The sequence below is a fragment of the Benincasa hispida genome, chromosome 5 (assembly GCF_009727055.1).
Source record: "Benincasa hispida cultivar B227 chromosome 5, ASM972705v1, whole genome shotgun sequence".
NCBI lineage: Eukaryota > Viridiplantae > Streptophyta > Magnoliopsida > Cucurbitales > Cucurbitaceae > Benincasa > Benincasa hispida.
The window spans coordinates 40,076,097-40,148,185 of record NC_052353.1 but is presented as its reverse complement, the minus strand read 5'-3'; the positions used below and the strand labels follow the sequence as shown (position 1 = coordinate 40,148,185).

The window sequence follows — 72,089 nt, the reverse complement described above, 5'->3', positions numbered from 1 at the left end:
TTAGCGCCCATAGCTAGACGATCATCTAGCATTTAAACCTCAACGACGATATTTGAGCAGAGGCTGGAAAAATTGGAATCTGCAACTCGGCCTTCTTCACTTGTTTCTTCAATTACATCTTAATTTCAACTCTGACGACTCCAAATAAATTACAAACTCTTGAGAACACATAAAAACTCATCAATCAAGAGCCAATTACAAATTAATCAAGAAATCAAAGAGAAATTAAATGCCAAAAGAAAACCATATCAGTATACCAGTTTCATATAACTCATGAAAAAACACCCACCACACCAAAATTAAACCAAATTGAATGCTTAAATGATACTATGATACCAATTGTTGGAATGTATTAGCAAGCAACGGAAGCAACAAGGATCAATAAGCACTCTAATTCATAATTTTGGCAGAAACTAAAGCTTGCTCTTGCAGAAACAAGTGGGTTTCAAGCCATACCTTTGTAGAACTTCTTCAAATCTCGATTTTAAGCTGCGAACTTCTCCAAATCTTGTTGTAAACCACCTCAAGATCTCCCTCGCTATTCTCTTGGAGCTTTAGATTGAGTTGTGGGACTCAAAATAAACTTGAATGAAGGAAATTTGGAGAAGAACTCAAGTAGCAACCCGCTTGAAGAACACCTTTTTCAACACGAATTTTTCAGCAAAAATTCGATCGATTGCATGCCTCAATTCTACACTCCAATCTTCTCAATATATTGCAGACTATCATGTAAAGAAGATGGTTGCATGAGATGCAGCTCATGCTTGGAGTTATTGAAGGCAAAAAAATGGGTTCTGTGTGAGCTACTTTGAAGATGTAATGGAAAATCTCATAAATCCATTTTGTGTTATTTAAAACTTCTTCAATTTTTCAATTGATTTCAAAAATCAAATTGATTTCTAAAATTGAAAATATTATTAGTTTTACAAAATTAATTCATAAATTAATTTTTCTAATAAAATTAATAAATAATTATTTAAACAATTTAAATAATTCTAATGAATTAAATATCAAATATTAAATTAATTTTACACAAATCTACCTTCATATATTTAAATCATATTTAAATATTAATTCTCCAGTTCCGTTTAATTCTAATTTGAACGTTTCAAAGTAACTTATCACGCTACTCTAAAGCTAATCCATTTACGAGCTAGTAGGGGGACCTTGCGGACCTACAGATTATGAGCTCCAATGATCCGAGATTAATTGGCTAAACTCATTATACCAGATTAATCCCCATTTGTTAACTAATGGGTCACTCTACTAAAGTCTATAGTTGAACTCCCCTCATTATAGATATATTATGTCTACTCGATATAACTATGATTAGTAAGTTAATCCTTCATAGGTTGTTCGTAATAACAGCTGGGTCAAATGTCTATTTTACCCCCGAGAGTACCTCTTGTTCCTTAAGTTCCACTAATCCTCTAATGAACAATTGACTTGTGATCCAATCAACAAACCGAGTCCTCTCGAGCTAATGAGAGGGTGGGGCCCTTTATTCCCAGAATCAGTACTTAAGAGAACAACCTCTCTACTATCCCTAAGAGCAAGTAGGAGTGAATTCCTTCTTGCCTTATGTCCTCAGCTATCTACTTGGTCTTACCCCTGAAATGGGAGTTTATTGAGCCGACGTTGTTGAGCCAATCCTCACCTATGTAAATCTAAGGATAATCCCGAATAAACAGGAGTTCATAGTTAACCCAAGATTAAGGTCAAGTTACCTAGGTCATCGCTTTGAAATAGGTAGTCTTAAACAGTAAACAACGTTATAAAGTAAGAGTGACTTATTTTGTGGTTTGATCTTGTACAAACCCTTTTGCATAGAATGCCCCCACTCCTCAGGTCATAACATGTACGAATTAGGATCACTTCGTTTGTAGCACTTTACAACTCTTTGTAATAACTACGGAGTAGGCCACATCCAATAGTATTACCAGAATAAAGCACCAAACCTTATTCATATACTATAGATTCTTTTGACTATTTACTCGAACTTGATCCACTATTATGTTTCCACATAAAGTTCAAGTACTCATGTAATAGCCAAGGGACTTATAGGTTTATTGGATTTCTAATAAGCAATACATATATTCAATAACAACTTATTGAATTTTCAAAATAAGTTTTATTGTTTACAAACCACGAGTTTTAGGACATAAACCTAACACACAGTTTGTATAGCCCAAATCAAAGGAGGATATATTAAAGGAGATAGAACAAAGCATATTTCAACGAAGCATTTCTATACTCATGATCTTGAAGAAAATGGCAACATCACTGTACAACAAATTTATTCGAAGGATAACCTGGTAGACTTATTTACAAAGGCATTACCAACTGCAACTTTTGAAAAATTGGTACACAACATTGGTATGCGACGACTTAGAGAACTTAAGTGATGTTTTCATGAGAGAGAGTAAATATAATTGTATTCTTTTAGAAGTATATATTTTATGAAATATGTACTTTTTTTCTTTCATTAGAATTTTTTCCCATTGGGCTTTTCCTAGTATCGTTTTAACGAAGCATATATATATATATATATTTATTTATTTATTTATTTCTCTCTCCTCCATGTATACTTCTCTCCTCCATGCATACTCTCTCTCCCCCATGCATATGTTCTCTCTCCCAATAATATATTTAATATATTCTCTCCCCCATAATTCACACCTATTTCTTCCTCTTCCCTCTCTTTTCTCCTTTCGGCGATGTGAGTTGTAAGCAGTAGACGACGGCGTGGGTGAATTTATAGTTCGACACGAGGTGACACGAACGACTTGGGACAAATCAATGACGTGGACGGCGTGAGGCGAATTGACGAGATGAGTTAAGCAGATTCGGTCGATGACATGGCAGGACGAGCAAATCCGATCGACGATGACGGGGAATGACTGAAGAAGAAGAGATGAAGTTGAGGGTTATGTATTATAAACTCCCATATAAATATGAACTTTATATTTTCCTATTTTTTATATATACTGTGATATATATGTATTTTTTTAGCTTTTGTAGGAAATTTTATATATACTGTGGTATATGTGTTTGTTTATTTGATATAAACGAGTGTTTTTTTTTATTTAGACTTATTGTATTATGATATATATACTGTGGTATAACTGAAATATATGAAGATTTATGTACCTATAGTACATAAATCTTCATATATTGGTTTATACTGTGATTTAGTCAAACATTGAGTTAATCTCTAATTTATAAACTATAGTATATTTTATATATTTGTTAGAATATTTTCAAATACCTAACAAAATGTTCTAAGATATATTTAAAATAATCATGAATTCGTCAAAATGTTCTAAGGTATATTTAAAATAACCATTAATTTGTAAAAAGAAACCCAATAAATTGATATGTACAAATAAACAACGGAATATATTATATGTACAAGTGAACAAACAATGTAATATTTTCACATAATAACAAAAATCAACATGAAAAACGAAATGGAAAATAAAATCATATTAAATGTCATTTTCTCTCTCCAAATGAAAATGGAAAAAATATATCAAATGCATTTTACCTCTATAATCGAAAAAGGAAAAAAATTTTATGTCAAGGATTATATGGTGATTTACGTAAAAGATTGAATTTATATATTGTAGTATATTTCATATATTGGTTAGAATATTTTCAAATTTCTAACAAAATGTTTTGAGGTATATTTTAAATAACTATGAATCCGTAGAAAAAAAACGTGAAACCAATGATAATAGGAAAAAATTTATTAAATGTATTTTCTCTCTCCAATTAAATTAAGTAAAGGAAAAATCTCAACAAATAAATATATTTTCTTGCTCCATTTGAAAATATGAAAAAAAAAAAATTCATATTAAATTAATCTTCTCTCCATGATAAATACAGTTTCTCTCTCCATCATTAAGAAAAATTTGAAAATAGGGACATATATATATAAATCGGGAATAAAAATAATAAAAGGGTAAATTTGTTCAAAAATAATATTAAAAGTCTTTCTAAAAAAAATTCAAATTTAAAGATATTTTTGAAATATAAGACCTAAAGATGGGTATCAATTTTTTTTAACCAACCCACGACCTAACCCAAGAACAAAACTAATCCAACCCAATCCTTATATTTTGGGTTGAGTAGTCTGAGTTGTTCGGGTTATCGGGTTATTTGAACACCTCTAATTAATATTTATCCTAAAACTATAAAAATTTTAGTTTTCTATAAGAAAAGAAATTGATGTTTACTAATACCTAATGTTTAAGATATAAATGGATTGCTTCAAAAAAAAAAAAAAATTTATAAATGGATTTTCTCCCTTAGTTTTTCTTTCTTTCTCTCTCTTTCTCTCTCTTTCTCTCTCTCTAAAGCGATACTTTAATAATTTGATGAAGAAATAGGTTTACCTAAATTAAAATCATGCCCTTCCCAAGCAACGAATAAACTGCACGCGCTTATATAAGCAATTGGGCGCGTGGGCACAGCCACCAACTAATTCCGTTCATATTTCCCCAAATAATATACAATGAACAGTTAATTTTTTTCAACTAATTTTGCTCACTGCGACTTGAAGATCAATCTTTGTTTCGAAGATGGCGACCCCATTGATGTCTCTGATATTTCTTCTGTTCTTCTTCCCTCTCCACTCCGCCCATAATTCCTCCTTTAGTTCCGTCGAGTACTCGATTCTCCCTCACGCTCGGTCCGACCAGAAGTCCTTGTGCTCTCAACTCGTTCATCCTGCTGGCTATCCTTGCGCCGAGCATACGGTACTCTCATTCTCTCATTTCGCTTCTAATTTTTTGGTTCATTAATTAGTGGACGGTGTAGATTAGGAATTGTTTGTGAAATGAGACAGTATTAGTGTTTGTTTCAAGTGGAGAAACTGGAAAAGATTTAGTCAACTAATTGGCTCTAATGCTTCTTGTTTATTATGTCTCCTGAGGTGAGAACGATGGAATGATTTCCTTTGTAATCTTAGATTCGACGTCCGTCTTTGGTTTGATTTGTTTCTGTCGAGATTCTGGATAAACCGATGCATTTGTATCGTTCTTTGTGTTCCTAATTGAAAGAATAGGCATAGAGATAATACGCGAAAAAGTATGATTGATTCTGACTCGTATGTAGATCTCTGATTTTATCAATTTCTCCTCAGCTATTTGGAGCCGAACGCATTTCTACAGTATAATTTTGTTTTTCTTATTATTTTTGGACGATATGTTATTTTATTATAATTCTTTTGAATTCTGAGGAATGGTATCGATTATTGCAGACTGGGAGGATGAATTGTGCTTTTAGTAGTGCACTTGAGTACGCTTGTGCAGTACTGACGGACGTGATTTTCTTATAAATTTCTTAGATTCAAACAAAGGATGGTTTTCTATTGGGTCTGCAACGTGTATCTTCACGTGATGGAGATTTGGAAAAGCGAAAAGGCCCTCCAATTTTGCTCCTCCATGGACTGTTCATGGTGAGTCTTCTAACAGTTTTGCAATATTGTAACTATATCTGTTAGGTTAGTTTACTCTTTTATGGTCTAACTCTATCAGCAATAGCTAAAATCGATAATGTTGCCTGATAATTTTTATACTACTGAGAGTTATTTCCTTTTGTTGAAATTTTCAACTGCCCTATCTCTTGATATTCCAGTGAAATGACTATTTTCGTGCTTTTGGGGAAATCTGATAAAATGGGAATGATATAGAGAAGATTCACATGACCCTGCGCAATGATGAATGCCATCAAGCCTCAAGGCAGATTTTAGCCAAAGCCCTACTTACATTTTTTACTCTGTCTCTCTCTTTTCAATCTTTTGCTCTCTGTTTCGTTGTCTCTCCAAGTGAGATTCTTTTCAAGTTGTTTTTACACATCTCAAAGTATACTGAATAGTCTTTTTAAGTTTCGTTAATTGGTACAATATTCTATGCTTGGCAAGATCCAATTATCCGTAAATTTTCTCGTCTAGGAGATCAATAACTGCGTATTTTGAAACATGGATTGTGAATTTTGAATAATTTTGTAGTCTGGGATCATTCTCACAGATAAGGGGTTCCTAACACTAGCTTTTCATACCTTTCATTGTCTGAACTGGTGCACGTGCAGGGTGGCGATGGATGGTTTTTGAATTCTGCAAAACAATCTTTAGGCTTTATTCTTGCAGATAATGGATTTGATGTGTGGATAGGAAATGTGCGTGGAACACGGTGGAGTCATGGGCATACATCCCTATCAGAGGATGATAAGGTATTCATAGAATAATTTACTACAAAGTCCTTAGGATGTGTAAGATGTTAACTAAATGCAGAGAAAGAACATATTAATAGCAAGGGTTTCCTCATTGTGTTGTGGGTGTAATCCATGTAACTAGAAAGTTAAATAACGATACAAACATGTTGTAGCTCGTCCGTGCTCAGTGCATTAAGTTGGAGAGTATCATGCTGTCAATTTTGGCGGTTCAAACTTCATACAAATTTGTGTGATCCGTGAGGTTTTATGGAGTTCAGCAGTCAAATGACAGATTATCTTAAAGGACCATTTGATTTCATGCTAATTGTGTTGATTTGCTAAAGCCTATTTTGTCCTCAAATTTCTGCACTATATTGTTTGGTGGATTACTGGTCCATGAGTATCTTAGGACAATCTTGAAAGTTATATAACATAAATTGCGTATGTTTAATTTCTGTTCGTCTTTGACTAAAGTATATTCTCATTGTAGGAATTTTGGAATTGGAGTTGGGAAGAGTTGGCTCTGTACGATCTTGCAGCAATGATTAACTACATAAATTCATTGACAGACAGGAAAATTTATGTTGTTGGACACTCACAGGTCTCATATCTTCTTCTTCGAGATTCTTAATCTGAAATCATATATTGTTGCTATGGTGTCATCTTTTATCTTTGTTCACAGGGAACAATCATGTCTTTTGCTGCTCTTACCCAGCCAGACATAGCCAAGAAAGTTGAAGCAGCTGCTCTTTTAAGTCCTATATCGTACTTGGAACATATAACTGCTCCATTAGTACGTCTAATGGTTGACACACATCTTGATACGGTATTCCTGGCTCTGGCTTGTTATTTTGTAATTAGCATTGTTAAGTAATAACTAATAAGCTTATTCTTTATATTTTTCTCGGTAGATAATTCTTTCCGCGGGATTTCGTGAACTCAACTTTAAAAGGTTGTCATCCTATGCTTTGCCCAATTTTGATTTTGTAATGGGTTGCATTTTTAGCTTCACCATAGTTCATAACACTCATGTCTATATTTTTGTATGCTACTTCAGCGATTGGGGAACAGTCCTTTTAGATAATCTTTGTGATCGGCTCGTTAACTGCATCAATGTTCTAAGTTCAATAACAGGTTCTCTCAATGCAACCTGTTTCATGTTTCTTTCTCTCTCTCTCTTCTCTCTCTCTTTTTTTATTATTTTTATTATTTTTATTTTTATTTTTTTTTTGTCGATCCTTGACTTTGGAATCCTTATCCAACATTGCTAATTTCTTTTAATTACTATAATGTATACCGACATCGATCATATTGGATCATATGGTTAGTGGGTATATCTTCTGTTAAAATTGAAAGGCCCAGATTGGAAAATTTTACTAAAATTTACCACGTGATGAAATCTGGAGTATGTTACTGATATTTACCAAGTGCTCCATTTTTCATGTGATATTGGTGCCAGAAAGCTTCTATTAGTCATTAGTGCAATTCAAGTAATGGACTACTTCATATGCTATATTGTATATTATTTTCAGGGTTCAAATGCCCTAGTATGGGAAATTTTTAAGTATAGTACTTAATAAAATTGTCATGATCCAATATTGATCGAGGTCTGGATTTATTATGTCCTGTTTCTTCTTTTAGTTGGGAAAAAATTGGGAACAACTAGATAAGATAATAAGTTTTTGATTGGAATGACTGCGCTGTGTTGCTTTGTTCTTCATAGGAAAGTATCAAGTTTGGATGTTCAATCTATTCAATTCCAGACATTAAATTTCCTAAGGATGCCTTCTTTTAATGCTGCAGGGGAAAATTGTTGCCTTAATCGCTCACGTTTTGACTTATTTTTCGAATATGAACCACATCCATCATCAGCAAAAAACCTGCACCATCTTTTCCAGAGTATGCTCTGCAATATCTTCTCTCTGTTTCATGTTCTATTATACTATGGTAAATTTGAAATTTTACCTGCACGTAAGTCTTGGGAAGTTAATTTTTAGTGTTTCCTTGTGAAGTCTAATATAAATCTATAAACATTCGATCGTGAAACTTTGCATCATATGTTCCAAACTCTTTCAAGACCTCCAAAAAAATAGCTTGCAAATTTGATCTTCTTCCTCATATTACTTTTTCAAGAAACCACCTAGAGATATCAAAATTAAACCCATCAAAGCACAACGAAAAAGAATACCCAGCTTCGCACAAAGAGCTCTTCCATCTTCAACAGTTTACCCCAGACACCAAATTCGTTAATACTCTGCAACCTTCAGCAGTTTTTCTTCCTTTGGCTTCCTTCTTTTCCTTCCCACTCTCCGGATTTCAAATAATCAAGGAGGCTATTCCATAAAGGGTTTTTTTTTTCATATGCTCTTTAACTTCTTTCTTTCAATCTCTTTCCTGATTGACTTTTCATCTCCATCAAATCATCAACTTTACCTCTAATTAAAGCCAGCCCTCTATTCCCAAAGCATTCATTCATCAATTACCGAACTCACTTGCGCTTTTCACTTCCTTGTCCTTAACTCCCTCCCCACCCGTCCCTTCAGCTGCTCAAGAAATTCCAGAACCATCACCTCCTTGAAAAAGCCAAAGAATTCCCCAATTCTTGATTGAATTACTAGGACCTTTCGCTATTCCTTTCAACCAAGCTTCAATTTCTGCTTGCTATACCAAAATTTCTTGTTTCCTTTCACGTTTGCTGGGCACAAACAACATAACCAAACTTTACTTATTATTCCCAAGCCGTTTTGTTTCGCAGTTCATCTTTGTCGTATTGTAGTTCAAGCCAGAACAATAGTAATGGTTTAAGTTCGTTTTTTCTGTTGTTAAATCTGTTAATTTTTTAGAGATTGAAAGAAGAGGACTTATGCAAGAATGTATTTTGACACATCCATACCAAAGATTTGAGAGACTGGTATGTGTCACTATCTTCCATATAACTGAACGGACAAACTTCTCCTTTAGCAAAACAAAAACTGATCCTATTCCTAACACATCACTAATGTCCTGAGTCTCCTGACCTCAACACATGAAACAATTTACTACTTTGAAATTGAATTATTGGTTTGAAGAAGTGTTATAGTTTACAAATCAATTACTTAGGAGTATGTTTTTCTCCTCTTGACGAGAATAGGAGGCTGTTTGACACCACGGATTTAACTGCGTTCCTTTTCTTTTACCAGTGATCCGCAAAGGTACGTTTTCCAGGTATGACTATGGATTGTTAAAGAATATGAGAGTTTACGGTCAAAGGAAGCCTCCTGAATTTGATCTCAGCCGTATTCCCAAGTCCTTGCCACTGTGGATGGCGTATGGTGGCAATGACGAGTTATCCGATTGGACAGATCTGGAGCACACGATAAAGGAATTGAAGCCGGTACCAGAATTAGTTTACCTTGAAAATTATGGTCATGTCGACTTCATTTTGAGCATGAACGCGAAGAAAGATTTGTATGATCCTATGATCAAATTCTTTAAATCCTTGGCAAAGTCAAGTAGTATGTAAAGTGAATTCTGGTAAATGTCCTTGTAAATGTGTGTAGTAGCCAAATCCTTCTGTTCATGGTTGTACCTTATGGAAGGCTAAATGTTCAATACCTAAACTTTACACAAACACAAAAGAAAGAAATGAAGTAATAAATAAATTTGTTTGTACTAAAATAAAAATAAGAAAATTGTTTTTACTGCATAAGATTCAGTGTGTCAAACATTTCTTTTAGTACAATAAACCTTATGAAGTTAAATCATATTTTGATCAGGTGAGCTATTTTCTTAGGGGCAAATTTGCACTTCAAACTTGATAAATGATAAAGTTGGAAGAAGTTCTCTGACTAGCTATGATACACCATTTTAGTTGTGGACTTGAAAATTTATAGCCAAGTTTGAATACTTATTTTTTAACAGTTTAGTTTTGCGTTTAGATTTGAATATTTCCAAGGTTGGATTTAGAAATTACTTAGTTTGATTCTGTTCTTTTTTTTTTTTTTTTTTTTCGTGGAATATTTTGCAACTTACCAGTGTGCGTTAAAAATTAAAAATAAAAATTTAGAGTAAGTTAGGCTCCCTATGGTTGTGATCCATTTTTATTTTAATATTTCTAAAAATAAAAATACAAGGAAATAAAGAAAAATATGTTTGTTATAACTTATAGGGGAGTTTTTTAAATATAGAAAATGGACCAAATTATTTACAAGTTATTGCAAAATTTTATAAATTTGTTCCAATAAACCCACGCGAGCCAATGGAAAAGAATAGCCCACGAGACGACCTGTTTGTTCAAAAAATCGGACCGATTATTATCCATTGACGCGACCCAATCGAAAAGAAGGCCCAGAGCGAAATGAAAGAAAAAAAATGAAATGCGCGCCCCTTCGTCTTCCCAACGTTCCTCTTCTTCTCCATTTCCATTGCTGCTACTTCTTCACTTTCATTTTGTTTCTTCTTCTGTCATTCTTTTCTTTCTTCTACCTCTTCACTTTCTTCTTCTTCTACTACTTCTTCACTTTTTTTGTTCTTCTTCACTGTCTTCTTTCTTCTTCACTTTCTTCTTCTTTTTTCCTCCTCCTCCTCCTCCTCCTCCTTTCATTTCAACATTCAAGCGCCACTGGCCCACTCTATTCTACTTGTTTATTCCTCTTCGATATACACAACTATCACTTCATAGATTACAGTTTATCAAAGACTTCATTCGTCAACAAAATCAGTTCTTCATGGTGCTTTTCTTCCTTTTTACTCTCCAGATAAATTATTATTAGTGGCTATTTATTCCTTGTTCATTCAACTGATGATTAACCTAAATTTTGTGAATAAATGGCAAGAAAAAAAAAAAAAAAAAAGAACTATCATTGATGGTGAATCGTCAAGCGGGAGGAAAAAATTAAATTCTGAAAAGCTTAAGCCTACAAAAAGAGAAAATGGAAGCAAAGGTATAATGTTGAGCTTGTGTGATTTCTGTTTTGTTTTGTTTTTAGAAAATTGTTGGTAGATAATGTTCATTGCTTTGTTTTTATAGATAGTACTTATCTATTACTAATAGATAATGATAGACCACTATCACTACCTGTCATTGATAGTTGGTGATAGTGATAGAAAATGATAGTAGTGTATCATTCTCCATCACTGATAGACAATGATAAACTACTACCATTGTGTATTAGTAATAGACTATGATAGTATTGTTGAGATTTGTGATTCCCTTCAAGTATTCTACCACTCTCTATCATTAGATAGAACTAAACTTTTAGATTTCAGTTTAGCATGTTTCGTTGTTGACAGAACTATGAAGAACTAAACTTCTAGTTTTGTGTTTAGTTTTAAAATATTATTCTCTTTACAATTTTGTTGTTCATAGATATGTTTATAGATTTGTTGGTGATAGATAGTTACCATTGCTGGAAGATAATATTTTCTTGATGATATATAGTTGCTAATAGAAAGTTGAAAAGGTGATAAAGATAGTAGGTTAAAAAAGAGTGTTAGTGTTCTACTAGTGTCTATCATTTGAGTGATAGATATTGTTAGACTACTATAATTCTTTATCTATTCATTGTATGTAGATATGTTTTTGTTTATAACTTTGTTATATAATGTTATGCTTACAGTAGTTCCTATATATGCCTATCGTTGATAGATGGTAATAGTGATAGAGAGTGATAATGGTTTATAAGTGTCTATCACTGATAGACACTGATAGATCACTATCATTTATACACTATTTGTAGTTTTGTTGCTTTGATAGATCAATTCTGCTAGTTCCTAAATGTTACTCAATTAGAATTTTTATTATGTCAAACCACTATAGACAATGATAGATAATGGAAGGTTATGTGGTGTTCAAGGTTTTATATCATTGTCTATCAATGATAGACAGTGATAATATCATTGTCCATCTTAGAAAATGATGGTAACTTCTTACTCTATTTTTGTTTATAGTTTTGTTGTATAATGTTATACTTATAGAAAGTTTCTCATATACTTATAGAAAGTTCCTAACATATAGTTGCCTATCATTGTTAGATGGTGATAGTGATAGATAGTCTACCATTTATATTCTATTTATAGTTTTGTTACTCCGATAGACTACTATCATTGTCTATCACTTTTCTAATAGAGAGTGATAATAGTCTATCTTTGTCTATCACTGATAGACAATGATAAACTATTATCATTGTGTATCACTAATAGACAATAATACAACACTATCATTGTATCTATCCTATCAATTTTGTCACTAATAATTTAATTGTGCTTATGTGTAGTTTTCTATTGTTCAACTTGTTCCTACAAAAGATGAAGTTGAATCAACAACCTTCAAATATTTCATGGATTTAGAGGAAAAGGAAAAGAGAGGAAAAAAAAAAAAAAAGGAAGAAAGACAAAAGGAAGAAAGAAATATCAATAGAGAAAGACAAAAGAAAAGAGATGACGAAAACTAACCAAAAAAAGCATTAGACAATAAGAATAAAAAAAAGTATCTTCAAAGAAGAAATATGAGAAGAAGGCAACAATGGGGAAGATGATGATGGACAATGCTCCAAGCTTTGACTTGAAGATTTATCAACTGCAATCCAAATCCGAATATGAATCTCCATCATGATTGCAGAAGTATGTTTTTGTAAATGGTTGAACTTTTTCTTTGTACTTGTTGACAATCAATTACTTTTTAAATTTATAAAATTAATATGTTTTTGTTGATTGTCTTGTTGGAATGTTTTTACTTGTTGATTTGATAATCATTTCTTTGTACTTTCTGTTTTATTGATCTGATAATGTTCTATCACTATCTATCATTGATAAACAATGATAAATAACTATTACTATCTATTAGTGACAGATAGTAATAATATTCAATCATTGTCTATCATCATAGATTGTGATAGTAGCTTCTTGCTCCTATGTGAATAGTATCTTCATTTATTGCATTGCATTAGACTATCTGCTGCATTTTAATCCTTTGGAAACTTTAGCATCAATAGAATAGTCGTGTGGTGTATATCATTGTCTATATACATAATAACAGATACTGATAGTTGTCTATCACTGATAAATATTGTAGAAGTTTTACTATCATATAGACTAGCATGGCTATCTACTAATAGATAACTATAGACAACTATCGTTGTTTATCAGTGGACATCAACATTTAGTTTCTTTTATTTTTTTCCCCTCCATTTAGAAGAGACCAGAAGAAGAAGAAGAATGAGAAGAATAGAAGAGGAGGGGAAAAATTCTATCATTGATAGATATTGGTAGATGTCTATCAATGTCAATTAGTGATAGACAATTACAAACATCTATTATTTTCTATTATTGATTGATAGTGATAGATGTCTATTACAAAAGAAGAAAAGAAGAAAAAGAGAGGAGGAAAAGAAGGAGAAAGAAAAGGAGAAGGAGAAGGAGAGGAATAAGAAGAGAGGAGGAAAAGAAGGAGAATAAGAATAAGAAGAAAGTGAATAATGTTCCTATTATCGTGATTGAAAAGTTATTCCAAAGTAATTGAAAAGTAATCATGAAGAAAATTCCCAACAAAGATTGAAGAAGAAAAAGTTGTTATTCAAATGATAGAATGGTAGACTACCATCGTTGTCCATCACTAATAGACAACAATAGATTACTATCACCGTCTATCAGTGATGGACAGTAATAGTGTTCTATTTGTGTCTATTATTGATAGACAGAGATTGATTTCTATCACTGTCTTTCAGTGATAGAAAGTGATATACTTTTATCCCTATCTATAAGTGATAGAATTGCCACCGGTCAACTTATTGAATTCCATCAATTTGATTTTAATAGCATATTCCAAAGTAATTGAAAAGTGATTAAACACAAATTAAAGCATAAGAAAAAGAAGTTGTTCGTGATTGAAGAAGAAGAAATTGTTCAAATGATAGAGTGATAAAGTATTATCATTCTCTATAAATTGAACAATTAAGAAGGAATAAGTCTATTGATGATAGATAGTGATAGAGTTATATCATAGTCTATCATTAATAAACAATGATAGAATTCTATTAATGTTTATTTATTGGTGATAAATTGTGATAGAGTTTTACAGACATTTTCTCGATGATAGACAATGATAGAGTTCTATCATTATTTATCAATCACTGATAGATTGTGATAGAGTTGTATCACTGTATATCGACAATAGACAGTGATAGAACTCTATCAATCTATTCATGGTAGAGTTGGATTCCAACTTGAATTCCGATCAGTCAGATTTAGATCAAATTGAATTCCGATGAGTTGAATTTGAGCTAAAATATTTGAATTCTGATAAATGGAGGAAGAAGATTGATTGAAGAATAAGAAGAAGATACTGGAGAAAAAATTAGAAGAGTGTTCACTAATTAAACTTTGATCAATTGAAGAAGAAAAAATTGCATAGAAGAAGCTAAAAGCATAAAGAACATTCTTAAAAAGAAAATAGAAGAAGAAGAAGGAGAAGAAGAAGTGGTAGCAGAAGAAGGAGGAAGAAGAATAAGAAGAGAAAGAAGAAAAGAAGGAGAACCAAGCTGCCAACAACGATGAATCCTCGTGAAGAAGAAATCCTCTGATGATGAAACAAAATCACGAAGAACAAATTGTCGCATGAAAATTCAAATAAAAGGGTAGTTTGGGAACTTTTAAAAATCAAAATGGTGTTCACTGTGTTTCCTTTTTTTTTCTTGCTATAATTGTAAATAGTTTCAATTGTTTTGATATTTATGACAATTTCCCTTTTGTTACATTTATTTTTAGAACCTATTTTTTTTTTTTTAAAAAAATAAGAATAAAAAAGACCTATTTTTAAAAACAACAAGAGATGTCATTTCGATTGTTTTAATTTTTTTTTTCAAAATTTAAAAACACTGGACACAACTGTTTGATGAAATTTTTAGAGAAATTTAATTCGTTGAAATGAACTTTGTAATTGTATTAATTTCAGTATAGTAAATACAATTTCTAATAAATGATTTTTGTTTTTTATTCTTAAGGTACTTGATCTTTTTAGATGATTGGTTCATGAACTTGTTGACCTTCTTGGATGATAACCTTTTAGACTTGTTTATTTTGTTGCTTAGTTTGGATCAATCTCTAACTTGTTGATTGGCTTGGATCGACATTTGACTTGTTGATCTCTTTGGATCAGCCCCTGGCTTGGTGATAGTTTGGATCGACCTTTAGCTTATTGATCGACATGGGTCAGTCTATGGCTTGTTAATTCATTTGAATCAATATGTGGCTTGTTAGTTGGTTTGGATCGATTTTTGGCTTGTTGATCGACTCGAATCAGCCTTGTTGGAAGTCATTTAATCCTCAAAGATTCAGAAGAGTTATATTCTTTAGATCTTTCGAGCTTTAATCTTTTGGTCTTTAGATAGTTTTAGGAGAGTCCGAGAAGTTATATTCCTCATATCTTCAATCTTTGTAAATTCAGATCTTCAGAGCTTCAGAGATTCGACCTTAAGTTCTTCCAGCCCCTCAAATGAAATGGTAAGACCTCTATTTATAGAGATTTTCATGGGGTTTAACATGGTTTTGGGCCCAAAATTTGGGTTTGGTCTTGTGCCCAATATCTTCCTTAGCCAAAATTTTAAGGGCTGACCAGATAAATAGCAAAATTTAAGTTTCCATTTGGACAAATAACAAAAACTTTTTAAAATTAGAAAAATAGCAAACGGAATATAAAATTTAAAAATAAAGATTAGCAATTGTCAAAACTACCCCCAATGGAATTCTAAAGGTCTGAGTACTTCAAAATCGTTTGAAAATAACAAATACAGTCTACTTACTCCTATCACACACTACACACTCCATTCTGACAAGAGGTCTAATCCACCATCACACCTCACAATAATCAATGAACTTTAACTAAAACCCTAACCAAACATTTATTGTGCAAAACTCGTTCAGCAGCAATAATACCTTCATTAGCAGATGCTTCACCTTCAAATTCTGACGGCAAGAATACCCTAACCAGACATTCATTCTAACGGCGGCAAAAATACCCTAACCAGACATTAGCAGACGCTTCACCTTCTTTCAGACTTCACCTTCATATTCATCTTCTTCAACGACGACAATAATGTATCTTTCAAACGCTTCACCTTCGACGGCGGCAATAATATCTCTTTCACCTTCACCTTCTCGGCTTTCTTTCTTTCAGACGGCGGCAGACACTTAACCTTCGACAGCGGCAATAATATTTCTTGCTCGGCTTTCTTTCTCTTTCTTTCAGATGCTTGACCTTCGAGAGCTTCTTGCCAAACAGCTTCATTGCAGACGCTTAACCTTCTACATTGAAGCTCCTTCAAAACAGCTTCAAGCGGTAGGTACAACGGATATTGTTGCACGACATCGAGTATTGTTCCATGGCTTCATTGCAGACGCTTGACCTTCGACATTGTTGCACGACATCGAGTATTTTTCCATGGTTTTCTCCACGGTATTGCAGTTTCTCGGCCATTGTTTCATCCTTTTATAGTATGCAATCTGCTTAGGTCTGACATTTGCTTAAATTTCCTAATTTCAGACAACATTTTGATTCCCAAATTTCTTCTAATCCATACATTGCAATCTACTCTACCTCTTGTTTCCACATTGAAGAGTTGAAACCAGTGTTGGTCATAACTCTTTATATTCCATTATTTTCCAAAAATAAAAAATATTTAATATTGGTTTTACTGTTAAGTATTTAGATTCGAATCTTTTGGGATATAAAAAAAGGCCATTGTTTAGGAGTAAAAAATAGAAACGACGATATAAAATCTGGCCCTTTGGTTGTTTGTATTTAACTGATAAGTCTGTCATTTATCAAACATTTAGAAGCCATGAACAAAGAGAAAGCTGAAGGAAAAACCAGATCTAGTGAATGATTAAGAGCCGCTAGAATAACTGGTGAAAAAAAATAAACAAGCAAAGGACCAATAGTTCTCAACAGTGACGACGAGGTATGTTTTTAATTTACTTTTATTGTATTTGAAAACATAAAATTTTGATCATATATGTAAGACAGGGGGAAACGGAGACAATGGCAAGGGGATCAGGCCAAAAACATGCAACTCCAATTACTAGCAACAAACGAAAGCGCGATGCTTCTGCAATAGAGGTGAAAATTCAAACAAACAAACCAAGGATGAAGAGCAAGGTCAGGATTATTTGAAGAAAAAAAAAGCAAGGTCAATAAGAATGTTGGTTAAAAATCTCATAGATCTAAATTGTGATGCAAACTGTGAAAAAAAAGTTAGAACCAAAGAAGAAAGGGAGAAAGGAAGTAGTAGAAGAAAAAGAAGAGCAAGATGAACAACATGAGGGAAAGGTATGATAATGTACATTTACAGTGTATTTATTAACGTATATACATAATATAATTACTAAATAATGATGAACTAATCTATTAATTACAGTGTATTTGTCAATTTCAGTGCTAGGGAAAGATGAACTAATCTATTAATTACAGTATATTTGTTAACGTATATACATAATATAATTACTAAATAATGAAACAGGATGAACAAGATAGTAATGAGTATGAAGAGGAACAAGAGAAGCTTGAAGGAACATGTGAAAATGTGTACGATGAAAGCAAAGATAATGAAGAAGAACAGTCACAAAGTCATGGGGAAACAACATAATCAGAAAAGAGATCATCTAGTGGAGAGTCGGACAAGAGGATGGAAACAATGAAAGGAAAAAAGGTAATCATCTATGGAATGGATATATGTGAGGTATTCTTACTTAAATATTTACTGATATTTGAGAATATTATGTAATAACTAGATCAGATAAAGGGAAAGAAAAAGTAAGAACATGCCAAAAGGGAAAAACAATCGAATTGATAGAACCACGTGAGGTATTTTTACTCAAATACTCTGTACTTGTTTTTACTATTAGTATATTATTAAGCTTGTTTTCTGGTTTTTTTCAAATGTGTTAGGACTCTTTGTATCTGATGGATAGTGCAAGGAGAAATGAACCACTGAAAATAAACTTGCAAACAAAGACTTCTGTAATTGATAAAATCAAGGAGAATTTAAGTGACAAGTTACAATAGAGATTTAGAGAAACAATTTTTGGACATTTCCTTGATTTTTCTATTAGAAATCAATCTTCTCAACTGTTGTTATACCTAATACAAAGACAATGTAAACCAAAGTCATCTCCCAACTGAATTTCTTCATAAGGGATAGAGTAATGAAATTTGGTTTGAGAGAGTTTGCATTGATAACTAATCTAAATTGTGGGGAATTACCAATAATTGATACAAGTGGGATAAAGAGAGGAGGAAATATAAGAAAAATGTACTTCGAGGATATGAAAGCTGAGTAGGTATTTTCTCAGCATAGTTTTTAATGTTAGCAAGGCAGGATGTGACAGTGATAGGATAAAAATGGCGAAGTTGTATTTCTTGGAAAGTTTTCTTCTCCCAAAACAAGATTCGGTGAATGTGAATATAATTGATGGTTGATGACGATGACCTCTTCGATAACTACCCATGGGGAAGAGCTACATTTAATTTACTTGTTGATGTTATGCATAGAGCAATACACAACAAAGGTAAATTAGAAATATCAATAGGGGGATTCATATTCCAAATCTTAGTATGGGCATACGAGGTCATACCCACCTTGAGCTCGTCACAAAATTTCTTTGCCAAGAAGTTTTCTAACAATGTTCAAAGAATAGTAAATTGGGCTGCAGACAGTCAACCCAAATGGAAGGACCTCAAGCGAAAAGTGTTTTATTCAAAAGAGGTATAAATATCTATACAACAAGATATACATAGAGTTTTAAATTCTACTCTATAAACTAACATCTTATTCCCTTGTTTACTTGACAACTTGAAATTTATCCATTACTTGCAACCCCACATGAAACAACTATGCCATATTTTTTTCCCATTCATTGAGGAATGATGCGTTGTTTTATGTGGTGATTTTATGAAATGAACTGCGGTGATGGGAATATGTTGTGCAATAAGTTTTCTCAGCAGAATTCAAGTATAAATCCTACTGAGTTTCCTGGCAAGTCTGGGGTCGAACTCAGGGACTATGGAAACGGTATGCGGTGATAATTTTTAAGAAGACTCTGCGGTAACCAATAAATCAAGGGTTGTTTTTGGGTTGTTGTTTGCATTAATAAAAAGTATGCGGCGGAGTTAAGACAAGAGTTGATAATATGGAAGATGCGATGAATATGCAGGAAATGGGTTGAAAAGGGGTTCAGCTAACACTTCCTAGGATGCGTTCATGTTATGCGATCATGCAACACATATACAATAGAAAATCATCTCTCAACGCAAGTGCTACGACTTCTAGTTCTAGAACGCATGCGATATATGTGATAAGTCTATAGGACCAACACATAAGCTTTTATTCTTATTTATGCGATGACAAATTACACACACACAGACAAGGCGACTGCATAATATCATAACCTATCTCTAGGGTGCATGCGATGCATGTTGGCAAACAAAGCTTATCTCTAAGTCCCTATCTCTTGCTTATGTAGATCTAATCTTGCTCTCTCGAGTCTAGATTCTAACCTAGCTCTCTCAAGTCTTAGGTTATTTATTTAGACTCTCTCTCGAGTAGCTCTAAAGGGGTGTTGGGTGCAACATAAGACAAGACAATCGCATGCGATGAAGATCCTAGGTCATGTTAGTTTAGTTCTTCTCAACCCATTCGATAAATTTAGCTACTCATGCGTGCTTTTAAAAGAATGAACATATGTACATAGCAAGTTCTATTTCATAGATATAGAGTTGAAATACAAAATAACAATGTGAAATGAGAATAAAAAGACTGGTAGCAATCTCTTGCTTCCCAAAGATTTTTACACTATTATTCTTTACTTTGTTCAAAAGATAGTCTCGCTCTCACGAGAGTCGGCTCTCTCTCTTTGATTTTTCACGCCTCTGGATTCTCTCTCGAGCTGAATAGAGTGATCTTCCGGCGTCTCTTCCTTTCTCTCGCTTCGCCTTCGAAGTAAAAGAAAAACTAAGAGCAAGGCTAATTCTATCTAAGGGAAAATTATAACTGTCCGAACTCCTTCACTAAAGGTTGCCTTCGGTATTTATAGAGCTTCGGGGTGAAAGGTTGCTTCTCTCTTATGATTGCACTGATGGGATGACATTAATTCTCTGTCTGATGTGCTGAATATTTGTCACCGAAAAGTTGAGTGTACTTGCTACAGTAGTTCATTAGCGGCTTGTCAACTTAATTCAAAATCGACCGTCATCAGCTTTTTGTCCCATCGTGATTTATTATGCTTTTCACCCAGATACGCCCACCAAGTTGCGTTGGCTCTATGCGGTAATCCTTCTTGAACAGATATTTATGAGCGTAAATCACCGCAAAGCCTTACGGTAACGCTGCGTTCAATCGTTGATTTCTTGTGATCGCATTTTCCGCCTTGCGTCAACGCATATTCTGCACAAAAATACATAAGTTAACTGATTTCATGCGATAGATGCCTACGATCGCAATATTATGAACTTAATACTTTTTGGACGCAATTATATATATTTTCTCAATGCAAACCTTCATTGTTTAATAACTTAGTATTGTAATAACGTGCATTTCTACCCGTTATCAAGGAGGAAAAAATGGTGTTGCAAGAGGTCGAAGAAGAAATGAGCAAATATAGACCGAAAGAGAGAGTGGTTGATCTATCCTGGAATAGAAGACCCGGTTTATCATATGACAAAGATGAAATGGAACAAAGGTTTAAAGGAATAGAGAAAATGCAACAATTAATGAACATAAGGATAAATGAAAGCTTTGATGCCATGAAGAATAGTCAGCAAATCTTAACGAAGAAGATCGATGACTTGGTGGAGTCGTTAACCAAATTGATTGACTACATGAAGACTACACAAGCTGTCCAATCACATGCATCAACAAGCAATCTTTTTATGGTATGTACACTAACTACACTGTATTTATTGTTTTTCATAGTACAAACCTATTATGAATTATATGGAAACAACTTGCATCCCAGTTCGAAAAGGAACTAGATGGTGTTGAGAAAGAACAAGAAGAAAAAGAAGAAGAGAAGGAGTTGGTTAATGGTTCTAATGCTTCTACAATGGTTCGAAGAAAAGATCACGACGAGGACGAAGAAGGCAATGGAAACAATGATCATGGACTGAAAATACAATCAGCAGTACACAAAGAAACATGCCATGGAGATAAAAACAAGAAGTCTGAAGAAAAAAGAAGTAAAGAAACAGAGGTCAAGGTGAGTTGATATAAGCATATTGCATATTATAACTTTTAACAATACATGGAAATTGACTAACATAATTGATTGAGATAGGACAATCAAGACGCTGATGAAGAAATCAACGAAGTGATACGATCAATTGATGAAGGAGAGATTTACAAGAAGTTAGAGATGTCAAACAAGTGAAAGACAACAATATTGGTATGTTCCTTTTAAACTGTACAATCCTTTTGACCTATCATCTTTTAACTCAATATTAAATAAATTATTTCAACTTTTTAACGTATTAACATAATGACACAACTAAGATCCTTCAAAAGGTACAACCATTGCGGTGCATGGGTCAACCCCTACAACCAAAAAAGCAAGAGATATAATACTACAACTAATGTAGATCTTGAACATATAATGTATATTTCTACATATCTCTAACAGATGTTGTCTCTTTAATAACTAATAAAAGGTCAAAGAAAGTTGGAAATGACTGATAAGCTTTACAACATTGATGAAAATAACCCTGCCACAAGGATCATACTCAAACATGTAAGAACAATTGATCTTGTAAATTTGATCACTATTATAATTCATTAAGTCCTAACAACTAATTGGTCATTAAATGTAGTTAGTTAAACGTAACTAAACAAGAGTTGATCATGATGGCTAACTAAGAGGAGGATAGAAGATCAAAGCAATGGGAACTAAAAAGGAAACTGTCAAAAGTGAATGATGCGAGTCCACCAATGACAGGCATATGGATAGATGCAGCAATAGGGATAATATGAAAACCTCAAACCATGGATGAAAATACACCCCCGGATGGCCCATCATTTGACTTGCACCTAAGCTAAGCCTAATATTGCAATGAATGATCAAATCAACTGATTCTGACTTTTTATGTGATTCCTAATCTAGATATTGAAAGTAGGATGCATTCAGATTTTGTATCAACTAAATGGGCGAATTCTATAATCTTGTTTTGGTATATGTTTTAAACTTTAGAACTTTTTAGTAGTCTTGCTTTTGTATTTAATGGACATAATGATTTGAATATGTTGACGTAGCTGTTTTGGTAGCTGTCTAAACGTTTTAGGATTTAGTAATCTTGCTTCCTGTTTTGGTATACAGTTTAACTATTTTGGATTCTGAAAATATGTTGAATATGTTGATGCAGCTGACTAAACGTTTTAGGATTTAGTAGTCTTGCTTCCTGTTTTGGTATACAGTTTAACTATTTTGGATTCTAAAAAATATAATAGCTTTGGATTTGGTGCAGCTGTTTTGTACGAGTTTGTCTGGGCAACCCTATACTAAATAACCTCGGTAAAGTCTTAGTCGTCCAAAGGGCATATACATAAATTATTTGTAGGTCAATTGAACTTTTCACATTACACATACATAAAGTTTAATAAAAACAAACATACTGTAATTATAAAGCATGCAGCTCAATCTCCAACCCCTCAATAACTAAAATGAACAATGAATATATAAAGTGATTTGGAATTGTTATCATTACTGTTTTGGTATATCAATAAATAGTTTGGAATCAATCTATTAGTACTATTTAACTTTGAATTCCATATACAATAATTGGTATATGATTACTATTTTTGTATATAATTTGAATATTTTGAAATGATTTCACAAACACATTGAAATTCTAAAACGTTTAGCTCAATTTGACATTATGAATAATACAAAGGACTAAAGAGCGAATATAAATTAGTAATATTTAACTTTCAATTCTATATACAATATTGGTATATCATTACTATTTTGTATATAATCTGAATATTTTGAATTGATTTTACAAACACTGGGTAGGCGATTGTATAACATTTTTCGAATATTTGATAGGCCTCCAATTTAGTAGGTGAATCATATAGCATTTGGTAGTTTCGGGTAAGCGATCGCGGGGTCTTCGTGGGCGATCATCTAGTGTTACTCAACGATCGTGTAGTCGAGCTCAGCAATCGTATAGCATTTGGTAGGCGATCGTATAACACTGGGTAGGTGATCGTATAGCATTTTGTTACTCAGCGATCGTGTAGCATTTGGTTGGCAATCGTATAGTATTGGGTTTACCCAATAAACAATAAACAATACAATTTTGTTACTCAAGAATTGTATAGCAAAGCTAAGCGATTATGTAGCCGAGATCAGCGATCGTGTAACATTTGGTAGACGATCGTATAGCATTGGGTAGGCGATCGTATAGCATTGGGTAGGCGATCATATATCATTTTTTTACTCAGCATTCGCATAGCAGAGCTAAGCGATCGTTTAGCCGAGCGCAACGATCATGTAGCTGAGCTCAGTGATCGTATAGCATTTAGTAGGCGATCGTCTAGCATTGGGTAGGCGATCGTATAGAATTTTGTTACTCAGCGATTGTGCAGCGGAGCTCAGCGATCGTATAGTATTTTGTAAATGATCGTTTAGACTTGTTAAGCAACCCAACCAACATAAATTAGTAATATTTAACTTTCAGTTCCATGTACAATCATTAATACAAATAACAATTCCTTCCATAAACAACATTAAGTTTGAACATCAAAGAACCGTTTGAAGAGGGAAAGTAAAGTAGAACAATACTAAACGATATAACACTGTAGGTGTATTCAATGTCGTATGGGATCCTTGCAAAACCTACAATTATGACCCCTATTACCGCACCGACTACAGCGGACTGTAGCTTTGTTTTCTAAACAAGACGTGAACCTTTTTTTCTTAGGCCTCCCAGCCGGACGTTTGACATTAGGAAGAAGAACTGAAACATTGCCAATTGCATGACTTGTAGTGAATTGTTGAACATTGCCAATAGGTCACGTTTCCTTTCTGTATAACAAACATAGATTGGAAACACGATAGAAATCATGTGTATATGACTGTAGTTGAAGGTTCCTACGAGACAATGCAATGCATGTATCAGAGCACGGAATCATGTCTAGGTTCCACCGCCGACATGAGCAAGTACGATTCAGAATGTTAACAAAAAATTGGTTAGAGCGATCATGCACTTCAAATTCATACTGGTTAATGGGGTACAACTTAAAAAAAAAAAAAAAAAAACAGAAACGATAAAACTTATAATTTTACTATAATAATAGGGTCAATCGAATACAAATACTGTGTAACTAAAAGAACACTTACATCCATTTGCCTACTATCTCTTAAGGACAATTCAGAATGCTGGAAACTCCAATGACTACAACATTTGTAAAACCATTTTTGAACCAAACTACGAATAGATTCAAATAGACCAATAATGGGTAATTCGCGTGCTTCCATTAAAGCTAAATTCATGCATTTAGATATATTGGTTGTCATTAAGGAATATCTTTTCCTCCGACAACATGCCCTAGCCCACTTGGATTTTCCAACATCCTCTAATTCAATCCTAATGGACGAAGCAATCTCATCCATTGCCTCATGTAATACTCAAATTCACCAATTGTATATGCTCTTGCACACATATGGAAAGTGTCTTCAATTGGACATGACTTATGATTCTTAACAAGGTTTTTATACACATGAAATACACACAACCCGTGTTTAGCAAAATCATAGATAGAATTATCACTCTTGGCTATACTTTTATGACCATCAGACACAATAACATGGTCGTTAGAATCCCCAAAAACAGCTTTAAGATTACGAAAAAACCAAGACCATGATGCATCATTCTCAGAATCGACAAGACCAATGCAAGAGGTACAATCTGCGAATTGCCATCAAGTGTACAAGCAGACAATAATGTCCCCATAAATTTGTTCTTTAGACATGCACCATCGACTAACATAATAGGAAAACAAAATATCCATGCATCTATAGAAGTAGCAAGCGCCACAAAGTAATACTTAAACCTACCTTCATCATCAGATTCTTGTGCTGTATATGTTCCTGTAAGTAATAAACATTTAGATTTTTGTGCTGTATATGTTCCTGTAGAGTGTATATAATTGCTTAAACTAAATATAGACGAGAAACATACCAGGATTGTTTTCAATCAACGCAGCTGAAAATGGTGACAAACTAGCATATGATGACTCAAGAGTCCCCCTGAGGGAATTGAGGGCAATCTCACGACCTCTCCAAGCTTTATCATAACTTATCTTTACACCATGTTGTCTTCTCATATAGCTTACAACATCACACGGTCGACATGAGACTTTGTCATTCATTTTAAAAAATGACTTTGTACATTCAGCAACAATCCAAGATGTTGCTTGTCGATGACCATCTTTAACAATGTCAATAGAACATTTATGGATATCGATGAATTTACAAACAATCCACACATCACCCCCTCTATATTCAAATGCACGTAGATACCACCCACAAGACATATCCTTGCAACGAATTTCAAACGAAGTTTTGTTTGACCTAGTAGTAGTAAGTTCGAAACTGTTTTTAAGAGCAAGAAAATAAATTGCTTTCTTCAATACAGACTTGCTACTAAAAAGTAAACCTACTCTAATAGGAATATCAGATTGAAAGACATCGAAATCTTGAGAATCAATGATTTCAGTGTTGCCCACGAGATGTTTGAAAGATTGATCAATGTTGCTGATTCATTATTCAAATACAGTGTATTTCGAGAGTTTGGGGCAACAGATGAGACATGGTCAATAACTACACATAAATCAATTTCGGGGGAATTCTGATAACATTGACATCAACCACAAAATATCTTTATCTTCAACAATGCTAATAAGATTCGAATTGGAAGAACCAATCTGGTACATTGTCAAACGAGATATAGTTAACTGACCGAAGGGAAAAAGTTTACCTTGGATATATTCCACAAATTGTTGGAAATATGAATTTGATGGAATATACACATCACAATCTCGGAAATCATGGTATTGAGAATTCTCATCCCATCGATCATCAAATAGGAGTTTAACCCGTTGTAAAGTCATAGCAAAAACAGTAGCAAAAGTTAATGAATTAACAAGGAAACCTAAATTGGTGAAACCTTTTGTGTACGTAACAAAACTTATGGCAAAGTTCAAGCAAACAATCGAGTTGATTCTTGTGCAATCAATACATGATCATTTTTTTAGGAACCGATATTTTTCTAGGAACGTTAAAATAATATCAACTTTGGCATATACACCTAATTTATTACGAATATGAGAAAAATAATATAGAAATTTGAAAAAAAATATATAGATAAAAGAAGTTTTAATAATATATGGGTATTTCAAATATAGATTTGGTTTCAAAATCTCTATATTTTATTAAGATGAGATAAATTCGAAAAGTTGTTAAACATAATCTGATTTATAATAAAATATAGAGATTGTGTTATCTAAAAATTAAGAAAGAAGTTTTAATATTATATGGATATTTCAAATATAAATTTGGTTTTAAAATGTGGATATTTTATTAAGGTGAGATAAATTCGAAAAGTGATTAAATAGAATCTAAAATAATAATAAATTATAGAGACTATATTAACTATATGAGCAAAATTAGGAAGACAGTTGTCCTTGGTGAATATCAACAATTATCCTGTACATAAATCTCGACTCTGCTTTCTCTTTTGGAATTACCCTGTATTTGTGGTTATGACAACAACATCCCCAAACAAGTCAAGGGCAAATAAGGAATTTCAAAATTTTCAGTCATGTGCATGTCACATGAGTTGCCATAATTCTTATTCCTGCGTGGTTTTGCTATTTTTCCGAATGAAACCTCAAAAACTGCCATCCACTCCAATTCCCCAAATTTTAATCATGGGAGCTTGAATTGGGTTGGACTTTGGACCCAAGCAACTTTAATTACACGACCCGATCTAATTTATAATTTCAAGTCCCATTGGACCACAAACCATTTTCATCAATTGTGGTCTAGCTTAATCACCATTGAATTTGATAAACTTATTGTTGTTATGAAATGGTCAGAAAAGACATGTGTGACATTTTTTAGTCTATGATTATTTGTCTCCAAAATTTAATTTAAGGAGAATAATTCTTAATGGCCCTAAATTCAATCAAATGGACTTTTCGTTGTGATGATGCAATAACTTGTGATTAGCTAAAATTTTTCAAAAAAAAAAAATAACCTAAGATTTTTGTTAAATAAATCAGACATTATTATTAATTATTTTAAATATTTTAGTCCTAAAAAATAGAATTTACAAACACATATTGAGCTTTTTTCATACCTTTCAAATTTATAACGAAACACAATTTTCAAATTTCGAATTTAAACTTAAAGTTTTTAGATTGGAACCCAACGTGCTTTCAAGATATGATGAAAATAAGATTTTTTTTTTTAAAGGAGATTTAAAAAAATAGTAAAATTAAGAAAATTATTTACATAAAATAGTAAAATTAAAACTTCTTTGATAGATGTTGATAGAAGTCTATCAAGACCTATCATGATCTATCAGTGATAGAATTTGATAAAAAATTATCATTGATAGACTCTAATCAAAGTCTATCAGTATCTATCAGTACTTTTTTATTATTTTTATAAATTTGATATTTTTTTATATGTAAAAGTTTTTCTTTAAAAAAGTAATTCAAATCACGAACTAAACTGAATTTAATATTTTGATTCTAGAGGTTTGGGGTTATGTCAATTTAGCCTTCAATTTCAAAATGGGAAATATGTGATATGTCTCTTACAATTTTGAATCTTCCATTAACAATAAGTTAAGAAAATAGTTCTAAAAAATTCTTATTATAATTTTAAAAAATGGTTTCCTAATAGACCATAAAGCAATGTCAAATTAGCTCCTGTCCGTAGAATTTTGGTCAAATTTTGCTTAAGATAACGGAAAGTTAGGTTGTGTTTAGTAGACAATTTGAGAACAGAGAATTTTAAAAATAAGAGGTCCAATTTTTTTTTTTAAATATGTATTTGGTAGTAGATTTAGTAACTAAATTTCAATTTAAACAATTTTTCAAAATGCATTTAAAAATATATTTAATAAATCATTGAATATAAACTATTTACTAATTAATTTATTAACTTGTTTCATGTTAAAATTTTGTACAATTATTTTTTGTAATATCATATAATGTATTATATGTTATATGTTATATATGTTAATTTTAAAAAAATAATTGAGTTTATAACATGAAATACTATATTTGTTATTGTTTTTATCATTTTTAATATAGTTATGGATTTTTAAATTTTAGATTCAAAATCTGGATACACTGAAAACATTAAAAAAAAAAAAAAAACTGTTTTTAGAATTTGCACTATTTGGATCATAAAATCTAAAGCATTTCTCGAAAACAAAATTCAGACTACCAACAAAATGCATATTCCCTGAATTCAGTAAATCTGAAAACATAAAATATAATTTGAGTTGCCTACCAAACAGGCTCTTAATAATTGGATAAATATGAAATTTCTTCTCCAAAACAATTGGCGATGAGACGAATAAACTATTTAGCTTTTAGGACTTCTTGCAGATTTGGCAAAATAAGTTTAAAAAATTAGGCACATAGCCTAGACTTATTTCTTTTGCAAAAATAGCAACAACAAGCTCAACCCTGCGATACACTTAATACCCCAAATATATTTGATACGCTATTGATATACACTACTGATATATATTTGATACAATCGACACACTTGATATACTTGATATATTACTAGTATACACCTGATATACTTGATACATTGCTAATAGCTTGATATACACCTAATACACTATTGATCATGTTAAAAATGACTAGTTATTTAAGCGTTAAAAAAAAAAATCATAAATTTTTTTAAAAAAATATTTTTTCTTTGGTTATTCTAAATACGCCCAAATTATCAAAAAGAGTGCACTAAGCTGAGTGCTAGTGAGCTTTAGGTTGAATCTCCTCGACCTATTGTATATTTTTACTTAAAAATGAAAAAAAAAAAAAAACATCATCTACAAAGGAAGAAAAATATACAAAAAGAATAAAAAATTTAGTAAATACAAAAATTAAAGTGAGTAATAACTCATATTGCTGAAAACAAAAAATACAAAAAGTATACAAATAAATGGAAAAAAATACACACCTGATATACTTTAAATGTGGTTATTGAATAAGAAATTTTAGACCAATCACAAGTTGTCACGTCATTTACTAAATTAATGATGAAATTCCAAATCATTAAATTTGGGCTCAATTAGGAGTTAGACATATGTCCTGAATTGAAGTTGAAAACAAATTTCAATGACGCCACGTGGTTTTATCATGACCGTTGAATCAGATAAGATTAATTGGACCCAATTTGATATTATTATTTAGGTCAAAGTCCAACTAAGTCCAAAAATAGGTTGAATTTGACCCAAATGTCAAATCAGGCCTAAATCCGATTAATTGGGCCCAAAGGCCAATCCTATGGACCAACCAAGCCCAAATCCAATTAATTGGGCCCAAAGGCCAGGCCCATGGATCAACCAAGCCCAAGCCCACCTGTGAACTCTATAAATAGATAAGCTCTCCTCATTTGGGGGGTCAACAATTCTATACTCCAGAAAGCTTATAGGGAATTCTCTATAACCAGAAAACTCCTTGACTCCTAAAGCTGATCACACTTGAAAACTGAAGTCCTTTGAAGATACAAGCATTCTGAAAACTGAAGTCTTTTGAAGATACAAACATTTTCTACATTCAGAGAGTCCAAAGAATTTATCAACAAGTAGAAGACTTCCAAGACTCCACTCCTAGAAGACAGAAGACCCTAGAAGACACAAAGAAGACTCTTCCAAGACTTCTGCTTCAAGAACGTTTGGTGCTTTTCTTCTTCAAGTCAAGCACATTCACCCAACTGAGAGAGAATCAGAGGATCAAGTATTAGAGATCGAACCACATCGCATCAAATCAACTTCAATATCAACACTAACTCAAGTTCAACTCCACAAAACAAGTTTCTCTGGAAGCCTCATGGGAACACTAATCCTTCAAGAAGATCAACAAGCCCGAAGGCCAATCATCCAAAAAGATCAACAAGCCCAAAGGCCTTACCCAAGAAGATCAGGCCGATCGTTCAAGAAGATCAACAAGCCTAAAGGCCAATTGTCCAAGAAGATTATCAAGCCCAAAAATCGATCATCCAAGAAGATCAACAAGCCCGAAAGCCGATCATCCAAGAAGATCAACAAGCCCAAAGGCCGATCATCCAAGAAGATCAACAAGCTCGAAGGCTAATCATCCACGAAGATCAATAAGCCCAAAGGCCGATCGTTCAAGAAGATCAACTAGCTTAAAGTTTATAGTTTATTTTGAAAGCATCAAAATACCATGTATTAGAGATTGTACTTACTTTCCATTAAATTAATACAAATATAAAGTTCAAATTCTACGAAATAAATTTCTATTGAAATCTCATGCAAATAGTGGTATACTAGTTTACTTATATACCAAAAAACATGAGTTTGTTAAAAGGGTAAAATTGGAATACAGAATAAATGAAAAATTTTAATTTGAAAATTTTGTCATATCTACAATTTTTCATATGTTGAAGACACGTCTCTAATTATAAATTTTGGATTTGTCATTCATTATAAATTTTCTATATTTTAAGATCTTGAAATTTCTTCATCGTTTCAATCTCAACATGAGATTCTCAACTAGATTTCTGTGAAATGTGAGTGCAATGCAAGTACTTACTATTAATATAGTTTAATGATTTCAAGAAATGTGGGATGAATCATCGCACATGATGTGCGTGTGAAAAAAGATTAATTCTATAGTGAATACCTTATTGAGAATATCACATTCCAAATTAAAAATTAAAAATTAAAAATTAAAATTAAAAAAAAAAAAAAAAACTCGGATTAACTGAGAATACTTTAAACTGGTCATCGCTGGATAGTTGATTTTAGTGGGTTAAGAGATGGTCTTTCTAATAATCAATACCAACACATCATTTTGAACTTAAAAATATAATAATAATTTAACTTGAAAGCTTCTAGAAAATAAACATATTTAATTTACATGATTCATGGAATTAAATTCATTGCCATTTTTAAATAGCAACATGGATTGGATTGATATATATTATACAATACACACACATATAAATTTATTAAGTTCAACCATCTAGATTGGGTACCTCGAAACCATCATAAGTGTGTACATCTTTTTAAATTGAAGTTCATATCTCGATGTAAGAAGGTGAAGATTTTTAATGTGATGGATAGTTGTTCTAGGCTTGAGAGTATCTCCTCCCGTGTCATATCTCAAATTTTCTAATTGTGTATGATTGTTTGGAAGTTATTAATAATTTGCTGAATGATGGTGTTATCAATATTTCTGACATTTCCTTCTTTTATCGAGGAGACTAAGACTTGGGGACTGTCTCATTTTCTGATGTTCATCGTAATTAAAGACTTTGGAAGAGCAGGAGTCCTCCATTCTTTCTATTCCTTATCATAAATGTTATTCAGATTATATCTTGTGATATTATCATGGGCTTTCTGCCATTTTTTTAATTTTCGTCATTCTTTTGTTTTATTATTAATGATGCAATTGAATTAAAAAGAATGAAACCACAAGATTTTCTTTCTTATTAAAAATTAGTGTATTACACATGCATATTTATTAATTCAAATTAACTTATTAAATGATTTAACTGAAGTTTTATTAAATATGACTATTGAATGAGAAATAAATTTAGACCTTATTAAAATTTTTCTCTAAATATGTCTCGTGATGTTAGTGGGTAAAAAATATCTAAACCATAAAAGCATTAATTTCATAAACTTAAGAATTATAAATTAATCGTTATATCGCATAGCTCTTAGAAACAAAATGGGAAACAAGTATTGTCATCTACTAAAAAAGGGTTTTTTTTTTTTTTTTTTTTTTTTTTTTTTTTTTTTTTTTAAGATAGGTTTCAAATTAAAATTTTTAAATAGGAACCAAACGTGCTTTCCGAGACATGATGGAAATAAAGAATTTATTTTTAATTTTTTCAATTTAATATTAGATTTCAAAATTGGATAACTGTCCTTAATGCCAATTTTCGTTCTTCCATTAACTATTACGTACCTTAGTTGTTTTAAATTCAAGAAAATAGTTTTAAAAAGTTATTATTATAATTTTAAAAAATAATTATTTTAAATTATAAAATTGTTGAAAATATTTTCAAATATAGCAAAATACGGATAGAAAGTGATAGACAATGATTGACCCTAATAGACATCTAATGTCAGTGACAGACCGTGATAGACACTAATAGATATCTATTAGTGTCATCACAGTGATATTTTGTTATATTTATAAATAAGTTACTTATTTTCCTATATTTGAGAACAACCCTAATTTGAAAATAGTTCCACATAGACTATAAGAGCAACGACAAAATTTTAAGTCAAGTAGAACTATATGGTCACATTATCCTTGAGATAATTGAGGGTTATTGGATACAAATGAAATAACTCATTTATCTTTTAAAGATTGGAATGTCTCTCTACTATTCTAACAACAACACGTGAGATTCGTTGAAGAAATTGGCACAAAAGGAAGAGAGACAAAATCTTTTTTAAAGAAGAAATTTTTATTATGAATGCACAAGAATGAACACCTCTGAGAGAATACTCTTTCACTCTCTCTACACTCACTCACTTTTCTTCACTAGATCTTTGGCTTTTCTTTCCTTCTTTCTTTTAATCCCAATTATAAATAAGTAACTTTTTAGTCAATTGGTTATTTAAGATGACATCAAAATAGGTGGTCTAGGGAAGTTCTGTGTTTAAGCCTCTACAATGTTATTTTTTTCCCATTTAATATTTATTTCTATTTGCTCTTAGACATATTTCAAGTCCACAGTTGAAGGAAATTTACCCAACTACCAAATGTCTAATAATTGATACCAACACATCATATTGAACTTAAAATATAATAATAATTTAACTTGAAAGCTTTTAGAAAATAAACATATTTAATTTACATGATTCTTGAAATTAAATTTATTGCCATTTAAGTTGGCAACGTGCATTCGACTAATATATTATGAATTCATTAATGATGCAATAGACTTAACATGACTGAACCACTCACGTGGCACCACAACTTTTTCTTTCTTTCTAAACATTAGTGCACTGAACATTGATAGTGCCTAAAAATTAGTGCATTGAACATTTAGTTTTAAATAATTTTAGTAAATTTTAAAAAAATGTGAAGCTATTTATAAAAATAATAATAATAATAAAATACATAGAGATATATTAATAGATTTTTATTAATCTCTAGCAACTTCGATAAAACAAATTAAAGTTGTGCTCTTTTGTATAAATAAATTTTCTTAAAAATTCTCTTATAATTTAAGTGAAGTTTTATTAAATATGATTATGGAATGAGAAATAAATTTAGACCTTATTAAAACCTTATGCATGCATTACTGGATAAATATTTTTCATAAACATAGAATAAGAAATCAATTTTTATATTGCCTAGCTCTTAGAAACAAAATGAGCAACAAGTAATGTGATCTACTGAAAAAGTTATTTATTTATTTTTTCTAAAAGGCATTTTTTTAAAAAAAATAATTATATTGTCCAAGATGGTGGAAAACATATAATAACTTATTCGTTAATGCATTAATGACAAGAAATCAAGTACGTACCATCAATATTAATATTATAATAAAAAAGAATACTTTTAGAATGATGCTGACTTTGTTATACTTGAATAGGAGTTAATCTAACCAAGGTAGGTTTCAAAATTAAACCATGGTAACAAGAAAGGTATATAGTAAGCATCTTATTTGCTAATGTATGTTTAGATTGAGAACAAAGTTTACTTTCAACTCAATCTAAAAAATATAGTTCAATTAATTAAGGAATATATTCTCGATTAGAAAAATTATAATTTGATTCTATCCGTACCATATGTTCTGAAACTAAGCCTTAATTTAAGATTATTGTAACTTTTAAAATAATTATTGATAATTGTGCTTTTCCAAAAATCAAATGTGAAAGAAAGTACAACATTATTTGATAAATTAATACTAAACTAGTGTTAGTTTAGTTATAATGAACCAACGTAGACTTATTATTTCATTTAGGGACTGTTTGGGGCACTGAGTTCAAATAGGATGTCTGGAGTTCATATGTCTGTGTTTAGGGTGTAAAATTATTTGGTTTGAGTTCATATGTGTTTGGGATGCAAAGTTGAGTTCATATGTCTGGGTGTTTGATATAGTTTTTTGAACTCTAAATAATATATTTTTATGATTACTATTTTTGTTTTGAAATTTTTTTATTCAATAATTCTACCCATTTTTGTTTGAATAAAATATGGATTGTAATTTTTTCTTTTAATTTTCAAAATTTTTCTTTATTTTTTCTTTTTTGGACAATGAACAATAATTAACCGATTACATTTCTTGTAGAAATATGGTTAAATAAAATAAGAAACTAAAGCGAAATCAAAACTTTTGATTCTAGCTAATTTTTTTCTCTGTGAATTTCATAATCTTCTTCTTCTTTTTCTTCTTCTTCCTATTGTTGCTCTATATTTTTACTATATCATAATTTTTTTTTTATTAAATCTCCACCATCATTGTAGCAGCCAATTGAATGTCACCACATTTTTCAACAGTTTCACTTTCGTTTCCTTTAAATTTGGAGGATCATCAGAGAACAAATCTCTATTTTTTACTAATTCTTGCTGGAAAATGTTCTAGGATTTTTTTTTTATTTAATGGTTTTTTTGTTATATGTTACATACTTTTCAACTACATACATACTTTTCGTCTAAATATTCTTAACACTAGTGAATTCATTACGTATAAATACTGCACATAATGTAGACAAAATAATATTTTTTTTATAGTCAACAACCCTACAACATACTTTAACAGTCATTACTTTTATAGTAGTTAGAAGTGGTTGTCAAAGTTGATTATCGAAGATGATTTTTCCTAGAGTTTGTAGTCGGAGGTGGTTGTCGGAGCCTAAAGTTGGTCATATGAAGGTGTATTGGAGTTGGTTGTTGAAGTTTGTCATCGGAGGTGGTTTTCGAATCCTAGAGTTGGTCGGACAAAATTGGTCGTCGAAGTTGATCATCAAAGATGATTTTCGCTAGTGATTGTAGTCGGAGGTGACTGTCGGAACCCGAAGTTAGTTGCATGAAGGTGGTATTAGAGTTGGCTATCGGAGTTTGTTGTCAAAGGTGGTTGTTGAAGCCTTGAGTTGGTCGTTGGAGTTACTCGCTCAAAGGTGATCATCGAAGGTGATTTTCATCGGTGTTTGTAGTCGGAGGTGGTGGTTGAAGCTTACGAAGGTGGTTATCGGAGTTGGTCATTGGAGTTTGTTATCGGAACCAATTGGTTATCGGAGTTGGTAGCATGGAGGTGGTCGTCGGAGTTGGGTCACCGGAGGTGGTTTTCGGAGGCTAGAATTGGTTGTCGGAGTTGGTTGTGTGAAGGTTGTCGGAGTTTGGAGTTGGTTACCGGAGCTATCATCGGAGGTGGTTCTCGGAGTCCAAATTTCGTCGCCGGAATTATCATCGGAGGTGGTTGTTGAAGCTCGGACTTGATCGTCGGAGTTGTCATTGGACATGGTTGTCAGAGTCCCGAGTTGATCGCCGTAGTTGTCATCGGAGGTGGTTTTCGAAACCTAGAGTTGGTCGTCGGAGTTGTCATAAAAGATGGTTGTTAGAGCCCGGAGTTAGTTCTCAGAGTGTGATAGTTGCCGATGGGTGGAGCCATTGAAAACATAGGAAGAAAGGAGAGTTGGAGTTGAGTTGGTCAACTCTACCAACATTTAAAGTTGGTGAGCCAACCAATGAGTTGGTATAGCTCAACTCATATTGGTGAGCCAAACACCCNAGTTGAGTTGGTCAACTCTACCAACATTTAAAGTTGGTGAGCCAACCAATGAGTTGGTATAGCTCAACTCATATTGGTGAGCCAAACACCCCCTTATTTTCATATCGATATTATACTTAATTTATAATTCATATAATATAATTATTTAATAATTTATATATTTTGAATTGAAACTAATTTTATGTTTGATCTAAGGCCATGTTTATCCTAGGGGAAACATAATAAATTAATCATAATCTAAAAAAGTAGGTCCGATTTGATTACGTTTGTTGTTGTTTACCTTGTAATCGAAGAACACAATCCAATTGAGACGCGGAGGGTGATCAATTTGATTGTTTTTCAATATTACATGGGACCAACTGGCTAATATCATTAGAACTACTGTTACAGTTACCGCTATTATTACCATTACATTATGACCATAACAGTATGTGAAGTATGAATCTGTCACATTTACCATTATCTTAAATTCGTAATGTTATCATTACTATTATTGTTACCCTTTAGATTAATATCTTATTATTACTGTTACCGTTTAGGTTAAATAGTAACGATAACGATTATGACAACAATAAATGTAACAGATTTGTAATTCTAAGTAAACGTGATAAAGAACAATTCAATTATATTTGTGATTGTGACCCATTAGATACGCCATCAATGGAATCCCTTGCACCAATTTTCGTTACGGATTGGTAAACGTGACCTAAGTTATTTGATAAGAGTTTAAGAAAATAATTGTTATAAAAGTTGAATCGATTAAGGTATGGTGAGGGGGCCTAGTGATGTGTCAAACCTAATTGAGATATTTTGATTATTAATCACCTCTAATTTTCATTAAAAAAATTGAATAATGTGAGAAAAGATATGATAAATTATACTGATATAGAATTATAAATTTGAGATTCGTAAATGATCATGCAACGTACAAATTTTGAAGAAAACTAAATCGAAAGCCTGATACCTATCCACTTCTGTATGTTATAATAAATTATTATTTTTGAGATGTTTCCACAAACTTGCAAACAGAGTCTAAAAACAAAGAAAGAAAAGGAAAGTGCGGATCAAAGAAAGTTTGTAAGTTTCTAGGTAGCAGAGGGACAAACTTGGAGATTCCCACCACAAACAAGAGACCGTTTCCTAATCTCATCAATAAATTGTTTGATATTTTTATCGGAAGATCCACCGTCAACCACCGCCTTCTCCGCCGCAATTTGCCGCTCCAAGGCGTTCTTTCTTATCTCCACTGCCTTGGGTCCTTCCATGGCTTCTTTAAGGCACTTCTCGATCTCATCTCTTTTGATTAGTCTGTCTTCTCCGGCGCCGCGAGACAGGCGGATGCCGATACCCAAGGCATCGACGAGAAACTTGGCGTTGGTGGGCTGATCTCCCCACTGCGGAAACGCCACCACCGGGACACCGGAGCTGATCGCCTCCACCGACGAGTTCCAACCGCAATGCGTCATGAAACATGCGACTGATGGGTGTGAGAGTACTTGTTCTTGTGGACTCCATTGTACCACCTTCCCTCTCTCGCCGGCCTCTTCCGTAATCTATAAGAGAAGAAAGAATCTAATTATATATATATATATATATATAAAGTCGAATTTTTATGGTGATATCTTAGTCTCATTTTTTAAATTCTTTTAAATTTTATTTTCCACTACGATAATTGCATGGGAGAATACCGTAAATATTTGTGATTTTTTTTTTAAATATAACAATTAAGTTTAAAATATTAACACATATAACATATTAAAAAAAATTGTAGATATAATAAAATTTAGATTCCACTTTTAACTTATTGATTTTGTTTTCATTGTAAATTTTTAAAAGCTAACACCTCATTATTAATTTTAAAGTGTTAACAATTGTAATCTTATTATTTTTTATTGGATTGGGACGTACTATGTAGCTTTCAACATTTAATTAAAATATTAGGAAAGCCAGTGTCTAATATTTTAATGCCTCTTACGTCATTTTATTTTATTTTTGTTGATATTGATAATTATCATTTAGGCTTCAGCCTTCATTTTTGCACTCAAGACTTAATTAAACATATTTGACCTTAAGATTTATTTATTAAAATAATGAAAGAAGATCAATCTCATTTGCCTACTAACTAAGTTAGTATACAACTCAACTTCAATAGTAAATACTAGTGAAATTTTTACGTTTATTAAGTAGCTTTATCTTCCACTCATTTTTGTACTTTACATCTATCCAAAAATTTCATCTTCTTTTGTACCTCTATTTTTCATATTTGTAGAATAATTGCACCTAACATGTGACGGTGAATAAACAGAGACATACTAAAATAGCACATTCATGTAGATAGTTTTCTTTAAAAAAGAAATAAAAAGAAAATGTACAAACCTCATTAGGAAGGACATGGCGCTTGACCCCAAGACTTGCAGGTGGTTTCAAGACCCACAAGAAGGAAAACCCAGAATTTATAAGTCCATAAGCAATCTCATCAACTTGTTCTTGTTTCAAATAAACAACACTCCCAAACGACACATAAACCACCGACCCTTTTGGCTTTGAGTCTAACCACTCCATACATTCATCAGCTCTCAAACAATCTCCCGAAATCCTTGTTTTAATTTCACTACAATGCATGAACAACGGCCCCACCGCCTTAATCGGGAATTTTTTCGACATGAAGTCAACGATCTCGCTCTCGAGTTCTTCAAAAGTGTCGATTAATATACAGAAGGGCTTCGAGAGGTTCGAAAACTGCTCCAAAATGGCTTTCCCAATGTCGTGAAGAGGGTTGTTCGGAAGCAAAAAGCTTGGGATTTCGTCGTGCTTTAAAAGAGGCAAAGAAGGAAGTTGAACGTCAACGTTTGGTTGGGTTTCAGAAGGGAAAGGGATTGAGCCGTTAAAATGGTGGGAATAAATGGAAAAGACGGCGCATGATTGGACCCAAAGGACAGCTGAGGCGATTCCCAATTGGTCGGCAACGTCACACACCCATGGCACAAAAGGGTTTCCAATAACACAGGAGACGGCTGGTCGGTTTTCTTTGATTTGGTTCTTCAAGATCTGGAGTAGTGAAATTGAACCTAGACGACGGAGCTGTGGCATGTATTGGTCGAAGGACATGGAGAGGGAGGGGACGGAGTCTTCGTTGGTGCGGCCATCGTCGAAGAATTCGAAGCGGAGGAAGCCACGGCCGAGAGGGGTTGGGGTGTCGGAGATGCTGCCAGCCTTCTTCATGTCACGGCCGAGATTGGCCGTCGTGGAGAAGGTGACGAGGAGACCGGAGACGGCGAGTTTTTTGCCAAGGCGGAGCATGGGGTTTATGTGACCTTGGCCAGGGAAGCTGACGAGAAAGACATGGGGGAGGGAATCCATGGAGGAAGTCATTTGCTTTCGTGTGTGTTTGGGAGTTTTGGCTTGAAAAGGTTTGAGGCGAAGATGGGATAGATTTTTGTGTGTGAGATTGGATGCTTGATTGAGTGCATTTTTATAGCTCTTGAGTAATATAATAATCGGCAAATCCCATGCATTCCTTTAAAAAAAAAAAATGTAAACAATTAATTCTTTTAAAAACTATTTTGTCACATGGCAAAATTTTATTGAGTAATCATTTGGGCCTACACTAAGATAGATTCAACCTAGATAACACTTAAGATTTTCCATAATCTTTTAGATCCCAAACTTTAAACGTTGACATTGATAGAAATGTGGAAGACTCGTAGAATGTCAGTAAAAATATATAATCAATAAAATTTAAATGTCGATGGATATTTTTTAAAAACATTCGCTTATAGAAAATTTTGTAAAAATGGTTTAAATTAACAAATATTTCAATCTTTTAAAATAAGTTTAAATTGTCAAAATAAATATTGTTGAACTGACATAATACTTGTATTATCAACATCGAAGTCAAATGATTGATTTCTCCACCCTACATGTTGTAGAAAAAAGTTTGAATTTCTCATTAAGTCCATAGCTTTGTATATTTGCTGTTTTATTGATATTTTATACTTTTGTTATATTTCACCATTTTTTATAAGATATAATGAAAATGTTGATTTTAACATCTTATGACTATGTCGAAACTATTATGACAAAAACAATTGACAAGCAAAGAATCAACCCAAGAAGGAACCACTACACATTCACGTGGTTCATTAAAGGAGAGAAAGTTGTTTTTCTATCTTGAGGAGAAAAGAGTATAAAATACAATTTTTTTTTTCAAGTTTAAAGAGATTTATATACAGTATCCTTCTTATACCCAAAACAGAATAGGGTACAAATATCGTTCTTGGTTAGGCGAAATACTAAATAACAAATTCAAGACATTTCAATAGATCGAATTCATACACATGTGAAAATGAACTTGTTGTGACATGGACGAAAATTTCAAACATAATGTCACCTCGATTTTTAGTTTTCATCTTGATTTTTTTTAATTTTAAGCTAACAAAGAAAACAACCAAAGAAGTTTACAACCTAATCTTCCCATCATGAATGATGGGAAAATACTATCTAAACCAAATATGTTTACAGATCAAAAACTAACTTTTAGAAGATGTCAAACCTATAAAAATATGAACAATTTTATTCTCCTCTCAAAGAACCTGACAAAAATACAAAATATTAATAGATTTGTCCAAAAAACAAAATTTTCAAAATAAAAATCTGAATTTCAGAAAGGGAAGAATCCACTCTATTAATAAAATTGATAACCTCCCGCTAGTCAAAATTAACCTCCAAAGGTGGATTGGTGCTCTCCCTTGTCAAGCCAACATATTTTATTCATTCCTAAATGAATATAGGGAGTTATATTATATATAAATGTTCTCCATGCCGTGGACTTCCTAATAATTTATTTACGAACAATTTGAATTTGTGCTAAACATATCACATGAAACCGGTTTAAAAAGATTGTCTTGACAACTGTGTTCTTTCCTTTCAAAATTAATGCTTTACACGTGGATTACCTAATAATTCAAAATTAACTTAGTTTTACTTTATTCAATTTATAAGTATAGTCTTACTAAATATGATTTACTATAAATGTAATGTTAAGTAAATATCCATATTCTACTTTGCTTACACAAATCCATAACCTCCAATCATGAGTTACCAAATTTGAATTACATCTTGTAATCTAAACTCTTTCAAAGTACTATAAATATATTGTATGATGCATTTGTAATACACGCCACAAAAGAGATAACATTGGTTATGTCTAATTTTCTTTTTAACACTTTCAATTGCTAGAGGTCGACTAATTTTATTTTTGTTTTTGTTTTTGTGTTTTGCGTTATGAACGTTCCATACATATGATGTCTATGTATCAAATCTTCTCTCTCCTTTCACCTTTCTCTTACCAAACCCTCTCTTCTCCTTAGCTTGGCCGTGCGAATCACTTCTGATCGTCGTCGTCACCGGCGTTGCTTGGATCTCTATCGTCGTGGGCATTCTTCCGATGGTTCGTCATCGTTGTGGGCGTTCTTTCTGTGGTTTTTCGTCGTCGTGGGCATTTTTCCGGTGGTTTTTGGTGTGGTTCAAGTGTTATTTCATTAATTTTATGTTTTGTTCCAATGATTAAGCTTCTTGAAATTTTAAAATGTTGGAATTAAATTAGTTGAAGAATATATATTTTGTTGGTAATCTTGTTTGGTGTGGTTTAAGTATATTCAAAATCTTTTTTTTTCCAATTATATATAAACTAATTTGGTCTTTACTTGGTTGATTAAGCTTGATTTAGTGTGATTCAAGTATTATTTCATTAATTTTATATTTTGTTCCAATGTTAAGCTTCTTAAAACTTTGAAATGTTCGAATTAAATTAGTTGAAGAATATATACTTGGTCGGTAGTCTTGCTTGGTGTGGTTTAAATGTATAATCAAAATCATTTTTTTCAATTATATATAAACTAATTTGGTCTTACTTGGTTGACTAAGCTTGATTGGTGTGGTTCAAATGTTATTTCATTAATTTTATATTTTGTTCAAATGATTAAGCTTCTTGAAATTTTGAAATGTTGGAATTAAATTAGCTGAAGAATATATACTTGGTTGGTAGTCTTGCTTGGTGTGGTTTAAGTGTATATAAAAAATCCTTTTCTTTCAATTATATATAAACTAATTTGGTCTTACTTGGTTGATTCAGCTTGATTGATGTGGTTCAAGTGTTATTTCATTAATTTTATGTTTTATAAAGTTAATGGTTCCCATTTGTCCTGAATTTTTGCTTTTGTGACTAAAAATCCACATTTTTGTCTTTCAATAAAAAAGAAAGCAAAGTTTTGCAGTTTTTAGTTTTAGATATTGTGTGTTGTAAGATACTATCAATGGAAGAGATAGAGCCAATCCAATATCAATATTTTGGATCGTTTTGGCGGCATGGCCGAGCGGNGTGTTGTAAGATACTATCAATGGAAGAGATAGAGCCAATCCAATATCAATATTTTGGATCGTTTTGGCGGCATGGCCGAGCGGTAAGGCGGGGGACTGCAAATCCCTTTTTCCCCAGTTCAAATCTGGGTCCAAAATATGGAAGAAACTGGTATTTTCACGACTCTATCATCTAGTCAATTCTGTTCCACTCAATCCCTATTTCATGGCCACATATTTTTCCGGCTAAGGAATGGGAAACCTTTCTCTTGTTACATGAATCCAATTTGCATTTCATCTGGGAAAAGCCATCTTTTTCTCAACAATGTCTTTGTCATTTGATCCAATAGTGTTCCGTTAGATAGGAACAAATTTGATAAATACTAATAACTCTCGGATGGAGTATTATAATGGAAAAATCCATTAGATAATGAACTATTGGTTCTAAGCCATCTCTGGCGATGAATCAACAATCCGAAGTGCTTTTCTTGCGTATTCTTGATAAACCAGCGTTTATATATAGATGTAGGAAGATCTGTTTGGGAAGTAAGCAACCCCTTTGACATCTCTTCATCTGCAAAGAATTCTCGATGTGAAAACACAAAGACAAAAGGCTGATCTTTTTAAGCTACTTGAAATTTGTTAATGTTGGAATGAAATTAGTTAAAAAATATGTACTTTGTTGATAGTCTTTCTTGGTGTGGTTCAACTGTATATTAGAACCAATTTGTTAATGTTTTAGGTCTTATTGTTTATTATGGTTAAATTTACAAGCTTGCATTACGTAATTTTCCCTCGTTATTGTTTATCTATTTTGTAGATTAAGTTGTATATTTATACAATCTTGGATAAGTCAGGGATGAAAATGAATAGAATGTCAGCTGAGTATGGTTTAGGGGTTGAGATGTTTATTTAAAATGGTCTACAACATTCAAATATACCGAATGTCATGAGTTGTCCATGTTTGAAGGTGTGAATGCAAAGACTCTAAATGTGAACACAATAAGAGATTACTTATTTTCTAATGGTATAGATCAAAGTTATCAGACATGGATTTTTCACGATGAATCATTACTGATTAAGAGAAACAATGAAAATTTGTCTACTAGTGAAAGAGACAAAGTTGATGTTGATGACACAATTGGAAAGTTTGAGGCTGCATATAACTATTTTAATGATAAATCAGATAATTTTGAAGAATAATTAGAAGATGCGAAGAAACCATTGTACCCAAATTGTAAGACTCATAGCAAACAATCTCATCAAACCAAATCATCTGTTGGAAGTGTCGTACTTAGTGCATTTGAAGAAGAGGATATTGAGAAATGCCTAAAGAAGATTTGGAGGTAATTTATTTGTTGTGACTTTTAAATTTTAATCATATTGTGCTTAACCATAAATGACATTAGTTCTTTTAAATTCGTTAAGGGGACATCCATGTCACTTGGCTATAGGAACTCTAAATAATATTATTGCAGTAGCCACAACGTTTGATGATGATATGTAATGCTTAATGGTTAAATTACTGATTGACATTGTCATGGGAGAAGATTTTCCAATCCAATTCCTGTGAAGGGAAAAATAGAGTCTTTAAATCCAGCAATGGCCAACTTCATAACATGGCCTCGTGAACTTGTAATTATAGTTGACGAGGAAAAAAATATGCCTTTTTTTCAGTATATGAGTTTGGTTATTTATTATTATTTTTTACTTTAAATTTTTGTAACTTTGGTTATGGTAGGACCATTCAACAACTAAAAGTGTTGGCCACTCCTCCAAATATATGGACACCAATGGCACCATCAAACTCTTGAATGAACATGTCATACACAACATGAACGATGTAGACATGATCCGTATTAATTTGAACGAGCATATATTTGGAAGAGACAAATTTGTTTATTTAGGCCGCAATAATCTTATCAAATATTGCAATATGGTTGAAATTGGTTATATGTGTATATTGACATACATTATGTACGTATGACTCATCTAGATTCACAATCTTCATGTGTATTTTGTTTCATGTTTAAATAATAACTTTTACTTTGTTTAGGTATCTTTGGGATGAATGTGGCCGTGATATTACTAAGAAGTTTTTTTTTTTTTTTTTTAATTGATTAAGCAATATCGCCACATATCAAGTCTCTAGATCTTCAATCTAGAAATTTAACCAACTAACTAGAATTGGCTAATTTGGACCAATTAGTTCTTATTCCATATAACACCGGGTAAGTAAATACAAGTTCTTTAGTCATTTTTAATTTGCATTATACGCGTACTAATATTTCAAAATTGTTGCTTGTTATAGTTCTCATTGGATATTGATTGTAACCAATCTACAAGAAATTATGTTTATGTTTTGGACTCTATTCGAAGTAAGATTCAAGAGCATTTTCATGGAGTTATAAATATGTAAGTGTAACTGAACTTTCTTAGCTCTTAATTCAAGTATTTATGTTTAATTAATGTTTTCAAACTATTTAGTAGATTGAAGACATGGCAAGCTAAGCACGATATCCAATATCATCAGTCTTCTCTAAAATGGTAACTTGTAAAGGTAAATTTTGCATTCATTTTTTTAACAATTTACGTTCATTCAAACATAAGAATAATTGTTTTCAACTTCTTCATATGCAGTACCCCGTCAATTAGATTCTGTAGGATGCGGGTACTATGTGCAAAAGTATATACACGAAATAGTGCATAATTCTACTACTCCCATTACTAGCCTCGTACGTGAATTATTTATTTTTTTTTATATATACTAGATTTAATTTAATAAATGATATAAACTTATGTTGAGTTTTGAAGGAAATCTTATACAAGAGTACCTCTGAGCGGAAGCAGATCGTTCTAAATACATTGTGACAGAATTACAACATTTACATTCAAACAGAACAAATATGCATTATACTACAAATTACGGGCATGCTTTTAACAAATAAACAATAAGAGAACGAATACATACTAGTTGAAGACTCCCCTTCAGCAAAAATCATTCTCTCAAACAGGGACTACTCCACTTGCTGGATTGTCCAAGCAATCGTTCACGTAACCCAGTCGTCTACTCACGAACGACCTCCACATAAACACAAGAATGGGTATGGCACTGCCACTTGGAACCCTCGGTATTCTCGGTGTGAGAATCCAAAGTGTGAGCTCTGATGAAATTTTGTAGAAGGAAGGAGGAAAGAAGATCGTAAACAACGACCAAGCAAGTGGGGGAAGGCAGAGTCTATCGTATAGACAATGCTTGATTGTTTAGAAGAAGGTATATGATCGTATAGTAAATAGACTGTGATCGTACGATCGTTTAGAAAGATGCGTACGTGTATACAATCGTGTAGTAACTTTGAGCTATCGTATAGTCTCTCAGTTTGCTATGCCAGGCTGTATACACTTTGTGAACGAATTACTTGATCTTTTGCAAAATTAAAACGATATTTATTTTATTCTTCAGTTACGAAAACTAAATAGAACCTCCCAATAACACACGGTTATGGAGAAAACAGCGGGCACAATTATCCTATATTGTCAAATTAAAATAATAAATATAATCATATTATATTCATTAACCTATAATTTAATATCACATATAAACTATAGTGTTTTCTCCTCCACTAGATATAAATCATATCGGGGCACAATTATCCTATAATTGTCAAATTAAAATAATAAATATAATCATATTATATTCATTAACCTATAGTTTAATATCACATATAAACCATAGTGTTTTCTCCTCCACTAGATATAAATCATATTTATATCTATTTTCCTCAAAATAATGTATCTCATACATAAAGTCAATCATATCATATATAATTAACCAGTTCAATCATATCATATATAATCGAACTCCCTCTTGTCAATGTGAACATTTCAAACTGATCCAAAAACTGATTCTCAACTTGAATCCATTGAGCTACCAAGGGGACCTTATGGACCTTTGGCTCGAAGCTCCAACCGTACGTGAATAGCTGACTAAACTCTTTAGCCACGAGATCCACCATCTGTTAACTGCTAGGCATTCCACTAAAGACCGACAGCTGAACTCTTCTTACCACAGATATATTTCTGTGTCCATTGGATATAACCAATCAGCAATACGATAACCCTTCATAGATGCTCATAAGTACAACTGGGCCAATTTATTGTTTTGTTCCTGTAGTTACATCTAACTCCTTAAGTACCATTGATCCCTCTAATGAACAATACAACATAGTTCTACTATGTATAGACATCTCTCAGGCCATGAGAAGGTGTGCGGCGTCACATCGTTCAAGCCCTGGGATCAACCCTTAAAGGTGCAATTTATCTACTTACCCCTGCTTCAGGGAAGGAGTGAATTCCATCTTGTGTAGCTGAGTTCCCAGCTTCTAAATCAAACGAATCCCAAAAATGATAGTTTGAGTTGGCGATCAGGCCACTTGCACCTATGCAAATCAAAGGACCATATAATGCAAGAGTTCTCAACTCACTCAGGATTGAGGTCATGTTACCTTAAGTCATGTACCGGATACATGACACCCTTCTCTATTAAACCGTCGCGACCCTTCTTCTTCCTCCATTCGAAAGCCTTCTGCCTCCTATTTTCTTCCGTCTTCCCCGTCCAAAATTCTCCTCTATTTGTCCATCCAAACAAATTATCCGAAAATCTCCTACCTTAAGTTGTATGCCTCCATTTAACCGTCCGTCCAACCATCCATCCAACCATTCGTCCAAAAGCTTCTCCTCTCTTTGATTGTGGTAAAACAAATTTCCTACGTTGTTTTCAAATATATAATCTTTATATATATATATATATATATATATTTTATGGCACTTATATTTTTTGCATTTGGGCTGAACTTAATGTGTAGTTTATGGATCCATGATTTATTTGTTGGATTAAATCTAGAAATATATGTATATGTTAGTCTATTTGTTGGGCTGATTTTGTTGGGCTACTTTTCTGATTTTGTCTAATGTAGTTTATGAACTTAATGTGTAGTTCTAATGTAGTTTATGAACTTAGAAATTAGATTATGTTTATGAACTTAAAAATGAAGATTGGTTCATATATATATTATTTTGTTTGCATTTAGGCTAATTAAATGTATGATTCATGGATATATTATTTTGTTTTTCTTTGGGCTGATTTAAATGTATAGTTTATGGATCTTAGATTTGGGTGATTTAAATGTATAATTTATGAATCTTAAATTTTGGCTGATTTAAATGTATACTTTATGAATCTTAGATTTGGATTGATTTAAATGTATAATATTTAGATTTTATATGTTGAACTTAGAAATTGGATTGTGTTGCGTTGACATATTAGCATATATTTTTTTCATGAAAAAATAATTATAAATATGTCGATGCGTCCTGAAGATTTAATTATTCTTGAACCTGAAAATGATGGAGATAGTGACATTGACGTTGAAGTTGATGAATTATTTAGAAATGACAGTAGTGGGGAACATGATTTTGAGTTGGTACCATCGGATATGTTCACCTAAATAGATTGGGAAATTACAAATTCAACATGTGAACTAGTACTTTGGAGGAAATGAATATAGGTGTAGATAACTGTAGTTTAATACAGAAAGGAATGTTGTTTAATACTAAAACAGATTTATAGCTTGCTATAAAAAAATACATTCGTTGTCCTATACGCTCATAGTATTATACTAGATTAATTTGAGAGGTAAGCACGACCAAGACTGGCATTGAATCCACGCGGAATATATATCCTACTGGCATGGACGACATGATCGTTGTGCACAGGGAGAATTAACAAATGGACTAGCTATATGAGATGACTACTTTTCCTAGTATAATTCAATCACGAGGTGATTTATCACACCTGACGATACTTATTATTACTGCATGGTAAGAGATTTAAAATCAGACATTTTCTATATATATGATATGAATATTGTTTAATATTTATTTTTTTGATTGTATAGAATAATTTTATCGGAGATGTACAACAATATTCAGTACAGAACAACTTACCAGACTTGGGTTCAATGTGTCAGTAAACATTGGTCAACATAGAAGGTATTATTCAACAAACAAGACAACATAATGTTGCTGACACCGATCGAAAATGTATTCATCGTAGACAACAACGACAACAAGGTGAACCTAATTTAGAAGGATACAAAGACAACCTCCATGAGAGGTAAGGGCCAAGGGGTCGTTTTTAAATTTTATGTAAATTTTCATTTTCAAATTGTAAATTAAAGAACTAATTGTAAATCTTCTTTAATATCATGACATTTTTTTAAATATAAGTGCAAGATAATTATGTTTTCATTGTAGATTAAATATATAATTAAGATTAATAATGAAGGAATTTGTGGACCCGTTCCTAAAGTCTTAATATTGATGTACATCTCCGATTAAAAAATAATAATTAGTCAATCTATTTTTTTTAAAAAAAGAAAAATAAATTGTGGACCGGGTCCACGAGTCTCCATGGGATCGATCAATCAGTCAACCGATGTGGTGCTGATTGGATTAAACGGTAATCGTGTACCCCGTACACGAGTTTTCCACATGGAAATCGTGTACCCCGTACACAATTTCACTACCCTAATTTTGTCAATAGTTTCAGCAAACACCTATTTTTAAAAATACTTTCAATCCTACCTTATTTTTGTCAATATATATTAAAATAACATTATTTTAAAAAAAAAATCCTAATATGAGTATAATTATTTGTTATAGTTACCGTGTCAAACTTTATGATATTAATATATATTTTTGTTATAGATTTATCATGACAAACCTTACCCAACTAGAATTTGTAGCTCTTGATATTAATAAAAACAATCATTTGTATTGCTGCTTGATGTTGAAATTCAATTGGCTGTCATGTATTTTGGAGAAATTAATTAATAATGTAAATACAACGTCTAATCAAGAAAAGAAAAGTATCATGATTTTTCTTTGACATCATATTCATAAGGGATTAAAAATTGAATATCTTATTTTATAAATCCCTATGTCATATTGCAAAGTTTGAAAGAAAGGTACAATTATTAAAATAAAAAAAATAGTAATTCTCCTTAAATACACCCATGTTTGCTAGATTTTAAATCAGTAAGTAGTGACACATCTAACTCCTTAAGTGCGACTAATTCCTCTATTATATAACTAGTCATAGTCTAACTATAACTGAACCCCTCTTGGGCCAGGAGAGGGAGTGACGACACATTGTTCAAGACTTGGAATCAACCTTTAAGGGAGAAATTTATATACTTGCCTTAACAATCGAGAAGGAGTGAATTTCTTATTTTATAGCTGTGTTCCCAGTTCCCCAATCAAACAAAACCCCAAAATGATAGGCATATTGAGTCAACGAATCTGGCCACTCTCACCTATGCAAATCAAAGGACCATTCTTATAGGCAGGAGTTCACAAACTCACTCAAGATTAAAGTCAAGTCATCTATGGTCATCCTGGTGAAATGTAAGTCTCTTCTAGCAACGGTGTTGTAAAGAAAGACCATTACTTTTATGGTCTAATTTTATACAAATTTTTTGTATTGGATACCCTTGCTCGTATGTCTCCATATGAATGATCAGGATCAAATTATTTGTAACACTTTACAACAATTGTAAAAATTACAAAATGGGTTGTATCCGTAGTGTTACTAAGATAAAGTACTCAGCCTTATCCATATACTACAATCCATTCAGATTATTACTTAAACACGATCCACTTATTTATCTCCACATACATGATCCACTAGAATAACCTTGGATCTTAGTTTATTAGTTTGGGTTAATGCAACTAAATGTCAAATAAAATAACACTTATTTTATTTAATAAATAATATATTTGTACAAATATAATTTACAAACTACAAGACCATGAGATTTAGGACATCAACCACAACAATCTCCCACTTGTCTTAAAGCTAGTAGGGTGTACAAATATAAAGTACAAACCAGTAAAGTACACAAAACACAATAAACTAAGGCATACGTTACGTACCTAGTAAAATCTCCCACTTACCCTAGACTAGATGAGCATATCTCCTAGACCTAGACTCTCCATGTGTCCCCCAAATACTTTAGCCATGAGAGCCTTTGTAAATGGATCAGTAACATTGTGCTTCGAAGTGATCTTTATGATGATCATGTCTCCTCGATGCACAATCTTCTGGATAAGATGATACTTGCGCTCTATATGCTTTCCATGTTTATGGTTTCTAGGCTCTCTGGAATTCAACACAACACCATTATTATCACAATAGAGAGCGATGGGAATCGAAATGTCTGGAACAGCTTCCAAATCAGTCAGAAACTTCCTAACCCACAGAACCTTCTTGGTAGCTTCACAAGTTGCTACATACTCTGCCTCCATGGTAGAGTCAACTATATAACCTTGCTTTGTGCTTCTCCATTCATTAAGAGTGAACACTGGTCCTGAAATGGATTACCTAGAATCCCTATCAGTCTGAAAATAAGAATTAGTGTATCCTATAAGGATCAAATCCTTAGACCCATAAACAAACATGTAATCCTTCGTCTATGAAAATTATTGAGGATAGTTTTAACTGTTGTTCAGTAATATAATCTTTGATTAGATCAATATCTATTGACTATCCTCATTGCATAGAAAATGTCAGATCTAGTACATAACATTGCATACATTAGGCTGCCAACAGCCGATGCATAGGGGATGCTCTCATTTTCTCAACCTTTTGAGGTGTTTTAGGACACTGTTCCCTAGACAAAACAATTCTATGCCTGAAAGGTAACAAACCTCTCTTGGAATTTTGCATCGAATATTTGACAAACATCTTATCAATGTACAATGCCTGAGACAAAGCCAGCGTTTTGTTCTAACGATCGCTGAAGATCTAGATCCCTAGAACAAACTATGTCTCTCCAAAACTTTTCATTTGAAATTGGGCCGCTAACCATTGCTTAACATCAGTCAATAGATCTACATCATTCCCAATGAGCAGGATATCGTCTACATGCAATTTTAAGAAAGCTACTGAACTGTTGACGATTTTCTTGTAAACACGAGACTCATCAACATTTTGATCAAACTTATAACATTTGATTGTAGTATCAAATATTCTAAGATCAAGAAGCTTTTTTCACTCTATAAATGGACCGATTAAGCTTGCAAATCTTTTCCTCTTGACCTTGGGAAATGAATCCCTCTGGTTGTTATATATAGATGGTCTCCTTAAGATTTCCATTCAGAAAGGTAATCTTGACGTCCATTTGCCAAATCTCATAGTTATAATATGCGACGATGGATAGGAGTATCTGGATAGACTATAATGTGGTAAAGTGAGAAAGTTTCCTCATAGTCAACTCCCTCAACCTAGGTATAACCCTTTGCCATCAGTCTAGCCTTAAATGTCTGTACTTTACCATCCACACCCATTTTCCTCTTGTAGATCCAGTTGCAACCTATAGGTTTGACCCCATAATGTTTTCTACAAGATCCCAGACTGAATTGAAGTACATAGACTCAATTTCAAGATTCATAGCTTTGATTCATTCATTCTTGTCCACATCATCCATTATCTATTTATAGAACAATAGATCCTCAACCTTGCCATCAGAAATGACAATTAAGGTTTCTATTAAATCCATGTAATGAATAGGTGGGTTTGAAAACCTCACACTACGTCGAGGCTCTCTTGGCGATTGAAGTGGATGTGACCGACTAGATGAATCTACATCAACAACTCTTGTTGATATACTAGGTTCTTCATTAATTCTTGGTGAAATTTTAGTAGTTTCATTGGAAAGCTCGTTTAACACTATCTTACTATATGGTATATACTCCCTAATGTGGTCCTCTTTTAAAAATGTAGCATTTGTCGACATAAACACTTTATTATCTTTAGGATCATAGAAGCAACCACCTCTCATTCCGTTGGGGTAGTCTATAAATAGACATAGTTTTGAACGAGGTTCTTAGGATTCGCCTTAAGCATACATGTTGGGCAACCCCAAATCTGGAAATTATGTAAACTACTTTTATGATCATTCTATAATTTCAAAGATGTTTTAGAAATACTCTTGAATGGAACACAATGCAAAATATAAGCTGCAATTTCTACTACATAACCCCAAAACGAATCAAGGAAATGAACATAACTCATCATAAACCAAACAATGTCCAACAAGGTTCTATTTCTTCTTTTTGATACACCATTCTACTGAGGTGTAACAGGTGCTGAGAGTTGAGATACAATTCCATGTTCTATCAAATAGTCTTAGAATCTTAAATGTCGGGATTGGTGTCCTACATCTCCTTGTATTCTCATAGTTTGTAAACTTTTTGTAAACATGTTGTGGTTGATAAAATAAGTGTTATTTTATTAGTATATACTCAATCTAACGAACTAAGATCCAAGGTTATTTCATGTAATTTAAACAAGTATGTAGAGACATACGAGTGGATATTATTTAATAATAACCTAAATGGTCTGTAGAAGATGGATAAGACTAGGTACCTTATCTTGGTGACATTATGAATACGACCCGCTTTGTAGGTGTTACAAGTGTCGTAAAGTGTTGCAAATGATCAAATCCTGATCGTTCATGTAGAGACATGTGAGCGGGTGTATCATATATAAAGAGTTTGTATAAGACCGGACTATGAAATGACTAATCTCTGTATATAACGCCGTTAATAATAGAGACTTACATTTCACTAGGATAACCATAGGTGACATGACCTGAATCCTGAGTGAGTTGTGAACTTCTGCTCATAAAGTCGGTCCTTTGATTTGTATAGGTGAGAGTAGCCAGATTGCCAACTCAACAAACCTATCATTTTGGGAATTCGTCTGATTGGGGAGCCGGGAACACTGCTACACAAGACAGAATTTACTCATTCCCCGATGTAGGGGGAAATAGATAAATTGCTTCCTTAAGGGCTTATTCCAGGTCTTGAACATAGTGCCCACACCCTCTCCTGGCCTGAGAGGGACTTGGTCATAGTTGGATTATGAATTATTGTTCATTAGAGAGACCAGTGGTACTTAAGGAGTTAGATGTAACTACAAGGGCAAAACGGTATTTTGGCCCAACTGTACTTACGAGCAATTTGTGAAGGGTCATCGCATTGTTGATTGGTTATATCTAATGCACACAAAAATTTATTTGTAGTGCGAATAGTGCAGCTGTAGGTCTTTTGTTGAGTGACCGACAACTAACGGATGTTGGGTAATTTAATTAAAGAGTTTAATTAATTATCTAAGTACTATTAGAGTTTCAATCTACAGGTCTATAAGGTCCCCTTTGTAGTTCAACAGGGATTTAGTTGAGAATTAGTTTTGGATTAATTGGTAGTGTTCAAATTAATTGAGAGAATTAATTTTATATGATATAATTAATTAAATTGATTATATATGTGATATAATTAATATAATGTATTTGATACATTATAATTTAAGGTAATATGAGAGGAACTTGAATATGATTCAAATACTAATTATATGAATGAAATTCATGTAATTAAATTTAATATAAATATGATTTATATCGAGAGGAATTAAATATTTGGATATGATCCAAATATCAATTATATGGATGAAATGCATATAAGTGAATTTAATATAAATGTGATTTATATTAAATGTCATGTATTATTAAGAGAAAATAAAATCTATAGGTTATGTTGTATTTGATGCAATATAAAACTATAGGTTATATGTTATATTTGATATAACATATAGTGTGTATATATATAATAAAGTAGTTATTATATTATATATATATATATATATATATATATATATATATTAATTTAATTGAAATTAATTAAAGGGAAAGAGTTACAACTCTCTCCACCCATTCCCTCAGTTAATTTATGTGGGTTGTGAAAGAGAGTGGTTGGAGATTCATCTTCTTCCTCAATTATCTCTGAGAAGAGTTCTCACAGAAGAAAGCGAACACAAAGAAGAAAAATTCTACTGAAGAAAGCAAAAACAAAGAAGAAAAGTTCATCTTTTCCCTCTCCTCCTTTCCATCTCCTTCCCTCTTCCAAGGATTCAAGCAAAGCCCATAACTCTTGCTTGAATCGTTTGTCCCAAGAGAATACAAAAGGTTCTCAAGTAGTGGTATCCCTTTTTGGAGAAGAAGATCTGTTCGTGATTTGTTCGAGGGATTCTTAAAGAAAGTGTTCTTAAAAGGTAAGGGTTTCTGAAACCCTAAGTTTTCTTTTAGTATTGCATGCTATAATTTAAGTGAATGTATATCTTGTTTTTGTTTTACTGTAAAACTTATATTCAACGAAAAAGAAATTTGGGTCGATCTTACTTCCGCTCACGGTTCTCTCCAGTTAGAGTTCCTTCATTAAATCCTTCCATCTTGATCAATTCGAAATGTCTTAATTTTTTTTACCTAATGTATTCTCATCCTCATCCTTATACTAAATGAACTTTTCAAGAGCTTCAGACTTATGCTGCATTAGGTAAACATACCCATACCTAGAATAATCATCTATAAAAGAGATGAAATATTCAAACCCTCATCTTGCTTTAATATTCATAGAACTGTTGGAATTGGTGTCCTAATTCTCCCGAAGTCTCGTAGTTTGTAAACATTGTACACATTGTTAGAAATAAAATAAGAGTTATTTGATTTTGCATTTACTCATATCTAATAAACAAAGCTCCATGGTTATTGTATGTAAACTTAAGCATGTATATGAGATATTCAAGTGGATCATGCCTTAAGTGATAACCTAAAAAAGTCTGTAGTATAAGGATAAATGAGGGATACTTGATCCTGGTGACACTACGGATACGACCCGTTTTGTAGAGGTTTACAAGTGTTGTGAACTACTACAGATGGTTAATCCTAACCATTTATGTGAAGACATGCGAGTGGGGGTGTCCTATATAAAGAGTTGTATAAGACCGGACCACGAGAGGACTAGTCACTTTATATAATACCGTTGATACTTGAGACTTACGTCTCACCTAAATGACCATAGGTGACATGACCTCAATCCTGAGTGTTTTGGGAACTCCTGCCTTTGAGGGCAGTTCTTTGATTAGTATGGGTGAGAGTGGCCAGATTGCCAACTCAACAAGCCTACCTTTTTGGGGATTTGTCTGATTGGGGAACTGAGAACTCAGTTACACAATATGGATTCACTCCTTCCCCGAAGCAGGGATAAATAGATAGATTGCTCCTTTAAGGGCTGATTCTGGAGCCTGAACATAGTGGCCACAACCTCTTTTTAGAAGAAAGGACTCAGTCATAGTAGGATTATGACTTATGTTTATTAGAGGGATCAGTGGTACTTAAGGAGTTAGATGTAACTACAGAGGCATAACGGTAAATTGGCTCAACTGTACTTACGAGCGATCTGTGAAGGGTTATGGCACTGTTGATTGGTTGATATAGACACAAAATATATCTGAAGTGGGGAGAGTGCAGCTATCGGTCTTTAGTGGAGTGCCCGACAGTTAATGGATGGTGGATCTCGTGACTAAAGAGTTTAGTTAGTTATTCACATACCATTGGAGCTTCAAGCTACAGGTCCATAAAGTCCCCTTGGTAGCTCAATGGATTGAAGTTGAGAATCAATTCTTGGGGTTGATTTGAAATGTTCAAATTGAAAAGAGAAAATTCAATTATATATGATATAATTAGTGTGATATATGAGATACATCAAATGGAGGATTAATGTAAATATGATTTACATTAAGTACCATAAAATAGAAAAAGAACTATAGTTTATATGTTTCATGAGATGAAATATTAAAATTATATGGTATAAATATAATATGGTAAGTTGGTTATCATATTTATTTATAATAATATTAATTATTTGATAATTATTTTTTTTTCTCTAATAACAAATTGAGTGGGTGGTTATTAGTGGTTTTATGGTAACTGTGAGATAAAAGAAAAAATGTTTTCCTCATTTTAGAAGAGTTACTACTTTCGGGAAGAAACTCACCGCAAAGCTATCAAGTGAAATTGTTTCATAAATGATAGCTAGTAAAGAGATTAAACAATCGTGGAGTGTCACTATACGATAGTTCACTCAGCTGGTCGTAGCTAAACGATCGTAGGGCATTCGTCTATACGATAGACTGTTTCATCTCCCACTTGCTCAATCATCTACACGATTATTGTTCCTTCATTCTCTTCTTCTAACCAAGATCATACAGAGCCCATAACTTCTGGATTCTCACATCGAGAATACCAAGGTAACCGTTGTGGTGATGTCCTTACTCAACTCGATTGAGTTCGAGGTTTTGGAGGCTATTCGTTGGGTTCGTGATCATTGAGATCGTTGAGTTTGTGTTCGTTGTTAAACGTGCTGTTGCACCGGTCTTTGTGTTCGAAAGCTGAGGTGCTGTTCTTGGACACATTGGAGTGATCGAGAGTGTTTGAAGAATGAGTCTTCAAAGGTATGTATATTTTATCCCTTGACTCTCTATAAAAGCATGCTGTAATTTCGTATCGTGTATGACCTGTTAGTTTCCGTTTATTGACTGTAATTGTTAGTGTTCAATTTCTAGTGCAATTTGAACGATCCTTCTTTGGGGTTGATGCCCTAAAGTCTCGTGTCTTGTAGTTTGTAAATAGTTTGTATGAACGCTTATGTTGTTAATATATGATATTTACTTCACATATTGTATTTTGCTTAGTTACTTGTTTTATTTGCTTTACCACAAACCAATAAACATAAAATACTTGGTTATTTATATGTGACTCAAACATGTATGTAGTGACATACAAGTGGATCATGTCTTGAGTGATAACCAAAATGGTCTGTAGTATATGGATATAGGAGGGAAATCTTATCCTGGTAATGCTACGGATGCGACCCGCTTTATGGAATGGTCACAAGGGTTGTGACTTGTTACAGATGGTCTGATCTTGATTATTCGTGTTGGGGACATGCGAGCGAGAGCGTCCTATACAAAGAGTTTGTATAAGACCTGACCACGAAGTGTTAACGTCTTGTTATATAACACCTTCATGACAGAGTTTCACTTCACTAGGATGACCATAGGTAACATGACCTCAATCCTAAGTTAGTTGAAAACTCCTGCCATTGAGGGACTATGTTGTATTCTTCATAAGAGGAATCAGTGGTACTTAAAGAGTGAAATGTAACTACAGGGGAAAAATGACAATTTGGCCCAGCTGTACTTACGAGCATCTGTGAAGGGTCATCATACTCATGATTGTTATATCCGATGGACACAGAAATATATCTGTGATAAGAAGAGTTCAGCTATTGGTCTTTAGTGGGATGCCTGACAGTTAACGAATGGTGGATCTCGTAGCTAAAGAGTTTAGTCAGCTATTCACAGATCGTTGGAGCTTCGAGCAACAGGCCCATTAGGTCCCTTAAGTAGCTTGGATAAAGTCGAGAACCAGTGTTTGGGTTAATTTGAAATGTTCAAATTGACAAGAGGAAGTTCAATTATATATGATATAATTGGACTTGTTAATTATATATGATATAATTGGCTAAATGTATGAGATAAATTATTTTGGAGCAAATTAGATATAAATATGATTTATATCAAGTAGAGGAGAAAATATTATAGTAGATATGTGATATCAAACTATCGGATAAAAATATAATATGATTATATTAATTAATTAATTAATTGGTTAATTATATGATAATTAAGCCAAAATTCACATTCGGATGTGGGTTAGTGGAATCCGTCGGTTATTGTAACCAATGAATTAAAATGAAAAATGTTTTCATTTTTGAATTGTTCAATCGATGCCCGAAGAGAAAAAAAGAGTGCGCGCTGGTGAAAACCTAAATGATCGTTTAAGAGAATCAAGAACCTATACGATAGCTCTTCTTCGCCTAAACGATCGTCTACCTCACGCCTAAACGATCGCACACTATTTCCTACACGATTGTATAACTTCTCTAAACGATCGTGTAGTGTGTCGATTTTGTTAAACGATCGTTTAGTAAAACCTACATGATCGTGTAGCTTCTCCTAAACGATAAGCATTCTGCTATACGATAGTGGCTTTTTTCCTCCAACTTGCTTATCGCCTACACGATCTGGTATTCCTCCTTCCTCTACTAAATTCACCAAAGACCACACTTTGGGTTCTCACTCCAAGAATACCCGAGGCTCTTTTCTAGTGGTGTCATCCCCACGGCGTTCGTGTACGCGATTGTTCGTGCTGCTGCAGTCGATGTTTTGCTGGCCGTTGGTAGATCGCGTGGAGGTTTTCCGCTGCTGTGAGTGCTGGAGTTTGAAGAACGTCTTCAACTGGTATGACACTCTTTCCCTTGTTATTTTATTGTTCATAGCATGCCGATAATTAGTGTTTGTTTGCATAACTGTATCTTTTGAATGTATAATGTGTATTTCGGTCACGGTGAGATAGGAGCGATCCGAACGCGCTCATGTAACTCTTTGGTAAGAGATCCTTCAATTGGTATCAGAGCCAGGTTCTGATACTCTAATTTCATATATTGCAACGAAATAAGATTTACATTCATGGTGGGTGCATTTCTACACTGATTTAATTGTTAAATTTGTTGTGGTTGTGCAAATTAATGGATGTTTTTGGGATGATTAGTCTCGGTTTGATTTAGATCCTTTTACATTTGCGATTGTTTATAAAGCCTCTTTGTTTTTGGACATTAATGATCATTATCGAGTCTGTATTCAAAGTTTGTTTGAAGTTAGTCGTTCGAAGAAGCAGATCTGTGCAAGCATTGCATAAGAGTGGTACGCAATCTGTGCAAGCGTTGCATTTCTTCGAGGAAGGAGGCGATTTAGGGTTGATAGCATCGTGCAGAAGATGTGCTACATGATCGCTCTTGATCCCATCGTAAATATGAAGGAGTACGTGATCGCTGATGAACGCATTGTTTAAACGATAGGGTATCCGATAAAGAGTTGATCGTATCGGGTACGCGATCGCTGAGTATCGTTTAACGCACGTGCGCTAGACGATCATTTAGGTCAGCAAGCTTCATCGCTTAGTAACTGACTAAATGATCGCTTAGTAACGCGAGGTAAATCGTTTACTTGGTTGCACGCATCATGTAGACGATGAGATGCTTGCGGATTGCTTAATGCGGTTCGCCTCTGAACCGGTTTGCTCGATGAAAAATGTAATAGATAAGGTTTTTCATTCCGATTTTTGTAAATGCTCATCCTGGTTCATTAATCCTTTATTTATTACATGCGATGTATTTTTTTTATATGTTATATGGTATGCACATATAGTAAATCCCACTTTAGGTTATGCAATAGTCATGCATCATCTCTTTATTGTAATTGTTATAATTTAGAGAAGCACGATTTAATTATGTAAGAATATACTGATGCATCATATAATATAAGAGTTATATTTATGCATGCATAAAAAGCATTGACATGCATCATCTTTTTATTATAATTATTATAGTATAAGGGTGAATGATAACATGTTTGCTTGGTTGTTACACATTATATAAAAGTTATATATAGTAATGATCGGACATTGCATGAAGTATGACATATAGGTTATTTTATAAATGTTATAAACGCCCCGTTGTGCGCAATAGTTTTATTTGTTTCTTTTTAAAAGTTAAAGAGAAATTAGAACTAAAAGAAATAAGAAAGACATGCATGCTCACTTAGGTTTAATTCATGGTTTTAAAGTGTTTAAAATTTGGATCACATAGACCTAAGATCATGGTTCTAATATGATTAGATACCTTAAGGCTTTAATCTTTTAATTAGTTTAATAGGATTAAATTGGCTAATAAAAGGTTAAAGTGTAGCAAATCTATCTATAAGAGACCTTTTGTCTAAGGCGGGTTCTGTCTAGGCTGAGGTATTTAAGTTAACAGAAATGTAACACTCCTACCTGGGAACTTACTTGGAAAGGTAAATTTTATAGATTTGATGCATGCATGCAAGTTAAGGACAGTCTATTAAAGTGTTTAAATGTGACTACTTGAACTTGTTCATATTTCATAGACAAACGTTGTTTATGAGCAGAGTTTAAAAAGATGACTAAGACTAAAATCAATAGTCGGATTGTCTAGGTTAATGAACCCTAGGTAGAACATTCAGTGGAAGATACTTGGGGCATAAGATGCTTCATTTAAACCTTTCACGTTTCTCCTAAATAGTCCACACCATGAGATCGACCCTCGGCCTCGCCAAACCTTTGGCATGTCCCCCTAATGGATGGTGTTTGGGTAGGTCAATATCAAGGTGGATGGAGAGAGTGTTTATCGTAAGTGGGAGTGGAAAGTGCGATAGCATATCCCTCAGTCTCCCTCGTTAGGTTGAATAAAGTTACTGCGCATCGCCTCCAGGCACCCTGGGAGTGTCCCCTTAAAGGATGGAAATTTTGCCTGTTTCTTTATTTGATCTTCTGTAAAAGGATAACTTATTCTCTTGTCCTAATCTACTTTTTCCCTACGGTGGGCTCATTAAGGCGGGACTCTAGTACCAAAAGCGAGGGGTCACACTTACGCGGAATAGTTAAAGTTAACGATTTTGAACCGAAAAATGGTGGTTGTTAGGTTCAGTTCCAAGAGTTGATTCTGCCTTATGGTTGATAATGTCTCATTCTAGCGAAGGGGCAACTGATCACCCCACCGGTGACGTTTATCTTACCTCACTAGGGCATCATTGCAAAATAGAAATCTATAACTTAGGGTACTTGAAACTATTTTGCAAAATTGATTGGTTTAAAAGTGGTTTAACCAAATCTAATAAAGTTTTGTTCGTATTTATAAAATAGGAGTTTTGTGGACGGTTGTCTAAACATCTTCCTTAATGAATTTATAAGCTCGTATGCAGTGATCATGGTTTCATGCTTCTTGGCCAAAACTTTAGATAAGCTAACTAAAATGTATGCTCAGGCCTTTTCGTTTGCCTTGACCCATCTATCATATGCATCTTGAACATTTCAAGATGCTCCAGTAGTGGGCACTTGAGGACATTCCTTAACAAAGATAAACCTCAAGTCATCGATTATCAGCACAGTGTTTATGTGTTTTTCTAACTAGTATAGTTGTCGCCATTTAGTTTGTTAGCACTTAACAACTTTAATGTAGCAATCATAGTTGAAGATTGCTAAAATGATACAAATTATTTATATTAGTTATTAAAGCATTTTTCATGAAAAACCAATCAAATTTTAGCAAAAATCTAATGTACCCTATATGACAGCTATTTCGTATTGATGCTTCAGTGAGTCAGGATAAAATCCATTGTAGGGTGATCAGTTACCCGTTTATTGAATTGAGACAATCTCAACCAACCATTACACCAGAATAACTCTGATCCCTATAACGGTTAGTCATCTTTATTTGGTCCATAAATCATTAACTTACTTAACAATTTCTTATAAATATAATCCTTCATTTTAGATTTTAGAGTTCTGCCCCAATGAGTCAACCGTAGAGAAAAATTGATTGGGGCAAAAACTAAAGTAGTCTTATCTATTTTTGAAGTTTGTGTAAAAATTTTATACAAATACCATTCGTAGAGGGACACAAACAAAGGTGTCTCGAGGTCAAGCATGAAACTTTACAACAAACCAATCAATGAAATCGTGGGATGTGTCGACAGACATCCCTCTCCCACTTCTTATAAACACTCTTTTCATTCACGTTGGTATTGACCTATGTAAACACCATCCGTAGGGGGACACAAGCGAAGGTGTTTTGAGGCTGAGCATAGATCTCACGGTGTAAACTATTTAGGGAGAAACGTGAAAGGAAATTAACATATCATATACATCATTTTCCTCCCACTGAGTATTTTAAATCTAGGGTTTATTAACTAAGAAAAAACCAGCTAATAATTTAACTAAGTGATTGTCAAATTTGCCCAATATAATCTTATATTGGATAGTTTAATAATAACAATTCTTGTTCATTAAACATTTTCATAAGCCTAATAATTTATTGTATGCTTATAACATATTTGTCTAATTCACCTTCCAGGTCAATTTTCAAGTAGGAATATTCCATTTCCGCCAGCTTAAATACCCCACTCTAGACAAAATCTTTCTTAGAAAAAGGTCTCCTATAGACAATATGTTATAAATTTTATCTTTTATTTTATCCAATTTAATCCTATTAGAAGAGAATTAAAAGATTAAACCTATTTTTAATCATATTAGAAATATTATTAACATAGGTGTAGGTGAAATCAATTTTAAACATTTAATTTAACCTATGTTTGCATGCAACTCTTGATTATATATTTTAATTCTAATTTCATTAACATAACACTTATTAAGAAAATGAAACAATTTAAACCTATACCGTGCATCTAATGATATATTTAAACAATTTAAACCTATACCGTGCATCTAACATAACATTTATATTATAAAGTAATGAAAACATATATACCAATTCATCTAAACTATATATTATAACAATTATAGGGAAAAAATACCTTTTTATTCCCCAAGTTCTTTGGAGTAGGTGCGTTTGGTCCTTGAAGTTTCAAATTAGCCATTTCAGTCTTTAAGTTTTCAATAATAGGTTTAAAAGGTCTTTTTCGTTAACAGGACTGTTTAAATTAATAGATTTATCCAAGTAGATTATTTAAATACGGATGTTGCTTGCTGGCTAAGTTGATGACTTGGATTTAAATTTGTCTCATGAAGTTACCTCATGAGACGAACTTCACGAGACAAAAGACATAAATGATGTGTAGTTGAGTTCGTTGAGTTACTTCACGAGACGAACTTTACGAGACAAAAGACAGAAATGACGTGAAGTTGAGTTCATTGAGTTCATTTCTCGTGAAGTTCGTCTTTTGATGTTCATCTCATGAAGTACTTCACAAGACAAAAGACATAAATGACATGAAGTTGAGTTCATTTCTTATGAAGCTTGTAGGGTGAAGTAATTCCACGAGACAAATTTCACGAGAGAAAAGATAAAAATGACGTGAAGTTGAGTTAACTTCATGAGACAATTTAAATCCAAATCATCAACTTAGTCAACAAGAAACATTGACATTTAAATAATATACTTGGATAGATCTGTTAATTTAAATAGTTATGTTAATGAAGAGGACCTTTTAAACCTATTATTAAAAACTTAGGGACTAAAATGACTAATTTAAAACTTCAGGGATCAAACACACTTATTTTAGAACACTCGCAGACTAAAATGACATTTTTCCCACAATTATAATATAATATGATGTATAGATATATTAAATATGCATGCAATCAAACAATATAATAATTATATTAAATAAGATGCATGAGCATGCTTAATTAAATCATGGAACTATATAATATAGCACTTATATTAAAATGATGCACGAAATAATGTTTATCCTATGGTGGGATTTTTATACTATATGGCATACAATATGCTATATAATTAAATAAAACATATATCACATGTATAAAATAATAAAAGCAATATTGGACCAAAATTGACATCCTAAATAATTAATTATATTAATATAATAATTATATTAATTTTTTAATTAAATGGAGAATAAATTAATTATTACAAATTATAATTAAAAAAAACTGCCTTCAACTGCTACTGGAGGACTCGAAGCCATGATCTGAAGGTGTCTGATGCATGCGAACCTTCTTGGAGCATAACGATGCTCAACACCAGTGTCGTTACGCTGCACATAGCATCGTTACACTGACTTTTGAGTTGCTGCAACGTTGCTGAGCTCCACATCAACGTCGCAATGCTATGGGAACGTAGGTATGTTGGGCATTTTACTTTATAGCGTAACACACAACGTAATTACATTGCGCCTTATTCTCTAAGGCAGAATGTTTTGCGCTGCTTTGATCTTTCATCTGTTTTGCTCTGTTCTTGCTCCAAATTTCTCTAAATTAAAGCTTGAATCTTGGTAAACACTTCACCATGAGCGACACAAACTTACAGACTCAATTGTAAGAATTAAACACCCTAAAACATTGGGCCCTTTCAAATCAAATTGAATAAAACAGTAAATCTATGTCAATTTTTGAAACATTCAAGTGCAAAACGAATATACATTTAAATTGCGGTGCTCAAATCCCACCAAAACTCTTATTCAATTTTTTTTAAAAAAAACACAAAAATCAGAGACACGATTTGAATATGACCAATTGAAGGAATTGAATTCTCGAAGCGGAAGCATGTGAACGCATTCATGTCTCTAATTTCAATTTTATAAAACTATAAAATACAAAGTGATGGAAAAAACAGGATAAACAACATAGAACCTAAGCATGCTTCAACTGAATTAACAAAGAGAGGACAGGGAATATGTTACTAACTTTTGAAGAACATTCTTTTCGCTTCCCCTCTTGTGAAATCACGAACTATGAATAAACTCCTCTCGAACTTAAACACCGAATGCAACAACCCAAGAATAGCACAGTGAGGACACCACCACAATATCTTCCTCATTATTCTAAAGGTGTGAACCATTGAGAGTTGTGGGCTTTTGTGTGTTAAATTTGGTGAAGGGAGATTTTAGTTTTTTAGGAGAGAAAATTATAAAGAAGATGGAAGATTGAGATGAGAGGGAGAGTAATCTATCAAAACCAATTTTTTTTTTCACGTTTGAAAAAAAAAAACCACCTCCTTCATCGTCTACCCCACTATGTGTATAAAAGATGGGGAATTAACTTACCACTTAATAAAATAACTCCCTAGGAGTTAATTGATTTTGAATTTAAAGTTCAAAATTCTTTATTTGATTATATCACATTAATATAATTAGATGTAACCATATATTATATCCCATATAATATATAATCTATAGTTTATTATATTACACATAATAACCTATAGATTATTATTCTCTCATATGTTAAACTATAGTATTAATATGAATCATATTCACATTAATTTTAACCTATAGTTTTTATATAAATCATATTCATATAATTAAAATTTGAATCATATTCAAATATTTGTTTCTCTCATAAAAACTTTATATTATAATGTATCACATACATTATATTAATTGTATCATATACAATTAATTCTCTTTAATTAATTTGAACAATTCAAATTAATCCAGAATTAATTTGATCCTCATTATTCGTCATTGAGCTAACAATGAGACCTTATGAATCTATAGATTAAAGTTTCAATGATATGAGATTAATTAATTAAAATTTTTAATTAAATTAATCAACCTTCATTAACTATCGATCACTCCACTAAAAACCGAAAACTGCACTTTTCGCACTACAGATATATTTGTGTGTCATTAGATATAACCAATAAACAGTTCATTGACCCTTCATAAATTGCTCGTAAGTAAAATTGGATCAAAATTACTATTATACCCCTGTAGTTCACATTTAACTTCTTAAATACCATTAATCCCTCTAATGAATACCTAGTCATAGTCCAATATTAACCGAACCCCTCATGGGCTAGGAGACTGTGTGGTTTCACATTGTTCAAGACCTAGAATCAGCCTCCCTTAAGGGATTAATTTATCTACTCCTTCTTGTATAGTTATGTTCCTCCAACTCCCTACTAAGATGAATCCCCATTATAGTAGGTATATTAAGTCGGCGAATCTGGCCACTCTCACCCATGCAGATCAAAGGACCGCCCTCATTGGCAGGAGTTCACAACTCACTCAAGATTAAGGTCAAGTCACCTATGGTCATCCTGGTGAAATGTAAGTCTCTTTTAGCAACGGTGTTATAAAGAGAGACCATTCATCTCGTGGTCTGGTCTTATACAAACTCTTTGTATATGTACCCTCGCTCATATGTCTCCACATAAAAAATCAAGATCAGATAATTTGTAACACTTTACAAAAATTGTAAAAATTACAAAGCGGGTCGTATCTGTAGTGTTACCAGGATAAGGTACCCGACTTATCTATCTACTGCAAACTATTTAGATTATTACTTAAACATGGTCTACCTGTATATCTCCATATACATGTTTAAGTTACATCAAATAACCTTGGATCTTACTTTATTAGTTTTGAGTTAATGCAACTAAATGTCAAATAAAATATCACTTATTTTATTAAATAAATAATATTTTATACAAATACAATTTACAAACTACAAAACCACGAGATTTAAGGCATCAATCAACTCCTCCCGCAAACAAAATATTTCATTTCTTTTAGTTTTATCTAACAACTTTGGAAACTAAAATTTTCAATAACAATATATTCCCCACAAAAAAGCAAAAAGTAGAAATCCTTGTAGTTTATTCAAAACAATCTAACTACAAATTAACACCTTTCTTTTTGTGTAACAATCTTTAGCTAAAATGAGTCTATTTAGTCCTTGATTTTAACCAACAACGAAACAAGCAAGGCATAACCATCAAAACATACATGTATACAGCAAAAGTAATTTTCTCTTAGGCAAAGATAACTCAAAATCTATATAATCCATTGAAAAGATTACCAAAAAAATAAAAAATAAAAAGGTAGAAATAGATTAGATGAGCATAGAGAAACTACCTCATGTTTGTATAGACGTAAGTTGCTTAGCCTACAACCTTCACTTAATCCACTATGCTTCTTTTGTATCTTTTCCTCCTATTTTGATTTATGATTTCATCCATATGTGAACCAAGAAGAAATCAAATGCAATCTACAAAGTGCAAAGTGTTTAAATAAAAAAGTAAATAAAGTCTAGTTACCACCGTAGTTTGGTAGCTTGTAGTTCCCACCATAGCCATTTTTTTAATAACATAGTTTAGCTTGGTTGTAAACTATTTTTTCAATTCAATTATATTATTTAAAAATTGAAAAGAAAAATCAAACATTTCAAAATAGGCCAACAGTTGGAAACATAAATAAAAACCACAAACTTTAAAGGTATTTCCCCCCTCTTAAAGCAACAAACAAACTTCAGATTAGAAGCTTTCAAATGAAAGCATTGCAAACAACACCCACTTCATCCCCATATCAAAATGAGATATTCACTACAAGAATTCTGACCTTTAATGTCGATGGAAAAAAGTGAAATTGGAAACACAATATCGGTTTTTTAAAAAAAAAACACGGATCTTTAATGTCGGTTTAAAACCGACATTAAAGGTCTAATTTATTTTTTTTCTTACTTTTAATGAATAAAGCCCTAATATTTTTCATAGAACGCACCACGCCATTTTCCCCCAAACCCTCATCCAAGCTCATGCAAAACCCTCCCTCCAAAAGGCTCTCTCTTACCGTCGTCCAAGCTTGGCCGTACGAATCAGGTGGTTGCCGTCCGTTCGTGGTCGTCCGCCCGTGGTGTCGTCCATCCATGGTGTCGTCCGTCCATGGTGCCATCCGTTCGTGGTGTCGTCCGTCCGTGGTGACTCAGATTTTGGTGAACTTTCGATGTTTTGGATCTGGATTTTGGATAAATATTGTGATGTTTGCATTTTAAGTCAATGATTGCTAGTTTCACCACTGAACAGATCGGGATATTGTGATGCATATTTTATGATTTCAGATATCTTTGAACCAAAAACTTGATACAAAAATCTAGTTTTATCATTCTATGGTGGCGTATCCTTCATTGAATGGCAAATGTTCCATGTAAAATCAATTATTTGTTTTCATTGCTCGATACTTCTAGTAATTGAATTGTTTAAGCTCTTCATACTTGTATACATATGTAGCATTCAATGAACTCACTGCTTTTCTTGTTTTGCATAATTGATGCTTGACTACCATATTGGAGTAGCTAGTATAGCACGAAGCTTAGCTGGTTAAATTATCTCATTTCTTGAGATCTTTCCCCTTTTCAAAGATAATATTCCAAAGTGGCTTGGAAATGGGCAAGATTTTTTCGGAGTTTTCTCTATTAATGTACTGGCTCCAGGTTCTTCTAGCTTTATTGACCTTTATTCTTTGTTGGGGTGTTGGAGAGTCTTCTACTGTAAAGTCCATCACGACATCATTAAAGGTATTCTTCTACTCAACCTATTAATTTATTGGAATATGATAGTACGAATTCTCTTTGTTTCTCAATGTATACAATACTTGTTGTAGGAGAAAAGAGAAGGAAAATTTGAAGAAACAGAGAAATTAACTTAATTACAACTTGGTAATATTTTGGTCTTTGCAGATCTTATTGGTACTTAGCAAGGAACTCTAGTGTGGTTAGTTTTTTTGAAAGATTCCATAGATAGATCTACGAAAGCTTTTTATAGTTTTATGTTCTGTCATCATCTCAACATTTTAGATCTCACTCTAGACAATGGTAGATTTACTTGGTCGAATATGTGGATTTGTGTTGCTTCTGATAGGTTAGACAGGTTTTTCGAATCCCACAAAAAGTCCCTCATAGTTTTTTATAGTCTTTTACAAACCAAACACAGAGATCTAAAATATTGAAATTGACAACAGGATTGGATATACTTGTTCGATGAAGATTGTAGAAATACAAGGCTGGAAGAAACTTGTGGTTCTTTCTTTCACAATTTATATTCAATACTTCTTATAAGAGAAAATACAAGCAAATATTTCGGAAGAAAAGAAAGAAAATTGATTATATTTGGACAGCTCCCCTATTTTTTATTTTACATTGTTGATCATCATCTAATAGAACTTAATATTTATGGAAAAACATTTCCTGTCTAAAACTGCTTTTAATTTTTGTTTTATATTGTGCTAATCTTTAGATAGCAAATACTAGAGAAAGGTTTGATGAGGATGAAAAATATATGTAAATAAACTAATGATAAACTAGTGATTATTTCATATTTTCCTGGACTTGTAAAGCTTGTAGTTTAACTTTTGATCAGGCAGTTCTTTTCAATCTCTTGGATCATGTCTTGGCATTGCAGATTTTTCTATTTGTGATTTGATTTTATTTGATTGGTGGATTTTGTAGACGACATCACGCATCTTAAGGATTGGAAGGTGGAAAGGTTCAAGAACATTTTGAAGAGGGATTGTGCCTGAGACTACTACAAAAAAGGGAAAAGACTATTCTGTTGACCCTATTCTTCTTGGATTCTTCATTTTTTTCGCCATTGGATCATGTGAGTTTTAGATTTTGAATGCTAATTTCATCCTTTCCTCTTTCATATGCTTATGCTTATGTTTTGGCATACCTTGAATTTTTATTATGTGATTCGAGCTTCTATGTGGGGAATTCTTTCAACCCCTCTCATTCGACACTTCTATCTCTCCCATTAGTTCCAACTTTGCTTTTCGACAGTTCAGCAGCCGTAATTGTTGAAGCCTGTGCATTTCCATCCCTGAGTACCGATGTCGTGCCTTTTCATCTGCCCATTCTGTGCTCAAGTCAAAGTCGTGGTTCTTATAGCCGCAGTTATGCATCACACTGTTTGAAAATTGCACCTCAATTTTCACTTCCTAGTTTCAACCACCCTTCACTGATTCTTATAAAGCGAAATGGTGGATTTGAGAGGCTGAGAATTGGGTATGCATTTACTGAGAGTTGTTCTTTTTATTCTTTAGAAAGTGTTCATTTTACTAAAGTTGTTGACCTGCAGCTATATGAGCAGTGACTTTGATAATCACCCCTTATCACATCTTATGGGATCTGTTTTTGGCATGCACAACAGAGAACATGTTGAGTTCTGATAATTTATGTTTTGGCATCTTTGAGAAACCTCTTTCTCCTATCTATTCTTCTGACCCCTTCCTCTTTAGGTCTTTTGCTATGCTTTGAGTCCAAACGATAATACAGAGTGGAGATAACATATTCAATTTGAAGCTGAGCACTTTATAGATGTCTCTGCCGTTTTGCAGCAAGTACCTTGGTCAGTCTTAGTGAGTTTTAGGCATTATATTTATATCCTTTTCGAAATATATGTAGATGTTATGATTAGTTTATGACTCATGGGTACTATTTAGTTGTAGTTTAGATTTGATTCAAGGTGCTTGAGTTAAGGTTTAAGGTTTTTTTGGGTAAGATTACTCATTTTGAATACTTCTTGCGCCTCTGAATAAGCTTTCAAACTACTATTTATGCATTATTTGTCTAAGCATTTTGTTTGTGATCCTTTGAACAACAGTGGTCAGACAAAGATGCCTATAACCAGACACTGCTGAAGCTATGGGGTCTGTTCAAGAAGAATTATGAAGGGATCCATACTTACCAAGTAGAGAGGGGCAGTAAACTCATAATGTTTGTATTACTTGTAATTTGTATTTTCAAGACTTGAATTATTGTATGACCTATTAAATTATAATTTTATAACAGAATTTGCGGATTAAATGTAATAGATTTACAATCCATACATGAATAATATGTCATACGTACTTTGTTACAGTAGTCACAACGTTCGATGATGATGTGTCATGTTATACTTTTTGACCGACATTAAAAATGGATTGGACAATGACATTAAAAAAAAAGACAATAATCGTAAAAAATGGAAAATAGTTTTGGACTTTAATTTTGGTTTAAAACTGACATTAAAATTGGTTCAAAACTGACATTAAAGGTCAAAATTCTCGTAGGGTAGGTTCATACATCAACACAATAAAACCTTTTCTACTTCCCATGCAGGATGTAGTTGACAGAGAAAAAAAGGGCAGAAAAAGCAAAAAGTCAAAACCTCAGTAAACCTTCGGCATCAACTATACCAATAGACCATTGCCTCAAAAATAATAAAGATTAACCTAACATCAAAAACTAGTAATTACAAAGTAAAAACATACAGTGTTAAACAAAAGTTGCAAAAATTTTATATACTAAGCTTTAAAAAGGAGAAGAAGAACCTCTTCATTAAATATGTCTCCTAGACCAATAAAACTTATATATCTGGTATATAGAGTTCTCAACTAAAACTATCATGACAAAGTAAAAATGGAGGACCACAAGTAGTAATTTCAATGTAAAAAATAACCTTCTATATATCAGGAGCCTTTCCTATTCATGTAATTGATGAAGATTTCTAAAATTAAAATATTGACAATCAAAATCCATAAACTATCAAACTTCATAAATGAATATATAAAGCAAGAAAAACTAACATTCTTTTCAAATTTTGACTACAAATTGTTCCTGCAGAATCCCAATTTCAAGTGTAGCATACAAAGGCTAACATAAGGAGTCAAAGTTAACTAAGAAAACTTCACTCATGGATCATAGCAACACTCCACGAAATAATGAAAGGAAAGATACCACAGAGTATGAGCTCAAAATTTTGTAGATAAAAGAATAAATGAGATGAAAAAGTAGCCAAATAAACAAGAAAATCTTATACTAATAGAGTATCTTCAAACAAATCCTAGAAGTGCAACTATTTGGTTGAGCAAAGTAAACCTTGTTTTTCTATGACCATTCATGACTGTATAGTAGTGGAAATCAATTATGAACAATCTACAAATATTGAATTGATAGCTTCTAGTTACTCCAAGTACATCATAAGAAACGGTTAAATAGATATGTTATAAAAAGTCATATTTGTTGCAGTAAATAGAAGAAGAAATAGAGAGAAACTAAAGAAAATGATCTACAAATTTGTTTATAAAAACCTCTCGGGAAATTTGAAATGATTATGTAAGCCATGTTTGGGGCTTCTGGTCCGATTCTTCATAAGTGGCTGCAAATTAAACAATCCACCAATGCAGA

At 32.7% G+C, this 72,089-nt stretch overlaps 2 protein-coding genes and 1 non-coding gene across 4 annotated transcripts; 2 read left to right on the top strand and 1 right to left on the bottom strand.

Annotated features, from left to right (window-relative positions):
• Nucleotides 1–4,492: 4,492 nt before the first annotated feature.
• On the top strand, nucleotides 4,493–9,885 carry LOC120077062 (triacylglycerol lipase 1). Of its 2 annotated transcripts, none has more exons than XM_039030912.1 (9): nucleotides 4,493–4,760; nucleotides 5,351–5,461; nucleotides 6,094–6,234; nucleotides 6,707–6,817; nucleotides 6,899–7,042; nucleotides 7,128–7,168; nucleotides 7,274–7,350; nucleotides 8,020–8,115; nucleotides 9,060–9,382. In XM_039030912.1, the coding sequence occupies exons 1-9, from the start codon at nucleotides 4,584–4,586 to the stop codon at nucleotides 9,221–9,223; spliced, it is 1,062 nt and encodes a 353-aa protein (XP_038886840.1). In that variant the 5' UTR covers nucleotides 4,493–4,583; the 3' UTR covers nucleotides 9,224–9,382. The 2 variants fall into 2 exon arrangements, with proteins under 2 accessions (XP_038886840.1, XP_038886839.1); XM_039030911.1 differs by lacking the exon at nucleotides 9,060–9,382 and adding an exon at nucleotides 9,396–9,885 and having other exon boundaries at nucleotides 4,498–4,760.
• Nucleotides 5,652–5,754, top strand: LOC120078871. The gene has a single exon (XR_005482150.1). It is a non-coding gene; the product is annotated as a U6 spliceosomal RNA (small nuclear RNA).
• A 27,410-nt stretch (nucleotides 9,886–37,295) lies between the features above and the next one.
• Nucleotides 37,296–39,582, bottom strand: LOC120077332 (gallate 1-beta-glucosyltransferase-like). The gene is made up of 2 exons (XM_039031214.1): nucleotides 38,587–39,582; nucleotides 37,296–37,763 (listed from the first exon to the last, which is right to left on the bottom strand). The coding sequence occupies exons 1-2, from the start codon at nucleotides 39,580–39,582 to the stop codon at nucleotides 37,296–37,298; spliced, it is 1,464 nt and encodes a 487-aa protein (XP_038887142.1).
• Nucleotides 39,583–72,089: the final 32,507 nt, after the last annotated feature.

Excerpts from the sequence above, each read along its gene's own strand:
- LOC120077062 (XM_039030911.1), top strand. The coding sequence starts at position 4,584 with ATGGCGACCCCATTGATGTCTCTGATATTTCTTCTGTTCTTCTTCCCT. Across the intron at positions 6,818-6,898 it reads ATGTTGTTGGACACTCACAG|GGAACAATCATGTCTTTTGC; the intron begins GTCTCATATCTT and ends CTTTGTTCACAG. Across the intron at positions 7,043-7,127 it reads TTGACACACATCTTGATACG|ATAATTCTTTCCGCGGGATT; the intron begins GTATTCCTGGCT and ends TTTTCTCGGTAG.
- LOC120077332 (XM_039031214.1), bottom strand. The coding sequence starts at position 39,582 with ATGACTTCCTCCATGGATTCCCTCCCCCATGTCTTTCTCGTCAGCTTC. Across the intron at positions 37,764-38,586 it reads GCCATGTCCTTCCTAATGAG|ATTACGGAAGAGGCCGGCGA; the intron begins GTTTGTACATTT and ends CTTCTCTTATAG.